The sequence below is a fragment of the Taudactylus pleione genome, unplaced genomic scaffold (assembly GCF_031769625.1).
Source record: "Taudactylus pleione unplaced genomic scaffold, aTauple2 ptg000624l, whole genome shotgun sequence".
In the NCBI taxonomy this organism is placed as follows: Eukaryota; Metazoa; Chordata; class Amphibia; order Anura; family Myobatrachidae; genus Taudactylus; species Taudactylus pleione.
In genome coordinates, this window is record NW_028285026.1 from 1976314 (window position 1) to 2048402 (window position 72089).

A 72089-nucleotide genomic window follows, 5' to 3' on the forward strand; every position below is an offset into this window, starting at 1 on the left:
TGGCAGTGTGGAGGCGTCTGTGGGCCCATACGGTACTGGCAGTGTGGAGGCGTCTGTGGGCCCATACGGTACTGGCAGTGTGGAGGCGTCTGTGGGCCATACGGTACTGGCAGTGTGGAGGCGTCTGTGGGCCCATACGGTACTGGCAGTGTGGAGGCGTCTGTGGGCCATACGGTACTGGCAGTGTGGAGGCGTCTGTGGGCCATACGGTACTGGCAGTGTGGAGGCGTCTGTGGGCCCATACGGTACTGGCAGTGTGGAGGCGTCTGTGGGCCATACGGTACTGGCAGTGTGGAGGCGTCTGTGGGCCCATACGGTACTGCCGTACGGTACTGGCAGTGTGGAGGCGTCTGTGGCCCATACGGTACTGGCAGTGTGGAGGCGTCTTTGGGCCATACGGTACTGGCAGTGTGGAGGCGTCTGTGGGCCATACGGTACTGGCAGTGTGGAGGCGTCTGTGGGCCGTACGGTACTGGCAGTGTGAAGGCGTCTGTGAGCCCATACGGTACTGGCAGTGTGGAGGCGTCTGTGGGCCCATACGGTACTGGCAGTGTGGAGGCATCTGTGGGCCCATACGGTACTGGCAGTGTGGAGGAGTCTGTGGGCCCATACGGTACTGGCAGTGTGGAGGCATCTGTGGGCCCATACGGTACTGGCAGTGTGGAGGCATCTGTGGGCCATACGGTACTGGCAGTGTGGAGGCGTCTGTGGGCCATACGGTACTGGCAGTGTGGAGGCGTCTGTGGGCCATACGGTACTGGCAGTGTGGAGGCGTCTGTGGGCCATACGGTACTGGCAGTGTGGAGGCGTCTGTGGGCCATACGGTACTGGCAGTGTGGAGGCGTCTGTGGGCCCATACGGTACTGGCAGTGTGGAGGCGTCTGTGGGCCATACGGTACTGGCAGTGTGGAGGCGTCTGTGGGCCCATACGGTACTGGCAGTGTGGAGGCGTCTGTGGGCCCATACGGTACTGGCAGTGTGGAGGCGTCTGTGGGCCCATACGGTACTGGCAGTGTGGAGGCGTCTGTGGGCCATACGGTACTGGCAGTGTGGAGGCGTCTGTGGGCCATACGGTACTGGCAGTGTGGAGGCGTCTGTGGGCCCATACGGTACTGGCAGTGTGGAGGCGTCTGTGGGCCATACGGTACTGGCAGTGTGGAGGCGTCTGTGGGCCCATACGGTACTGCCGTACGGTACTGGCAGTGTGGAGGCGTCTGTGGCCCATACGGTACTGGCAGTGTGGAGGCGTCTGTGGGCCCATATGGTACTGGCAGTGTGGAGGCGTCTGTGGGCCATATGGTACTGGCAGTGTGGAGGCGTCTGTGGGCCCATACGGTACTGGCAGTGTGGAGGCGTCTGTGGGCCCATATGGTACTGGCAGTGTGGAGGCGTCTGTGGGCCCATACGGTACTGGCAGTGTGGAGGCGTCCGTGGGCCAGTTGGTTTTGTACACTGTTGTATCTCTGTATGCAGTGTTGACCCTGGCATGTTTTCGGGCAGGGTGCTGATCCATGAGGAGGGCACATTTTAAACCTGCATTGCAAAGATCTGGTAGCCAGCAATACCAATACACACAATTATTGAGAAGGGAGTATACATTAGGCTGTGTTAGCCAATGGTCCATAGTCAGTGCTGTCTATGGTCCGTTGGGGTTGGCACACACTGAGAGGAGGAACGGGTCAGGGTTATCCACATTGTGCCAGTGTGCTTCTGCCATGGCTCTCTGGGAAAGGGCAGAGCACATTTTTAAAGGTATAAAATGGGCAGGGCGTGGAGCCCTGCTAAAACGGCCTCGTGGGAACACTAAGGGCCTTATTTAGAGATTTACGCTATTGCAATCGCAACTGCATATGCTAATGCCTTTCAAAGCGCAGCCGAGCATAGGGACGCCCACCGCTGCCTTCTCATATCCCACGACGTGCTACAACGGGCAGTCACGCAGCATGCAAGCCATGTCTGACCAGCCGCAAACACTGCAGCTCTCCTGACACACAGCGAGCTCTCATGCTGCGAAGGCGATTGCAATGGCTCATGTTATGCACACCCATAAAACGGCGTTTAAATGGCCAGACACGCCCGCGTTCTGCTAACCTCTCCGCCGTTACCACCCCCAAATGCTAAATATATGTCCCTCACTTTGAGTGGTTCCTATGTACGAGAGTGATTGCAATGCGATTGCTGTGTGTGCGATGTTCGCTCATGCGCAACATCATACAATATATAAATATCGGCGTTCCGTCCATCTCTGAATCAGGCCCTCAATGTAGCACTGGCAATAGGAGTATCTGCACACAGTAAATATCTGGTAATGAGCATGTGACTTTATTATGCATGAGTGGCAGTTGGAGGTAAATGTTATCTGTAGGATGGCGGTGTGGTCTTTGCATACAGTGATTATATGGCCTGATTCAGAGGCGCATGCTATTTGCGTGCACTCGCTTTTAATCGGCCTCTAGGCCGCTCGCACAGCTGTGGGTAACCACCCACAGCGTGAGCGTGCGGCCTGGCAATGGTCGCGATTATCGCGATCATCGGGCTTGCGAGGAGACCCTTGTGGTAGGGTCTCAGGTCTCGCAAACCCCAGTGAGCTTCCTGCTCTAAAAGAGCAGGAAGTCCACTACTGACAACACGAGTGATGTCAGTAAGGCCGCCCACAAACGGCAGGCGTTCTTTCAGGAATGCCTCCGTTTGTGCTGCCACCCCCCCTCCCCGCCTACAAAATGGGGCGAGCTGTCGATCAACATCGACAGCCGCCGCCCCGTCTTGTAGCGAGCCCCAGAGCGAGTGATTTCTCACTCGCTCTGGGGCTCGCGCACGTGCGCAACAGCCCACCATCGACCCGCTTGCGAGCGGGTCTGAATCAGGCCCATAATACGGATTTGTTCATACTTCTAGCCTAGGACTATATCTTACATTTAAGCTAAGGCGTATATTTATTTGCCTAGGCTAAGCGTACAATAATTCATCCTCTCAGTATTATGTGCATAGGGCAGGACTTAGTGGGTATGATAAATGTAGGATAATTGGGGCTGTAGAGGGCACATTGGGCATCGGATTGTAGGGTTCTGCAAGGTATACAGGTGACATGTATACCTCCCCCCCCCCCTTCCCTGCGAGGTGGCTCCCAGGGCTGTTAAGGCAACATTAGTAAAAATAGATAAAGGCTAGTTCTCTATAGAAGCAGTTAATGTCTCACTGGTGAGGCCAAGGCCCGCCGTGCAGTATCGTCTTCATTCTAGCACTCTGCACGTGTCACAACCTGTGCAGTTCTCCTGTGCTACCTGGGGTGCTGCCCTCTGCTCTGGTGCTTCTAGCACACACTGGCCTGTGTCTTAAGTTTGCTGCATCAGCTGAGTGTGCTAGAAGCACCAGAGCAGAGCGCGACAGCCCAGGCAGGAAAGTGGAACTGCACGGGTTGTGACAGGTGCAGGGTGCTAGTATGTCTGTGGGAGTGAATCAGGACGCGGCTGACTCGTTCTGATTCGCTGTCAGTGCCTCCAGCCCTCCAATGAGACACTTAGCCTGGGCACACAATGCCTATGGCCCCGAACAGAATGATAAGTGGGGACCCGGGATGGCACTGTGCTAATCGCAGACCGCTCACTGGGCGTTGCGCCCTGAATAGTATACTGATCACGTGGTAATGGTGTGAATATGTTGTATTTCAGTGTAGCTCATCAAATTGGCAATATTTAATTTGAATAAATACAATGACGCCCACTTCCACCTATACACTGTAAGATACACCTATAGGCCTTTTGGGATACTGGAGCCCTGTATGCGCGAGCTCATTTGCAGCTATTACGTCAGATGCAACACCATATATCAAAGTGCAAACATTTAGTGTATGTATCATTCAAGTAAATAGCTTAAAGCACCAAATGTACACTGGTAGCGCCCCTATTTATAAACCCCAGAGGGTCACCTGTATGGTGCACAGGGCACTTAGGCCCTGATGCAGACCCACTCGCGAGCGGCTGTCCGCTCGCAAGTGGGTCGATGGTCTGCACTGCGCATGCACAAGACGGAGGGAGCTCCGTCGTGCGCATGCGCGAGACGCGACGAGCGAAGGACTTTCCTTCGCTCGTAGTGTCTGATCAAAGGGGGCGTGCTGTCGATGTTGATTGACAGCACGCCCCCTTTGGTGGGCGTGCCGGGGGCGTGCCTCCAAGACAGGGGCGTTCCCAAGGGAACGCCTACTGTCAGAAGCCGGCCCCACTGACATCACTAGTGATGTCAGTGGGAGTGATTTTGGCTCTGATAGAGCCAAAATCACTCCGGGCCTTGCGGTTGAGAAACTCAACCGCAGGCTTCGGCTCGCAGGGGCGATGGTCGCGATGGTCAAGACCATCGCGACCATCATCCTGCACGCTCGTATATGCTGTGGGTGGTGACCCACAGCTATACGAGCGTCCAGGAGGACGCTCCATAATTATGGAGGTGGGCCCTGATTCAGAGCCGTACGCTCTGAGCAGAGCGCACGCTCTGAATGAGGGCCGGGCTCCATTTTCATGGAGCGTCCTCCTGGACGCTCGTATATCTGTGGGTCACCACCCACAGGCTATACGAGCGTGCATTGTGATGGTCGAGACCATCGCGACCATCGAAATTGCGAGTCGGAGCCTGCGGTTGAGGTTTTCAACCGCAAGCTCCGGAGTGATTTTAGCTCTATCAGAGCCAAAATCACTCCCACTGACATCACTAGTGATGTCAGTGGGCCGGCTTCTGACGGGAGGCGTTCCCGTGGGAACGCCCCCGTCAGGGAGGCACGCCCACCAAAGGGGGCGTGCTGTCAATCAACATTGACAGCACGCCCCCTTTGATCGGACACAACGAGCGAAGGACTTTCCTTCGCTCGTCGCGTCTGGCGCATGCGCACGACGGAGCTCCCTCCGTCGTGCGCATGCTCAGTCCATAACATCGACCCACTTGCGAGCGGACAGCCGCTCGCGAGTGGGTCTGAATCAGGCCCTTAGTCACAAATGAAGTGTTCATGTTAAACATGGTCATGTCAGGTTCTCTTTAAAGACTTTAACGGTTCCCGAAGTGCCAGGCACATTGGAAATAGCAGAGATTACAAGCGAGAGATCCTGGAGGGAAGTAACAAGCTTAGAGCAGTCTGACGACCTATCTATAGAACGAGCATATGGGCGGAGGAGCGGTTTCCCAGGACGCAGAACTATGTCCATCATTCCTTTCTCTGAGTTTAATGAATTTGCATCACATAATATCCTTGGTACTTCATTTACGAGCCCATAATTTTTATTTTTGTTTTATCGCAGGCCTTTTCCGTTGCTGTTTTTGCTGACGCCCCGCGGTTTGCAGAGACCGGTGACATACTGTGATTCCGAGAGCACCCGCAGAAGAGGAGCATAATATTTGGATATGGATTGGTTTGCCGGATCTAAGCCTGGAATGAGGTTTACGGAGGTGGAACCCTTCTCCAACAGGTCCCTATCTGTTGCCCCAGGGGACGTGGATAATTTGAGGAAGCAAGTTAAAGTGCTGGAAGATGTGGGAATCATAAAGAGACCGGAGAGCCTGAAGGTCCCCGAAAAGTTAGTGAAGCACAACATGAGCGTAGTGTTTTCACCAGACTACTATAACTTTAAAAACCGCGTAGTCCCAGACCTTTACAGCGAAGTTAACATTGAAAATGCCCTTAACTCCTTGGTGGGCAACAAGGTTTTCAGCATATTAGGCTTAGAAAGCGAACTGTGCCAAATACCCATGTACCCCGGTGAACGAGAGAGGCTCTACTCTGTGCGCCCTCTGGGATACTATGAGTCTGAAAGGTGGCAGCCGGGGTATTGTGAAACCCTCGCCACATTCCAAAGTCTCATGTCCTACAATTTAAGGGACCTAAATATGCATAATATACTGGTGTATTTGGACTACGTCATCGTTTTTGGGAAAACCTACGAAAAGCACAAACAATGCCTGGAGAGAGTCCTCGACCACCTTACGAAAAAGAATTGGAAGATATCGCTGGACAGAAGCTTCTTCTGCGGTCCCTCTTTCTCCTACGCGGGGCACGAGGTCTCGGCTGCAGGAATCGCAATCGACCCCAGCAAGCTAAAAGTGGTGTCCACCTGGCCCAAGCCTAGGACCGTCACAGAGCTGCGATGCTTCCTTGATTTCTGTCGATACTACCAACAATTTTTAGCCGGTTTCCCAAAAACGGCCAAGCCACTAAGCCAGTTACTCAGGAAGGCTCTGAAAGAAAATAAGGCAGAAGAAGCTGCGCTTGCAAAACAGTCGGGAAGACCATGGTGGACAAAGGAGTCTGTGGAGGAGCGATGGACCAAAGAATGCGATGAGGCGTTTAAACAGCTGAAGGATGGTTTCAGCAGTGCTCCGGTGCTGGCACGCGCTAATATGGCCCAAAACCGTGCGTAGCAGAGAGCGGTTTAGACGGCAACACGTAAGCCCACGACCTATTGTCCAACACTGTAGCATTCATCAGCCAAATCCTTTGCTCATTTGAGAAGATCTACTTTGCCTTTCGTGACCAGTGCAGATGAAAAACAATTCAGACATAGTCACTGATATGTCACAGATGGTGGATGGTTTTTGAACTGATATAGCCCAGACAGTGTCGTCGCTGATGCAGGTGGCTTGTCGGGAAAACTGAAAGCCTGCAGCAGGATTAAAGACTTTGTCAAAAGGATAACCTGTCATTTACAGAACAGGTTTTACTGGTCTCTCTGCAAGGGGTACGTCCTGTTTCTACTGCAGTGTAACCTCCATCGAAAACCTCCACTCGTACTAGAGGTCTGCAAGAGTTTACGTTAAAGACTCTTATTATAAATGACCATATTGACTAACTACAATTCACTGTACAGCCACAGAGATGACCGTTAGTCTGTGTACCGAGAAGATCACTGTCTACCCTGGGTTCCTTCTCCTGAATGTTATGATCAGGGGCGGATTGGGATGGAAAACCAGCCCGGGAAATTTCTAGAAGCAGCCCTTATGGGGGCGAGGTCTGTGGAGGAGAGCAGGATACTCCCACCTCTTAGGGCTGGAGATCACTCTGTCTGGAAGACGCCTGTTTACGTAGAAATATAACCAATGTCGGTGTCATAACCAGATAATGTATAGTAACAGAAGTTCTTGTGCAGGACAAAATGTGAATTTCCCTGACCAAACAATTTCTGTGTCTCTCCAGGCCCCCGTGTTACTCCAGACCTTCTTACGTCTCTCCATCCCCAGGCTCCCCTGTGGTTCTCCAGACTACCTGTGTCTCTTTATCTCCAGGGGTCCATGGCTCTCCATCTCTAGGACCCCCTGCGTATCTCCATCCCCAGGCCCACCTGTAGCTCTCAGCCTCATTCCCCTATCCCCAGTGTACCTCAGCCTCATTCCTCAGACCCAGTGTGTGTCTCTCGGACCCATTCCCCCAGACCCAGGACCTCATTCAGAGGCGGACGGAGGATGCAAGCGGTCGCTCAGAAACTGGGCGGCCACTTGCATCCTGACCGCCCGCCTCTGTTGCGGTCGTTAGAGCTGTGGGTTTACACCCACAGCTCTAACGACCGCTCGGGTGATGGTCGCGATGGTCAGAGACCATCGCGACCATCGGGGCTTACGACGAGACCCTAGGGTAGGGTCTCGCTTGTCGTAAGCCCCGGAGAGCTTCTGGCTCTGTCAGAGCCGGAAGCTCTCCACTGACATCACTTGTGATGTCAGTGGGGCCTCCCCCAAACGGCAGGCGTTCCCATGGGAACGCCTCCGTTTGGGCTGCCACCCCCCCGGTCCGCCTTCCAAACGGGACGAGCTGTCAATCAACCTCGACAGCTCGCCCCCTTTGGAAAGAGACCCGCTACGACCAGCGCTGTCGGTCGTAGCGGGTCTCACGCATGCGCACGAGGGAGCCGGCTCCCTCGTGCGCATGCGCACTGGCCAAACATACGACCGCACGGCCGCCTCTGAATAAGGTCCCCAGTGTGTGTCTCCCAGCCCCCTTTCCCTAGCCCCAGTGTGTGTCAGCCTCATTCCCCCCCAGCCCCAGTGTCCCCAGTGGTGACTGACGGGCTCCGCAAAGGCTTGTGGGAGGAGCTGCTGCTGCAAGGCATGCGTTAGCGGCTGCCTCGTCAGCCTTTTTTTTTTTTTTTACCAGTAGCGTTAGGGCAGCTCTACAGCTCCTGCGCAATCGGAGCTGAGCTCTGAATGCGGCAGCGGCCGTGGGTGAGTGCTGGGCGGCTAGCGACCACTGTAAGGACCGGCCCGGTGTCCCGGCAGCCCACTCCGCCCCTGGTTATGATCATCTGCATTGACATCATACAATACGTAAAGGACTGCTCTGACGTCATCCATCTTTCAGCTCTTTTCTTATGCCCTTTATACAGACGTGTCCACATACATCTATCCTCCGTGCGCCACAAGTCACACTACACATGTGACACTCTAACGCTGAGCGTCTTTCCGTGCGACTTTTTACCTTCAAATGCATCTTATTCGAACAGTGATGCTAATTGGTCGCACAAGCAGCTTCTGTTGATTATAATGATATGTGGCATGCCTCTGTTCTGTCTGTGTATCTGCATGCAAGATGCTACGTTACAGTATCAGTGTTTGTGATGCTGTAACGTAGCGTTTCGCATACAGATGCACCCGCAATCACACACACAGAACCTACGCATGCCGCATATCATTTTAATCTGCAGAAGCTGCTTGTACGACGTATTTGCGTCGCTGTGCGAATAAGATGCATTTGGAGGTAAAAAGTCACTACCGAGTCACTCCACAGCATGGCGTGAAGGGCTGTTTAAGGCGCAAGGAGGCTAGATGTATGAGGACAGGGAGTCTGCCATTAAACTCAATCACAGAGTTATAACTGCTATGGCTTTCTGCGATGATCAGGCATATCACCGCTGGCGCGCTTTTCAGTTCTCCGGAACCTTGTGCAGACAATCTCCTTAAATACAACAAGAGCTCCAGGGAAAAGGTGTGTTCTGAGCTCACTGTTCATGTGTCAGATGTTTACTACACCTATTATTTTGTTACGTACTGAAGTTTATTTCGTCCCTGTTGCTGTACGGTTGCTGAAATTCTAGCAAAATAAAAGGGATGTTTATTTTATAACTCTTTTTGTGTGTTTTTGGGCGGGTGATGGGCAGAACGCAGCGCCATCTAGGGAACACAGGGTTAAGACGCAATTAGCAGACACTCACTGATTGGCTACAAAGTTAACAGAGGCCTCTTGCGTGTTTTTCCCCATAGTCCAAACCATTCCGCAGTCATCTTTGTATTGTGTACCCTTCTACAGTTAGCAAACTGGTTGTACACCACATAAGTTACTTTCATACAATCACTGGCCCCCTGCAACTAGGACTCGTAGGCCTTAACACACCAGTAGAAATTAACCCAGTCACTGCTTAAAACCGATACGTGCAATTGGATAAATAAAACATTCACAAACCCACAGCAATCAGCGAGAATTTGAAGGTAGAAACTTTACACGATTTTATAGCACTGGACGGTTAGGAGGTAAAGAGTGATACAAAACTTTTCTTCAGGGTTGATAGGGGGTCCACAGGGTTGACCTTGGGGTATAGCTGGATCTGGATCCACGGGCACCACACAGTTAAAGCTTTAGCTCCCAGGATGTACCGGGTCCCGCCCCTGAGCCACAGGCACCTCAGTTTAAGTTGGTGCCCGCCCGCAGTCGGGTCACCTTTATGCGCAGGGGAACTTATTAACAGCCCCTAAGCTTTTATTTATTTGCGTTTATTACATTTTATTGTCTTTTAAGAACTCTTCAGAGCAGCAGCGTCGGACTGTCCATCGGACGTCCAAGCTGCCACTCCTACATCCCGCCGGCACCGCGGCGCCAGTACAGATCTGGGGATCACGGCGTGACCCCAGAGTCTGTGCTAGCCTGGGCTATGGGGGATCCCTAGACTGCTGCCGGATTGACGGGATCCACCAACGCTCCGTTCCTTCTGCCTCAACGTCTGGACCTGTCGTCTCAGGGTCCCCGCCCTTTATTGGACTGCTTTGGGGCATCCCCAAGGTCAACCCTGTGGACCCTGAAGAAGAAAATGAGAGATATGGTAAGAACTTACCTTTGTTATCTCTCTTTCCTCGAAGTCCATAGGGCCGAACAGGCTGGAATGATTGTACCAAGCTCCAACTCTGACCTTTCTAAATACTGTATTCGCCAGTGACAAATTACACTGTGTTAACTTACAAAGGGCCGTATTCAATTAGCGGTGAAAAGTCCGAATCTGCGGAAAAGTATCGCGGATTACGTATTTTCGCCAGGCAGAAACTTTCCGCTGTATTCAACACTTTTCGCGTACGCTGAAAGTCAATGCAATGTAATAGGCAAAAAAGATTCGCCTATGAATAGGTGGAAATGCGTTTTTTTTTTTATTTGGGGGTGCAAATGTGGGGAAACCACCCAGAACCCTTAGGACAGCCCCCAATGGATAACTGTCAAAATAAAAACTAAAAAAAAGTGAGGAAAAAGTTCAAATTTGGGGTACAAGCATAAAAACTAGCGAAATAGACTTTACGGGGGTCTGCAAGTATGGGGGAGGTGTTTTTGTTTTATTGGAGGTGCTTGTACTGCAGTTGCCTGGTTTTTCACAATTTTTTTAAACTTCAGGTTAGCAACTTTAAAATATGCTAGCACCCATTTTCATGTACCCCAAATGTGAAATGACTAGTTATTTTCACCAGAAAATACAGCTTTATGCCATTCTTCGCCACCTGTGCAAAGACTCTAATAAGAAGCTATTGAAACAACTTAAGTACCCCAAATAGCTTTTATTGGGGCTTTTCGGACACATCTATACTGATCCCTAATGTTAGTGCATCTTTTTGGGGTGTTCTGGCAGGTTTCCCAATTTCTGACAGTACTTTCCGACTTCACGGCTTTCCGTTTTCGCGTGTTTTGGAATAGAATAGGGTGAATAGCGGAGGAGCTCCCGATAAGTTTCCGCCTCCAAAACATGCAATGTCGGCGGAAAGTCCAGCAGGCGAAAAGTCTAATTGAATATGGCCCAAAGTCTCCTGCCGTCTGTTCAATGCACCTTTTACACTTTCTCACATTGCTGTCTGCGTCTAAACCAGTGGTTCCCTCGGGTTTAGACGAAGACAGGTCTGATTACTGATTTCCAGGTCTGATTACAGATAATTAGCTCCACGTGTCCAGGTCACCCAGCAGGTGCACAGGTGTATTCATTACTCAATGACACATTTTAAAAGATCACAAGATAAAATAATAAAGTAATGCAAAACTACAGACCCTCCAACATGACCCGTTCCATTAGGTACAAAATGCTCTGCTCCTGGATTTCCCTCTTAATTGATGATTGCAGACACCTGTGCTGATACACCTGTCTCATCAATTACCTAGTTCAACACAGGTGGCTGCAATCATACATTAGGTGGGAAATCCAGGAGCAGAGTGTTTTGTACCTAATGGAATGGGTCATGTTGGAGGGTAGGTAACTAGCGCTAAGAAAATATAACTATGATGGACGGTTTTAAAGCTGAACTACATATCTACACATTTGCATTTTTGATCTTAATTATTTGTTCTTTTAGTTATGATGAACTTTTATGACTGGTTTGCACTGAGTGCATTATTTTTAGTGTAAATTCTTACATAATGGAATAAATATTTGTTATACTTTAAAACCGTCCATCATAGTTATATTATAGTCCATCATAGTTATATTATAGTCCATCATAGTTATATTATAGTCCATCATAGTTATATTATAGTCCATCATAGTTATATTATAGTCCATCATAGTTATATTTTCTTAGCGCTGCTTTTGTATTACATTGTTTTATCTTGTGATTATTGTAGGGACTGATTATCGCTTTTTCCAGCTGCTTGGCTGACTGCGCGTTAGTACTACCTAGTTTTTAACATTTAAAACAGGTCAGGGAACTTTTTTACCTTTTACCCCAAAATATATTTAGATACGCCGATGTTACCCCCTTGATTTGAAAGGAAGGAAATCATATAGTAGTGCCCCCATATAATGTCCCTTTAGTATTGCCCCCATATAGTGCCTCTGTAGTAGTGCCCCTGTAGTAGTGCCCCCATATAATGCCCCTGTAGTGCCGCTTGTACAAAAAAAAAAACACCTTAATTCCCCGCTCCTGCATCCGCCGCCGTCCAGTCTGCCCGGCTGCTCCTCGGAACTATGGGAGAGGCGTCATGACGTCTCTCCCATAGTGCACATGGAGAGAGGCGGAAGCTGGAGTTCAGAAGTGAATTCCAGCCTTCGGCTAACGCTGCGTTGCAGGGAAGGAGCCAGGCGCCCGCTGGTAATAACATCTCAGCGGGCGTCCGGCGTAGAGCCTCCCTGCGGCACAGCCGGGCAGGCATATGAATCATTCTATATTAGAATGATTCATATGCATGCCCGGCTGTCCATCCATTACCCCCAGGAATTTAATTTTTACCCCATGTGGGGTAATTTTCTCCTGTTCCCTGACCACTGATTTAAAAGATCCACAGGTGGTGCTAATTATTTCACTTGTGATTCTGTGAGGAGACCTAGAAAACCTGCACTGTTTGGGGTCCTCAGGCCCGCGTTTGAGAACCTGTGTTCTAAACCATGTATAGTATTTAGCAAGTTCTTTTGATTATGTGCTGGCAAAATTACATTTGTGTTCCTGTTCAGTAAAGCTGCATACACACGTAAAGTTTTTCTGTCCAACCATCCAACTAGTTGATTGGTTGGAATGAAAATCTGGTAACGTATGGGAGTTAAGGCCCCCATACATAAACAATCAATTGTGGCAATTATGCAATTTGCAATCGATTGTGTATAAAAATCTGCAATGTATGGGGCTACACAGATCGCAACCAAAAAGTGATTGGAATTGTTAAAACAGATTGTCCAACATGTTGGATGTCACAGATGGATTGGGGCTGTAGATTGCTAGTGTATGGACATGATCAGCAGATTTGCAAACTGTTACCAGTAAAATGATTGATCCTTTCAAGATTGCCAGATCTGTGTTTGCTGCAGTCGATCTGCAAATCACTGATACAGATCTGTAATGTATGGGCGCAGATTGCTAGATTGGAAAATCCTAACATCGGGCAATAAATCTTCAAATTGTTCAATTGTGGTTTTCAGATTCCTGATGTATGGGGACCTTAACTGATGATCAGCAATTTGCTCCCAAACACCGAAAAATGGACAAAAATTTGAACAAATTGTTTAGATCAAACATTTAACAAACTTGTCTGACGCCATTTTCATCTGTGTTCTGGCATTTAGGAGCAAATTGCTGATCATCAGTTAAGGCCCCCATACATCAGCAATCTGAAAACCACAATTGAACAATTTGAAGATTTATTGCCCGATGTTAGGATTTCCCAATCTAGCAATCTGCGCCCATACACTACAGATCTGTTTCAGTGAGTTGCAGATTGTTTGCAGCAAACACAGATCTGACAATCTTGAAAGGCTCCATCATTTTGCTAGAAATGGTCTGCAAATCTGCTGATCATATCCATACACTAGCAATCTACAGCCCCAATCGATCTGTGAAATCCAACATGTTGGACAATCTGATTAAACAATTCCAATCACTTTTTGGTTGCAATCTGCGAAGCCCATACATTGCAGATTTTTATACACAATCGATTGCAAATTGCACGATTGCTGCAATCCATCTCTGATGTATGGGGGCCTTTACTCCCGTACGTTACCAGATTTTCATTCCAACCAATCAACTAGTTGGATGGTTGGACAGAAAATCTTTACGTGTGTATGCAGTTTTAGTTGTTAGAGGACATTTTCATCTTTGCCAAAAATGTTTCAACCAATCAACAGCTGTTTTGTTTTGTTTTGTTTTTTTGTCGGCTAGTCCCCCCTTCCTCAAGGAATCTCCTCCACATTAGTTGGAACTTTGTGTTCTGAATGTCCTGTGTGCTAAGTTATTAGCAGTACTGTGTGTTCCTTATTAACTTTCAAACATAATATTTGTCCCATGTACCTTTAGAACGGTCTGTTCTTCTCGCTAATATTGGCCTCGGAGTTTGTCTCCGTTTAGAACCAAAACCAGTCTCCTTCAGTCTGTCGCCTGCAGCATTCTGGCATGGCAGACCATCTGCTTACTGTCCACGGAAACCTGGTTCTGACAGTTTCTATCCACGTTCTTTATATTGATTCAAACATATCACTGATTTTCAAGCTCCTTATTCCTGCAGCAATTGCGGGAAATCTCATTCTCGCTTTAGATGAGGACATTAGACTGTTACATAGCATTTTGCTTTAACACAATCAGGGCAGCTCCCCGCCCACCCAAGGTCATTCTATGGAGTAGCACGATGGTTAGCATGTAATGAGTGGTTCCCGATCTGGACCCCTTCTGTGTGGAGTTGGTATGTTCTCTCTGTGTTTGTTCAAGTTTTCTCCGGGTGCTGCAATTTCCTTTTCATACTCCAATAACATCTGGTAGGTTAATTGGCTGCTCACTAAATTGGACCCTAGGGTGTTACACCGTATTACCCCGCAGTATTACCCCGCAGCCCTGTTACCCTAGCGGTCTCCGCTTCAGCATTCTGTTGCCCCTGTTTCCCTGATAATTCCTTTTTCCGTCCAGCCCCTTCCCTTTATAAATCCTCTGACATATGAGGGGATTTCATCATCCCAAAAGATTCTACTGTACGTCAATACTCGGTAACATAAAACATTGTGACCATTAAGTGGAAAAGAAATGTCCTTTATCTTAAAACTATTATCTCCAGGAGACTATTTATTTTAATAGGATGTTGAAATCCCGATTTAGGACTAAAAGATAGGCGTCTAAATCCCGACGACGGAATCCCGACACCAATCTTTAGCCCAACGACGGAATCCCGACAGACGGCTTCCTGACTGAAGGTAAGCGAGGCGGGGGGGGGGGTGTTAGGTTTATGCACACCTGAGGGGATTTAGGGTTAGGCAACCCCCGGGGAGGGTTAGGCTGGGGGAATAGGGTTAGGCACACCCCCGGGAGGGTTAGGTTTAGCCCCCCGACCCTGGGCGGGTACTTAGGGTTAGGCACCCCTAAGGGAGGGCTAGGGTACTTACCTTGGTCGTCTGCATTTCACCCGGTGGCTACACAACCACCGGGATTTCATACCCAACCCATTTTTAATGCCTGGTTGCTGATTTCCATTCTCAGCCCTGTTACCAGTAACTCCCCCTTGTTCTTGGTGGTCTCAAGCCTCGTTAGTTATGTTTACTAACCCCCCCCCCCCCCCCCCAGTTTTCTCTTACTGTCCCTCCATGCAGGTTTCTCTCTCATCCCCGGGTCAGGTTTCCGTCGGGGAAAGCAGCCCTCTAGTAGCTTGTCCTAAGTCTGCATTAGCTAGGGCAAGTGATGATGATTGGCTCCCCCTGCCATGTGACCTGCGTTCTGATGGCGACAATGGTCGCTGAGCAGTCCTCATCGTGGTCCTTTAACTGTGCAGCAACTCAAAGTCACAGTCCACATCTTCACTTCTAAAAACTCTCAATTTAGTAAATATAGGCCCTCATTCAGAGCCGTACGCTCTGAGCAGAGCGCACGCTCTGAATGAGGGCCGGGCTCCATTTTCATGGAGCGTCCTCCTGGACGCTCGTATAGCTGTGGGTCACCACCCACAGGCTATACGAGCGTGCATTGTGATGGTCGCGATGGTCGAGACCATCGCGACCATCGAATTTGCGAGCCGGAGCCTGCGGTTGAGGTTTTCAACCGCAAGCTCCGGAGTGATTTTGGCTCTATAAGAGCCAAAATCACTCCCACTGACATCGACCCACTTGCGAGCGGACAGCCGCTCGCGAGTGGGTCTGAATCAGGCCCATATTCCCTTATGCCTAGAGAAACGGAATAGGGAATGTGCGTACAGTAGGGGTGGGTGCATGCAAAAGCTGCTCATGGAAGACCCTGGACGCATATGCGCCTGGCGGGAGGAGGGGTAGGGATAGAATACTTACCACCCCTGTCAGGATCGTCAGATGTCGGGATTTTGAGCCGCCAGTATTTTATACCGGTTCCCAGTATCAGCGTTAAGTCAATATACCAATAACTGGAAGGTGCACAAGTGTCATGGTGGCACAGTACATCGGGTATTTACATGTAAGACGATGTTCTATAAACCACTGAGTTAAGCTGGGGACAGTGGTTTTTGCTTAACTATGAATAAGGCCAGATAACTCGCATAGGGTAGCTCAGGGAGTAGGCTATGTGTGGAATGCCAGCTACTGTGGAACTACACATCCCAGCATTCTCTGTCACATTTTTAGCATGACCTAGCAGCAGAACTTGTAGCAGGGCACGCTGGGATGTGTAGTTCCACAGTAACCGGAGTGCCACACATTGCCTACCCCTGGTCTAGCTGAATCGGTTATCCCATGCACAGACACTAACAGATCAATGCTATTGATGTTTTACCAGTCACGGATATTGCAGGAAAAAGACCTTCAATTTAAAATGCACATACAGTATCTGGTAGTCATGGGATTAATTATATAAAATGTATTTACTGGTATTGCAGAATTAGTGGCGCCTTACACATCACGGTGGTGATTGTCTTGTGATACGTAAATGTTCAGAAAAATATATACAGGGAGATGGGACTGTACACTTCAGTTAGAGAGGTTAAACAATTACTGTAAGTGGTCATAGTCCGCAGGGGGGTAGAGAACTGTGTCCCACAGCTATAGAGCTATAGGCGTTATTATCCAGGCTGTCACATAATAATGGAACGTCCTCTGTACCTGGCTCATTGTACATGTACTGCAAATCCCAGGAGCACCAGCTGCAGAGTGCAGGAAGAGCAGCCCTTTAATTCATCCCCAATATTGACAGAGGCCGTTCAGCTGTGGGCGGCTCGATAGGGCAGAGGCAGCTGGAGGCCTAGCACTGATCTATAAATAATCAATGCTGCTTAATGCTTAACTTCGTGCCGTTACTGCGCATTGTAAATCCATGTAGCGATTTGCTGTAACCGAAACCTACAGGAAAAGAAGTCAAATTAGTTCAATTGTCATATTACTTCCACTTGCAATACGCTCACTAACAACGCAGCGTGGGGAACGTTAGGTGAGAAAAATACTATGACTTCAACAGCTTCAAATACTGAATTTCAGCTCCCAGAGGGGCGGATAATGGGGAACTCAGAACTACCCCAAATTCGTGCGCGTCTGACATTCCAGGAGAGCGGGCGAGTGTAATGTTAGGTTTAGTTTTCTTATAAGATATGTACACTGTGTACATCCTCCTTTTAATTGTTTTGTTTTATGTACTTAGGGCCTGATTCAGCAGAGGACATAATGGCGATTACGGACGCAGATCAAGTGATCGGTTGCCATCACGCATGCGTATAAGCCGTACCGCGTGTGCGCAGTGATTGCATGGCGAGTAAGGATACAGGGGAATTCAAAGTGAGTGACAGGCTGTCAGCGTTTTGGGGTGGTGACGGGGGAGTGGTTGGAAGAACGTCCATTTGAACGCCGTTTCCTGGGCGTGCATGAGAGCTCTGCGTGCGGGGAGACTTGCAGTGTCTGCAACTGGTCTGACTTGTAAACGCTGCGTGACCGATGTGCGTCGATGGTACCGATGTTTCTACTTCAGGGTCCATAGGGTATCCACAGGATACCTTGGGGTATAGGTGTGACGTCAGTCGCAGGGCACCAAAGAGTTAAGCTTTCAGCCTCCCAGGATGCACTAGGTCCCCCTCCTATACCCCGCCCCCGGGCCAAGGCACCTCAGTTTAGTTTGGTGCCCGGCCGGCGTCGGGTGCACCTGTCGGAGTGGGGGCTAGAAGAGCCCCTGAAGCTTTCTTCAGTGCAGCTGTGGCTGCACATCTGGATGTACAGCATGGACAGTCAGTCCTGACGTCCATGCTGTCTTCCCTACACCCCCGCCGGTACCAGAACGCCGGTACCGATCCGGGGATGCTGGTGAGCATCTGGGGTCACAGCTAGCGGTGACCCCAGATGTTCCGGACCATGGCCGGATCCAAGGGGGACAAAGGTAAGCAGCGGGGTCCCGCGGTGGGTCCCCGCTGGTCACATGGTCCTAAGTCCCCAGGCAGGGGGCTCCCTGGGGACTGGCTGCAGCGTGGAGCCAGGTACTGAACCTGCGCTTTCCACTACCCCCTGGGACAGCGGACCGCAGCAGAGCGGTAGCGCTGCGGCGTCCCAGGGGTTAAATGCATGCCAGGGGAGCGCGCCTTCCCTGTCTCACAGCCGGCGCCTCCCCCGCTGCACACAGCCCTCTCTGCACTGTGCTGACTGGTCCTGTGTCAGCGCTCCTCCCCCAGGCCAGCTTCTCTCTGCTCCTCGGCGGCCATCTTCTCTGCAACGCATGGTGAACGCTGCTGGAAGTCTGGAAGGAAGCATCGTGGTCTGGGTCCCCCCGCATACCTCTCCTCCGCTGTGGCTCAGGTCTGTGTATGCAGCGCTGTGTCCTACCAGGCCCTGTGTCTGTGTAGTTGAGTGATCAGCGCTGTTAGTGCAGGAATTGTTATTTCTCTGCATTGTATGTGACTGTGCTAGCGCTGCCTGTAACTTTTCTTCTCTAAACTATCAGCTTTATTACTGTCCCTGTTCTTTCTGCTAAAGCCCTTGCGGTGCGGTGCTGCAGGGTGGTCTCTCGCCTATTTAATACTTAATTGGTGAGAGAGGTCACATACGTGGTGCCATCATGTCTGAAAGTGATTTTCCCCTCCGGCTACAGTGTACCACGTGCAAAGTACCGCTAGCGGAGGGGGAGGGTAGCGCGGAGGGCCTTTGCCGGCAGTGTTTGTCCATGGCGCGGCCTATTACGGTTACAGCACCGGTACAGGAGCCGCCCTGGGCTTGTTTCGCTCAGGCGTTAACAGCTTTAGTGGGCCAGTTAGCTCCGCAGCCCGCGTTTACTCCGATGGGTTTGTCCCAGCAGTCTGTGGTGTCGTCACCCATGCAGGGGTTCCCACGACAATTGGTGGTACCCCACAGTCTCCCTATTTCCCCGCTCCCGGGTTCTCAGGAGCCAGCGTGGGTTATCTCCCTGACGAGTTCTGTACAGCACTTGTCGGATGTGTTGCAAGGGGAGTCTGTGATGCGGCCTCATAAAAGGCCGGTGGCGTCTCTGTCCGCTCCTTATGAGGATGACGAAGGGACGTCTTATGATGGGGAGATTCTGGATCCTTACGATCAGGAACCTCTCCATACTAAGGACGCTGATGCTAAGTCCAAAGTATATATTCCTGGACTTATTCGGGCGGTCCGCACAGCCTTGGTGATTGAGGACGAAGTTCCCCCAGCGGCTAAATCTAAGTATGCCTTTTTCAAAGATGTGAAGGGCGATGCCACAGTCTTTCCTCTTTCGGGTCAGTTGGTGGACCATTTAGAGGAGGCGTGGAAACAACCTGGCAAAAGATACCAGCCGCAGAGACGCCTGGCGGTGGCTTATCCGTTCGCGGATAATTATTTTGCTAAGTGGGAATCCCCTCCACAGGTGGATTCTCACGTGACCCGTCTTGTCCGTAGTGCCACATTGCCGATGCCATCCATGTCCTCCCTTAAGGATGCTACGGACGCAAGGTAGAAATCTGCCTGAAGTCCGCTTATTCCCTTGCAGGGGGGGCAGCACGGCCGGCTATGGCCATTTGCTGGGTTGCCAGAGCGATGGAGCACTGGGCGGATTCATTAGAGGCTTCTTTTGAATCCGACTGTCCGGCCGAACAGGCGGAGTTGATTGGCAATCTCCGTGATTCGGCCACCTACATCAACGAGGCGGCTCTAGACATTAGTACTCTGGTGTCTAGAATTTCTTCAGCAGCGGTAGCTGCTCGTCGCACCTTTTGGCTGCGATCCTGGAAGGCGGACGCAGATTCCAAGAAAGGTCTGGAAGCGTTGCCGTTTACCGGAGAAGTTCTCTTCGGTCCGGATCTGGATAAGATTGTGGCCACGCTGGCGGCAGCCAAATCTGCTTGTCTCCCGTCGGCCGCTGCTCCTTCTGGTTCTGGACCATCGTCCTTTCGGTCATCTAGGGCCCAGGGCAGGCCCAAACCACAGTCGTTTCCTCGACAGGCTGGCCCTAAGAAATCGGTCAAGCCCCGGAAACAGGCATGGAGTACCAGACGTCCGGCCCCCAAGCCAGATGACAAGCCTGCGGCCTGACGGTCCGGGTCTCCCCTTGGGGGATCCCAGGGTGGGAGGCCGCCTGCTGCAGTTCTCCCGGTGTTGGTCGTTCACTACGACAGACACTTGGGTTCTGGAGGTGGTCTCCCACGGGTACGCCCTCTCCTTCCGGCACAGACCCCCGGCTCGATTCTTCACCACGGGTCTACCATCAGACCGGAACAAGGCTACGGAGCTGCGGAAGGTATTGCACACTATGCTCCAGGCTGGAGTTATAGTGCCTGTTCCATTCTCCCAGAGGGGCCAGGGTTTCTATTCAAATCTATTTTTGGTACAGAAACCCAATGGGTCATATCGTCCGATTCTCAACCTCAAAGCACTCAACAAGTCTTTGCGGGTCCCGAAGTTTCGGATGGAGACCCTACGGTCCATCATTCTTGCGCTGGAACCTGGGGACTACATGGTGTCATTGGACATACAGGACGCTTACCTGCATGTCCCTATTCTTTTGCGCCATCAAGAGTTCCTTCGGTTTGCAATCCGCAGCGACCACTTCCAGTTTCGGGCGTTACCTTTTGGCCTGGCGACAGCACCACGTGTTTTCACCAAGGTGATGGCGGTCATGGCGGCTTCTCTGCGGCTGCAAGGAGTCCGCATGTTGCCGTACTTGGACGACCTGTTATTGGTGGCAGGATCTCCAGAGCTCCTGTTACACCACTTGGACCTGACCATTGCACTGCTGCAACGGCACGGCTGGCTAATCAACTGGCAGAAGTCCACTCTAATCCCGTCTCGGAGGATTCTGCATCTTGGAGCCTTATTGGAGATCTCTGCTTTACAGTCAAGGGTGCGCAGTTGTCTGCACAGCCGCCGGGTGTCCTTACACTCGGCGATGAGGTTACTGGGCTCCATGGTGTCGGTGTTCGACATGGTGGAATACGCCCAGTTTCACTCCAGACCTCTGCAGCACCTGATCCTGTCCAAGTGGAACGGGCTGCCTCAGTCTCTGAAGTTCCAGACGATTGTGCTCACCCCGGAGTGTGCTCACCCCGGAGGTTCGCCTGTCCCTTGCGTGGTGGTTAAAGACGACCCACCTCAACAAGGGACGACCGTTCTGGGTTCCAAATTGGGTCCTGTTGACAACGGACGCCAGTCTTCAGGGCTGGGGAGCAGTTTCGGGTCCACACTTGTTCCAGGGCAGGTGGATGCCGACAGAAGCGGAGCTTCCAATAAATATCTTGGAACTCCGTGCGGTCTTCAATGCTCTCCTGCAGGCACAGCGGTTTCTCCAGGGTCACCCGGTGCAGGTCCAGTCGGACAATGCTACCACCGTGGCCTACATAAACAGGCAAGGAGGAACTCGCAGTCGGGCGGCTCTCGTAGAGGTCTCTCGGATCCTGGTTTGGGCGGAGCGCAATCTTCCGGCCATATCAGCGGTCTTCATCCCGGGAGTGCTAAATTGGGAGGCGGACTTTCTAAGTCGCCAGGACGTTCATCCAGGGGAATGGTCCCTGCACCCGGACGTTTTTCAACTACTGATGGACAGGTGGGGTCTTCCAGAAATCGACCTCATGGCGTCCCGGCACAACAACAAGTTGCCGGTGTACGGGTCTCGCACAAGAGACGAAGGGGCGTCTCTGGTGGATGCTCTGTCCGTCCGGTGGACCTTCAGGTTCGCATACCTGTTCCCTCCGGTCTCCCTTCTTCCACGGGTAATCCGGAAATTCAAACAGGAAGGAGGGACGCTCCTGTTGATAGCTCCCGCGTGGCCCAGACAGCACTGGTTCTCAGACCTTCAGGGTCTGTCCGTGGACAGTCCTCTGCGGTTGCCGCTACGACCGGACCTTCTGTCTCAGGGTCCTTGTCTTCACCCGGACCTGACTCGGCTGTCTTTGGCGGCGTGGCTGTTGAGACGGCCATGCTGAGGTCCCGGGGGTTTTCCAGCTCTGTGGTGCGTACCATGTTACGAGCTCGGAAACCGTCTTCCGCGAGGATATACCATCGCGTGTGGCATACGTTCTTCCAGTGGTGTCGACCGAGAGGTTATGCACCGCGGGAGTTTCGTCTGTCTCGGATTCTCGCCTTCCTGCAAGCGGGACTAGATCATGGGCTTCGCCTTGCTTCTTTGAAGGTACAGGTTTCGGCCCTATCTGTCTGGTTTCAAAGTAGGATTGCTACAATCCCGGATGTGCGCACCTTTATGCAAGGTGTTCTCCGTATTCAGCCGCCCTTTGTTCCACCTGTGGCGCCTTGGGATTTGGCTGTGGTCCTGAGGGCTCTCCAAGGACCGCCGTTTGAACCACTGGGCTCAGTGGATATTAAATGGCTAACAGCTAAGACTGTTTTCCTTCTGGCCGTTGCTTCGGCCAGACGTGTTTCTGAGTTAGGGGCTCTTTCTTGTAGACCCCCTTTCTTGGTTTTTCATGGGAACAGGGCAGTGCTCCGCACTCGGCCCGAGTTTCTTCTCAAAGTTGTTTCTCAGTTTCATGTTAACGAGGAAATAGTTGTTCCGGCCTTTAACTCACCGGGTCTTTCCGTGGGTGAGGCCTCTTTGGATGTTGTGCGGGCCTTAAGGACTTATGTTGACCGCACTTCTTCGTTTAGGAAGTCGGACGCTTTGTTGTCCTCTATGGCTTCTGTAAAAAGGGTTGGCCTGCTTCAAAGCAAACTTTGGCAGCCTGGATCCGTATGGCTATTTCTGAAGCTTATCTTCATGAAGGCCTACCGGTCCCTCCTTCTCTGAAGGCTCATTCCACTAGGTCTGTGGGTCCTTCGTGGGCAGCTCGACGTGGTGCCTCGGCAGTTCAGATCTGCAAGGCTGCTACGTGGTCTTCTGTCCATACCTTCGTGAGGTATTACAGGTTTGACACCTTCGCCTCTCAGGATGCTTCCTTCGGGCGGCGGATTCTCCTTTCTGCACAGGAGCGTCCCCACCCTTAAAGGATACTGCTTTGGGACATCCCCAAGGTATCCTGTGGATACCCTATGGACCCTGAAGTAGAAAATATGAGATATGGTAAGAACTTACCCTTGTTATCTCTATTTCTACGAAGTCCATAGGGTTCCACAGGACTCCCGCCCTGTCGCACCTGTGCTGCAAATGGGCTTTGCTCTGGTCACCGGTTTTCCGTCTCCCTCTGGTGAGAATGTGATTCTTGTATGTGTCCAGATCTTTGTTCTCTCTCTTCCTTCTCCTCCTCCGGCCTAGGGCTTGGTAACTAACTGAGGTGCCTTGGCCCGGGGGCGGGGTATAGGAGGGGGACCTAGTGCATCCTGGGAGGCTGAAAGCTTAACTCTTTGGTGCCCTGCGACTGACGTCACACCTATACCCCAAGGTATCCTGTGGAACCCTATGGACTTCGTAGAAATAGAGATAACAAGGGTAAGTTCTTACCATATCTCATATTTTATGCAGACGAGTGATATTGGACGGATACGATAATGCAGCAGTGGGCGTCCTTATGCCGATGGAGCTTTGTCAGGCTTTTCAATATTTGCGCAGCTGCGATCGCATTATCGTCCGCGGCTGAATCAGGCCTTTAGTTGCAATTCCATAGTCAAACTACTTGATTGCGATATTTTGCGTTAATTGGATCTCCTAGTGCGGCAGGTCATTTCGCGGAGCTGCGAAGTCTTCCAGCGCTGCATTTTATTCACCTTTCCTGGGAATCTAACCAACATTGTCATTTACGGGGGCAATTCTGAGCCATGACGCGAAAAGTCCTTGAAGCGGTTGGAACGCCAGCACCTCACTCGCCAGCATCGCACCTTTTCTCTGGTTCCTCATAGAGGCGCGCAGGGAAGTTGCGATGTTAGTGCGCCATAGTTCTCTGCCATGTGTGCAGCCGGATATTGCAGCTGCCCATCACTGAGAATTGAATTGCCCCCTATGAATACTGTAGAGCTGAGATAATGACGGACAGCTCATTCTGTTATGTGGTGTTTTTGGTTGTCATTCCCAGGCTAAAGTGTTTTTGGAAAGGGGGGATAAATCTGCATTTGCAGAACAGTTTTGGCTCCTCTCTACCTGCCAGTGAAGAGGGGTGGGGAACATCTGCTGAAATGTCTCTGAATTCCAGATTGGTAACGCTGGCAGGTATGCTATGGTGGCAGATCTACTCCAGCTAGACCCTTACCTACAGGGCTTGCTCCAGGAGTCTGAGCACCCTGTGCCGGCTCGGTACACTGCGCCCTGCTATTGCGCGTGACCAAAATTGAGGGCGTGGCCTCATTACCATAGGAAATGCCCCCTATGTGATGTTATTTGGAGGTGTGCCCGTATGGCACGCCTCCAAATAACGTCAGGCTGGAGGTAAAGCCCAGCCGTCCGTCGCAGGCTGGGCTTCCCCCAGCCCTCTCCCGTCTGTGAATGGATGCGTCCCCAACCTCCCGATTTCACCCCCCGCGGGCCACTTCGGCCCACGGGTGGGACAGTACTGTCCGGCTGAAATCGGGATGTTGGGGAGGGGTGCGCCCTTTATGGGTGGTGCCCCTATTCGACCGCAGTGGTCGAACTCCCCTAGAGCCGACCCTGCTTACCAAAATACACGATGTCCATTAGCCTTGGCAAACTTGTAAGCAGCTATTTTTCAGCAAGCACCTGTAGAGTATATAAAGTGTGTCTCCTAGGAGCTTTATTGAACCCACTTATTTCTAATAGCAGATCCTATAGCTACTCACCCAAGAGCTGATGCAGTGTAATTTGCTGTTACTCCAGTGATCAGGTCACATTGCGTTCCAGGAAACGTGCATCACACTTACTCCCAGTGTACAGTAATTGCAGCACTCACCTACTCCTGTCATCCAGACACTGTGCAGTCCATTAGCTGGGCATTGATATTGCTCCAAGTGTAATTGCAGCACTTGGCTACTGCTGTGATCAAGGGACATTCCCGGAGCTAAGTATTACCCCAAGGATTCAACCCATGATTACAGGTATAGCCGCATTATCACATATACAGTATACGTCAGACACAACTGGCAAATTTCAGGAGCACAAACATTAGCAAAGGAAGAGCGATATTTATGTACTGTCGGCTATAATGCATGGAACTAAATACAGGTATTGGCGCAAATGTAGTTATACAGAACGCCCCTATCTGTACTATTGGGCTCATATCCATCATCAGTAGAAGTGCGAACTTGCTCCAACCCAATCTCGGATGCAAAAGATGCGTCTGAAGACCGCCGTAATTATGCCTCCACGGAACTTCCTCCCTGAACTTAATTTACATGTAAACACCCCATTATGCCCCATCAGTCGCGCACAAATCCAAATCGCCTGTTACGTACGCTCGGCTTCAGAACTTGCGCAGTGCTAAAATATGCAAAATCCGTCCACAAAACCCACTTGCGTTCATCTCTGCATCGGCTCCATAGGGTTTACGTAATTATCTGGAGTCGCGACTTCATTCTGCGCAGCGTTTGTGCCTCCGGGCCTGATTTGCATATGTATGTACGCTAATGCAGTCGCAGCTGCCTTGTGACAATATGCTAATGCATGCCGGGAAATGGATTCAGACGGCGCCTTCACAGATCCTAGCAAGTGCGTACGCAAACGCAACGGTGGTCACAGATCCTCCCATAATCGACGATGTAAGTAATCCTGCGGTCTCGGAAACTGAGATGCCAAGTTTTCTGTGTATGGAATCGCACTAGTATGCTAAAACGCGCGCCCAAAATGACAGCGACACGGCTGCGTTTTTGCCGCCACTCCCCGTAACTGCCCACAATCGGTCCCTGAATGTCAATCGCTTTGCATAGAAATCCTCACTGCAGTCGGCATCGCTAAGGTACCTTGGCACGTGTGCAGTGCGACCGTGATGCAATCGCAGTCAGCCATAATCGCTCAACTGCGTAAATATGAGCATTGCGTACATATGTGAATTAGGCCCTAAGACTGTAAGAAGACACAAAACAGGAAATCATCTTCAGTTACACTTTACACCCTGCGGTGACATTTTGGGCGGAATTCAATTGATTACGCAGTCCGGATCTCCCGTCTAAAGTGACAGGAGATCGCGGGCCGCTATTCAATTGATGCCGTTTTTCGCGCTGATCGCGCCCATAGAGGTCAGGTTTAGCCGCGTAAAGCAGCTAAACCCGACCAAAGTGCTGGGCGTGACCGCGAAAAGTGATGTTTGAGTGCCAGATCACTTTTCGCACATTTTAGCTCTCACCCCCCTGGGGCTGCGAGCTGAAATGTAGCGCTGGCAGCTGATCGCGCCCGACAGGAGCAAAAATTGAATAGCTCCGTCGGGCGCGATAGGGGCTGGAATCAATTGAATTCCGCCCTTTAGCCAATGTTGATAAAATACATGTGAAAGGCTTTTGTGCACCGTGGTACATAGAATACTATAGTGCTACAAAATGAGTCAACCCTGCAATTACCCAAAGGTTCCCCTGACCGCATAGATCCTCAGTTATTACGCCCCCTCACGAAAGCCGGCGGCAGTCTTCGTTGCAGTCGCTATTTAAAACTATACTGCGTATACGCAGGACAGAGAGCCCAGGCATGCGCACTAATTTCCTGCATATCCATACTGGGCATGCGCCAGTCATTACGACTGTGCCTAGCCATTGAAAATTTCCCTGAACCTGCCGTGCAGAACTACACAAGTGGGCACTGCACGGGCACCACTAAGGAATAATGGCATCCACTGATCTAATAACAGGGATTTTCACAAAGCCATTGCGGCTGGGGAGGGTTCCCCTCAGGCTGGGTACAGAAAGGAGCGATGTCGTTCCGATTTGGCCAACTCATGCAGTGCTTACGCATGATATGCATGCCTCAGGGTCTCGTGACACCGTCCGGTTTTAATGTGCTGCGCAACAAACCTGACGATATTGCATGCGGCGCCATGCATGTTCATGAAGGTCGGAATGAGCGATCGTTCCGTCTTACATTAATCGCTGCAGTATGTACCGGCAATCTTGCCATGTACTGGGTGTCCCAATGGAATTGGTATGAAATACCGCCGGCCGCATGGCTGTCGGTTCCATTCCCAGCAGCGGAGCCCGACAGCGCTGGAAATCCCGATCGTCGCTAAGGTAAGTATAAACTAACCTAACCTCCTAACCCTCCTTAAGGGTGCCTAACCCTAACCTCCCCAAGTGCCTAACCCTAACCCCCCCCTTCCCCGCTGCCTAAACCTAAGTCCCATGGGGGGGTGCCTAACCCTAACCCTCCCTCCCCCTAGCCTAAGCCTAACCCTCCCGGGGGGGTGCCTTACCCTAAGTCCCCCCCCCCCGGGTGCCCTAAACGTAACCTTCCCCCTGCGGCTGTCCGCTCGCGGCGCCCGGCATCCTTTCGATCGTGATGCCGGGCGCCGGTCTCCCGGCGTCTGGGAAATGTCAGGCGTCTACATCTAGACGCCCGGCATTTCACCCTCGCCGGGATATGACAGTCGGGAAGCCGGCTGTCGGTATTAAGGCAGCCGGTTTCCTGATTGTATACGGTCCCAATATGTGGAAAATCTATTTGGAATAAGAGAAGTTGCGGAATATTTCTTGTGATCATTTTTTCCTGTTGTATTTCCCCAAGAACTGGAAGTTCAGTATTGAGATGAGAAGTGGCCGTTTATAAGCTATAGTAATCAGGAAGGATTTGTTCCAAAGTAATTACTGAATTGGATAAAGGACCTCCTATACGCAATTATAATCTAGTACATGCTTTATCTAACATGGAGTATCTGCGGCTGAATAAATTGTTTATCATTTATAATCTTTAATGTATTTGTTTCAAGGGAATGTTCTAAAAGGTTAATCTAATGTTGAATATTTGTCATTTATAAATTGTTATTACTGTAATTGGTTGTATTCAAATTATATGGAGGCTAATTAGTGCAGCTCCTGGTTTTTTTTTTTCTTCCTTCTGTAAATCATACACCACAGTATCAAGTAGAGAGACACTGGGCCTAATTCAGAGGCGCACGCTAATGGTGCGCAATTCCGATAGGTGCACAGTTGGGCGATGTTGGAAGTACTGCGCATGCGTCCCAATGCCTTACCGCATGGAGGTGCAGAACGGATTTGTATGCGAGAACTGTGGATTTCAATTGGTGTTCTTGGGAGGTAACGGGGGTAGCTAGCCAGAGGCGGTGGGTATGTCGCTGCCCGCAAGCTGTGGTGGTGCGTCTAAAGAAGCACCCAGGTGGTTTAGCGCCGCCTGCAAGTGAGCAATTCAATATGCTCAGAATCAGTCGCGCATTAACGATACAACCGAGATCGCATCTGCGTTCAGTTCCCATGTATCAAGTTGCCCAATTTCGAGTGAAGAAAAACCCACTGGATCAATACAAAGAAAGTGATGGGACAAGGGGTTGGCGCTGTCATCAAGTGAGTGGGTTGATGGTTCTAATTCTCAGGGGCCGACGCAGAGAGGTGGCTGATGGGGGCGTAACTGGGCATTTGCCCCTACGCCAAGTATAACCAGGGCTTGCCAATGAAATTGAGGTCTATGATGAGTTGTGTGTGGGCAGAGATCTGTCTGTTTCAATCACTTATCAATTTATTTAGTTGCTGATGAGAAATCAGGATTCTTCCATGGCTCACCCTCGGCTCAAAAGGGCAGGGATGAACCGCGTCAATGCCCGAGCGCTGCCTGCTTACCGCTGCGGCACAGGACATGTGTTCCTCACAAACAGCCCTCTCAGTGCCTCTGCTGATGCACCTCCATACCTGGCACCCAGAGGCAAACCCTTCCATTGGCTCCAGTAGTTATGCCACTGGTTAATAGGTTTGACTTTTTTCCCCCAGCTCATACAATAAACCTCTACAAGTAACCTCAAGTTGATTCAGAATGCCCGAACCGTTCTATCCGTATATGCTTATTTATAGATCATCAGCACGGTATAATTATAGTAGTTTTCATGCAAAGCCTTCACTGTTCCATAGCTGTTTTTAATTGGCTCAGTGATGGAAGCCAGATTGTTGGCTAAAGCAATATGTGTGAGAATGTTGGTGCACTTGGAACGAGTAATATCATTGGGGCACAAGGAAACAGTGCCTTGTGCCTCAATGATGTAAAGTTCACGCATTGCCTACACTTCTACATGGACGTAAATAGAAATAATAATAGCGCACCTTTAATGTTTTAGCTGCTTCCTTCTTATAAATAATATGAAGTGAACAATATAGGAATAGGGAAGCGCTGTGCATTTAACATGAATTAGAGGGTGTGACGTGTAACAATATGTCGCAAAATGGTTGAAAGAATGTATATATGTGGTATATTTCAGGCGTGTAAACAGATGTGTGAGAGGAATTGGGTAATGAGTGAAATGGCAATCATCAAAAATACAATATGAAAAAAAAAAGTTAGAAAAGTAGTAAAAAAAGAACTGCAATTTGATTCCTAGGAAATGTACCAAGAACCTTCCTTAAAAAAGTCCATACAGGGGCGAAACTAGTAGGAGCCAGCATCTATTTACAAGCACCAAGCCACCGGCAGGTCTGGAAAAGCGCAGTGCCAAGTGCTAAACAGATCGCCCGAGCAGTGCGAGCACCCTTTGCATGCCGCCTCACCCATTGCACCGAAGGCGGAGCGCACACTGCACGGCAGCTTGTAAGACACAAGCGTCGGGGAGAGAACTGAAGCAGCGGCAGAAGTACCAGCTATACTCAGGGGCGTCAAGAGGGGGGGAGTGGGTACAAATTACCCGGGGCTTGCTGGAGGGGCCCGACACTGCCCCCCCCCCCTCCCATCTACATCACAGCAGCCCAGTGGTAGACTGCTCGCAGCAGCTGGAGCAGTCTCCTATGCCTATGGGGGGGAGCGATCACGCTAATCGCGCCCCCATTGTCTGTGCACCGGGCTGAGGGGCTCACAGCACCCCCCTCCCAGCACGCTGTGCCGCTAAAATGTTTGTTTTTTTCTCCTAAGGGGGCATGGCCACGCCTCCTGTAATTAGGCCACGCCCCCTGTAATTAGGCCACGCCCCCTGTCACCCCGGCCCGGCATGGCTCTTGACGGCCCTGGCTATACTACCAACGGAGGCAAAAAGGCATCTATTAGGGTAAGGTAGGGATAGTCTCCTGAGGCGTTGCACTACAGCAGCAGGAATCTCACCTTCCCGCAAACAGAGCTGTAACATTATATACCTATAGTACATTTACTAGGAATCAAATTGCCGTTTTTTTAATTTGTTTTATAACTTTTTTGTTTTTTTTTTCACATTGTATTTTTTGATGGCTGCCATTTCTCATTACCCAATTTCTCACACACATCCTTTTACACGCGTGAAATATACCACATATACTGTATACATTCTTTCAAACATTTTTTCAACCATTTTGCATCATACTGTTATACGTCACACCCTCTAATTCACACAGCGCTGCCCTATTACCTCTATAGTTCACTTCTACAGGGCCACCACATTGATATGTTCATGAAAGCACAGCCTATCATTTCAAGATAAAATGGAGGTGTTGCTGAGGTATTAAAGCAGCCATTTTGTCTGTAAAAATCTTCTTTGTGGTTCGGTTCAACAAAAATGGCTGCCTCATCCATGCGCCAATCGCAACTGGGACAAAACACTTGATGATCTGGCACCTTTGCATTCTGAGACCATGATTGTGCCAGTTTTGTATCTTATACCTCAGCTTTACTTCCCCGCCAGCCAGGAAGCTCCTCTCTCCATAATAACAGCATATTCAGAACTGATGAGAAACAGAATGAAGGAATGAATATAAATCTGCAGCAATAACCGACTGTAGGAAAATTCATCACTTTCTAAAGACCTGTTTGTCACTGTCGGCGGCGGAACGAGCTGTTTTGCTCCAGTGGAAATCGCTGGGGACATTATTTGCTTGTGAAGCTACTTTGGGCTAATGATGCCATCAGCCGCTACCAAGAACCAGCGCTGCATGTGTATAGCTGAAGCACGCAATCAGTCCCGAGCAACCCAAAGCCAATGACTGCCCCCATGGAACTAAACCAATAAACTAATGCAAAGGCACGGGCAGCAGGTTTGTGCCTGAAATACAAATTGTCCTAAATTCGCTTACACATGAAAATGAAATAAACAAATTCATATTTTTCCATTATTTAATGATGCCCATTTACATACAATATACATCCGCACACACATATGTCTCTATGGGGTCTATTTACTAAGCAGTGATAAGAGCCAGAGGGCCTGATTCAGACCCGCTCGCAAGCGGGTCGATGTTGGCCCAGTGCGCATGCACGAATGTTTGACTAGCCGCTCATGTGCTTGTAGAGTGAGCAGATAGTGCCTATGCCCACCCTGGCTCCCTGAGCAGCTGCACCGGTACCTCTCTGTCCCCGGGGGTCACCAACATGTTACCCTGGGACAGACATAGGGGACTGTTATAAACTCCAGGTCATTGCTTCTGACAACATCAAACCCATATGGCATGCAAAGGAGTATGTACTAGGAGCGGACCATGTATCAGACAATCGATGTTTGCCAAACATTGATTGTCGATGGCCATTTTAAAAATCAGTCAAAGCCACCGATTGTCGGCAAGTTTGACAAACCGAGCTATAGTCTCGTCACAGCCTAATAGGATTCTTCATAGTGGTCCTGATTCACAGTGTTGATGCCGCACACAAGCGCCCAATGTTTCAGTCTGCATACGTCCGAGTCGCACAGCGCATGCACCCCGATGGTTACCACGGCAAGTATTTGGATGCAGAGACAGTCAATTTCAGTGGGTGGTTCTGGGTGGTGACCACCCACAGCTTTAGCAAGCGGCCTGGCGATGGTTGCGACCATCGGGCTTGCGATGAGACCCTTGTGGTAGGGTCTCGTCCACCGCAAGCACCAGTGAACTTCCTGCTCTTCCTGCCCACAAACGGCAGGCGTTCCTTCAGGAATGCCTCCGTTTGTCCAGCCACCCCCCCCTCCCCGCCTACAAAACGGGGCAAGCTGTCAATCACAATCGACAGCCGCCCCGTCTTGTAGTGAGTCCCGCAGCGAGTGAAAATTCACTCGCTACGGGGCTCGCGCATGTGGCCATCGACACGCTTGCGAGCGCTATGCACTCGTGAGCGGGTCTGAATCAGGCCCTGAGTCTACAGCCACTGCCCTTACTGTAAAAACCCCTTTCCCTCATTGCAGATCCATTTTCCTTCAGTATATAGGCCATGCTCACCATAATTGGATTAGTTATGTAGACTGTGGAGTGGGCAATTCCTCCACTGAGCAGGATAGACCGTACAAGAAGCTTTAATTAAAATAATAATTAATAAAGTAAAACGCGAAGTAGACGTCCTTCGCCCTGATTGGAACGAGTTGTTTTCTAAGCTGAAGAGCCTCCATGTACATTGTTACAGACCTAGAAATAAATAAACGTTCCCCTGGCAGATCCAAGTACTGACCTTGAATATATTTGAATAAAGAAATCATTTTGCCCCATGAGAATCTTGTTTTCTGTTGTAAACAAATGTAATCAGTCTGGTCTTTCCCGATTCCTCCCAGCTGCCAGTAATGTGTTTTATTTACTGAAGTAGCGCAAAGAGCTGTAAAGATCTACCTTGATGCGTCTGTAAGCGGAATTTATTCTGAAGGAGAGAAAAATAAAAACTATAGTTAATTTTCTGTTTTCTGCAGGCGTGGGTCATAAATGACCTTCTCCTGTCCTTGCAGTCACTGTGTATCTATCACTGAACAACACGTTCATTTCAAGCAATTATGTGTCATTTAGTTCATTTGTTGGGGACAAAAAATTTATTGAACCAGCGATCACATGAAGGTGCATTGCTATATGATTTTCCTAGCAGCAATGTTACAACACTCTTTTCTATGAATCTACCGGGCTACACAGGGACATTTTAAAATAAATGCACCCTGTTTAGTCCCTAATTGTATGGCATGATGTAGCGTGCAAACAGAGAAATAGTGATGCGTGAAATAAACTGTGATTTTGCCATCATCATTCCCTTTAACCACTTAACTGACGATTTTTCCAAAACCGGACAGAAATTCCCGGGTCCACAGGAAAGTCCGGGGAGTCAGAGGCGATCCATTCTCCATCCATCCAAATTTCTTCTTCAAAAACACAGCGGGGCAGAGCGGTCACACCTTGTCAGCTGAAGCACAGCTGGCTGTGTTCGTATCCCATACGACCACGTCAGTTAAGTGGTTAATAGACAGGGAATGTAGTTTTAATTGCCGAAATACCGACACCGGAATTCCGCCGCCCGGCAAAATGCCAACGCCGATATCCTGAAGGAAATCAGGATACCGGTGTCTGCATCACGAACTCCGGAATCCCGGACGTCTGGACCCCGGTAAGTATTGCAGTTTCCCCGGGGATGGGGGAGTTAGAATTAGGGACCCCGGGGGGGAGATTAGGGCTAGGCTACGGGGACGGGGGTTAGGGATAGTATACTTACCACCTCTGTCGGGATCTTCAGCATTCAGGCTTCCGGCGTTGGGATATCTATTCAGCCGCCGGTATTCCATACCCATTCCTATAGACAGAAACTCTGGTTCTGGTTAGATCTTCATGTGTCTTTGGGCTGTCCGGGTGTGGACAGACAGACAGACAGACAGACTCACTCTAGATAGGCATTCAATAGATAGACACCAGAAGGTAGACAGTAAATAGATCTACCTGGTTAAAGGTTGCCAGGTAAATGGTTAACATGGACTTAGTTTGACTGGGTCAAAAGGTTGACACATTTTTTTTTGTTATTTTAACCCTAATCCAGGGGTTCCCAAACTTGGTCCTCAAGGCACCCTAACGGTCCAGGTTTTAAGGATATCCATGGCTATGCACAGATGGTAAAATCAAAAGACTGAGATACTAATTAAGTCACCTGTTCCCATGCATGGTTATCCTTAAAACTTGGACCGTTAGGGTGCCTTGTGGTCAGAGTTTGAGAACTTATGCGCTAATCCTAACACTAACCCCCCCTAGTGCCCAACACTAACCCTCCCCTTAGTGACTAACCTTAATCCCCCCCCTAGTGCAGGGATGGGGAGCCTCAGGCCCGGGGGCGGTATAAGGCCTCAGGAATAGTTTGGTCTGGTCCTCGTAGCTTTTTTCTGCTAGCCTCATCTGGCTAGAAGGATGCTTAGGATGGCACCCTGCAGCCAAAATCTATGCAACAGTGCCTGGAGCGTCCTTAGGATGTTTCAGATGGTCACACTGCTGCCGTACAGCTCCCCGCATTGCTGTAAACACCGGCAGTTGTGGTCCCGCCCCATGTGATGTCACAAGGAGAGGGAGTGGCCTGTACCAGGCCCGCAAATAATGTTATATATTTCAAAATGGCCCCCGGCAGAAAAAAGGTTCCACACCCCTGCCCTAGTGCCTGAACCTAGCCCTCCCTCTGGTGCCTAATCCTAACCCTCCCCTTCCGCAGCCTAACTCTTTGCCAAGTGCTTAACCCTAAACCTAATCCTAACTTTAACCCTAAAAATCATGAAAAATCACGCATCAACCTTTTATGTGTCAACAATTTGCATGTCGACATTTTGTATTGTCGACTTAAGTCCACGTCGACCATTTGACCTTGTCGACCTATTGCCTGTTGACCATCTGGTGTCGACCTATTGACTGTCTATGTACTGCCTGTACCATCCGGATACCGGCTGTCTATATGTAGCTATACAATTTCAGTGATTGTGTATTGCAATGTGTAATTGTTAGTGTTATATGCGACATAATGTATCGGTCAGTGTATATAATGTCACAGGAAGAAGGAACAAGTACTGTATACCAATTTGAATGTGTGTTATGCGTTTGAATTGCATTTGTAACTAGTGTTGGGAATGATTGGATGTTACTGTAGAACAGAACGCAATGCCTTCGGAAATATGCAGCACAAACGCAAATGTATGAGAACGCTAGCGAGAATTCCAGTGTACAAATGTGCGGCTGTAATCCCTGCCAAGTAATCAGATTTAAACTGTTATTTTTGTTGTGCCGTGTAGAGGCTAAAAGCAAATGTCTGGTTCTGCCTATTGCAAAATTTGATTAAATAATAATGGAATGGAATCTCTACACTGTACTGTGACTTATTATATATTATGTTGTTACTTACTCTGTAACTATGTTTGTATGCAATGTAAAATATGCTCTATAAATGATGAATAATGCGTACTGAAATCAGGAAACAAGAATATTGCTGTATAAAATACTGATAATGGAAATACAGTAGAATTTTATCGGCAGTGTCATTACTAGTGGGTAAACAGGTGATGCCTTTGCCCAGTAGAGCAAAGACAAGTGGACAGCTTGCTATCCTGTTGGCACCTGTGGCTTGCAGGGTGCCTGAGGGGGGAGCATCCTGTTGTCTGGAGAGCCACCTGACAATATTTTTTGATACGCCAGTTTCTAGGCCCTGTCCCCTTCTTCCATGATGCCACAAGTGCGGGGGCCAGAAGGACACCACAGGATGCGTTAGTGTCCTGCTCCAGACCTGACATAAGGATTGCAATATTGAGATAAATTATATTAGACTAATATATAAAGAAGAATAAGATTGTAGATAAAACTTTCTTAAAGGTCATATGACTTGTCATTATATTACGTTGAGGTCATCCTGATTCAGAAGAAAGTGCACTCACCCACCAAGGACACGCTTACATGGCAAAGCACATGTATGACGACTAGAGAAGAGCGGGTTCGGATTTCAGAGATCCAAACCCACCCGAATTTAGCAGATACGAGTCGGATCCAAGCAGGCTCGGGGGTTTCCCGCCTGACTCAGATCTCAAAACCGAGGTAAAACCATAAAATGGGAAATCTCGCGGTTCGCGAGCTTACGTCTCTATAATCAATGTATTATATAGGGACCGCGCGGCAGATGCCATTTCACTCCGGCTGTGAAGACTGAACAGGGAGGGAGGGTAGTGTAGGGCTGGGAGAGTTGCTGGTGTTGTTTGGTGTTGTGCTGTCTGCTGTGTCCTGGGCTGGTGCTGTCTGCTGTGTCCTGGGCTGGTGCTGTCTGCTGTGTCCTGGGCTGGTGCTGCTGTGCTGTCTGCTGTGTCCTGGGCTGGTGCTGCTGATCCATTCTGGGCTGTGCTGTCTGCTGTGTCCTGGGCTGGTGCTGCTGATCCATTCTGGGCTGGTGCTGTCTGCTGTGTCCTGGGCTGGTGGTGCTGTGCTGTCTGCTGTGTCCTGGGCTGGTGCTGCTGTGCGGTCTGCTGTGTCATGGGCTGGTGCTGCTGATCCATTCTGGGCTGTGCTGTCTGCTGTGTCCATCTAGGCTGCTGCAGAATACATCTGGGCTCTGCTGCGTCTATCTGGGCCCAAGTCCTGGACTCAAAGAAAAAAAAATAGTAAAAAAACCCCAAAACAATAAAAGTGTATTTTTGTGTAATATTTTTCCGTGTGTGCGCGCTTGTTAGACTTAGCCACACAAGATCCAGCCAGCAACGCAAGCTGCAACCTAGTGCTGCCCGACTCCAGTCATGATCAATCTGTGCTCTGGGCCCAAGTACTGGAGCTGAAAAAAAATAAAAATATATTGTCTTTTTTTTATAAAAAATTTTTGTGTGCGTGTCAGCCACACCTGGCTGTCGCTGTCATCTGTGCTCCTGTCTGTCGAGGGGCTGCTGCCCAAATAATAAACAATTTTTATTGTGTGCATGTTAGCCACACCTGTCATTGGCGTAGCTGCTCAGGGTTGCTGTGCTGCTGTCTGTCATGGGGCTGCATGAATATTGCAATGAAAACTTTTTTTTTAAAGTTATTGGGTTACAAAAAGTTTTTTTTTTTTAAATCTTAAATATAACAGAAATGTTATCCTAACAGCTTATAAAGTTATATGCTCTAAAAAACTAAAGTCTATATTTATTTACAAACCTATATAGAGTAGACATCCTAAATTGTAAAACTGTTCTATTCAAAAACGTAAACAAAAGCAAAGATTATAAGTCTAGTGTGTTATAGTGTGTTATTAGAAGAAGCGGAACAGAGCATTAAATGCAACATTTCATTTTAAGGTTTAAGTTTTACGTTGTGTCTGGAGATCATTTAGAAAGCAGAAAAGAGCTCCACCACAAGTGGCAGATGACTAAACTCACACGCAAAGGTTGAATAGAAATAGATACAACACCATATCAGATGTTTACCCTGGAGGATCTGTCTGATTCATCATGGTGCCCCCAAGACCAAGATTGTGCAAATTCTGCCAAAAGAGAGACTGACACCACGGCTAAACATAAGAGTCACCTTCTGGATGTGAATTGTCTCATTTGAATGGGGAAAACCCAACCCTCAGATGAGATGGATCTCAGCCAGTGGACAACATCGAAATCACCATTAAAAAGTCACAATGGAAGACTACAGTGTGGAGAATCTTTCTTCACAGTCAGGAGAGGCCTCAGACAACATGAAAAAAGATGCTCTCTGTGCTGAACTTCAAGGAATTTCTTCATCATGTTCTGCAGTGTGGAAAGGTTTCATTCACATGTTTTCTATAAAGCAGTTCAAAGTTACAGCCTTCAAAGTGTCTGGCTATAACACCCACCTTTGCCATGAATTACCAAAGATTATTACAAGCAAATGATTCATCTGTCCGGAATCTGGGAATTCATGGATCGTATTTGACCTGAATGCACTAAGACATCCAGTGATTCTGTCACTGTGTTCTGTAGCCGACTTTGGCCCTGATTCAGACCCACTCGCAAGCGGCTGTCCGCTCGCAAGTGGGTCGATGGTCTGCACTGAGCATGCGCACGACGGAGGGAGCAAAGGGGGCGTGCTGTCGATGTTGATTGACAGCACGCCCCCTTTGGTGGGCGTACCGGGGGCGTGCCTCCCTGACGGGGGCGTTCCCAAGGGAACGCCTCCCGTCAGAAGCCGGCCCACTGACATCACTAGTGATGTCAGTGGGAGTGATTTTGGCTCTGATAGAGCCAAAATCACTCCTGGCCTTGCGGTTGAAAACCTCAACCGCAGGCTCCGGCTCGCAGTTTCGATGATCGCCATGGTCACGACCATCGCGGCCATCAAACTGCACGCTCATATAGGCTGTGGGTGGTGACCCACAGCTATACGAGCGTCCAGGAGGACGCTCCATAGTTATGGAGGACGGCCCTCATTCAGAGCGTGCGCTCTGCTCAGAGCGTACGGCTCTGAATGAGGGCCTTTATTCCTACCTGAATCGCAAACTGAAATACGGAATAGTAAGCACAGACAACATGGAGGCCTTTGTTATTCTGCTGCCTGCATGCCAACCAATACCTCCCAGACTACACCCATTGGGGGTCCAGGTCTTCATAATGACCATCCCCATCAGTTGCTAGGCCTTCTTCTTCCAAACCATCCATCCTGGACTTCATGTCCAAAAAGGGTGATCAGGGTACAGAAAGAGGAGCTAATGTCCCCGATGACATTTTTTTTCATCTATAATAGATGATGTGGAGAGATAAGAGCTTCAGATGTTGGAACAGGGGCTCCCACCTATTTGGCTTCCCTCCAGAGAGCAGAGCTCTGTTCCTCAGGAAGTGTCTATGCCTGAGCTGATAGGTAGTCTCTGTCTGTTGGTAAACACCCTTCAGGAGATGGCAACCCAAATAACAACAACTATAATAATAATGTGTCCACTGATAATGATAACCAGCCTGATCCCTTAACCGCAGCATACCCCATATGGCCAACTCATAACATGACACCCAGTTTGCAGCCTCCTCTCCCTTATGACACTAATCCAGTCGCCATGGTTGATCAATCAGCCGTGTGTGGTCCACCCAATTTTTGGCCTTCTACATTTTAACATATTCACATATCTAAGAAGTGGACAGTGGGAACAATGGCAATTTGAAGGCCACTAACTAACTCTGTTTTTTTTAATGTCCCTGTACAGGTTGGAAAATTCCTTTACAGAACAGAAGGTTTGCAAAGGATTATTTAAGTCAATTGTTTATTTATTTTTGTAAAGCACGCTTCCTTCTGGGATGAAAAAAATCCACTCCCAGCAAGCAGGCATGGCACTCAAGAAAGAATTCCCAAGAAAGACACAACGTAAGACTAAATCTGAAATATTGCATTTAATGCTCTGTTCCACTTGTTCACATATCTCATATGGTTAAGTGGACAGTGGGAACAATGGCCACTAACTAAATATTTTTTTTTAATGTCCCTGTACAGGTTGGAAATGCCTTTACAGAACAGAAGGTTTGCAAAGGAATATTTAAGTCAATTGTTTTTTTGAAGCACTCTTTATTGTCCCCTTCTGGGATGAAAATCCACTCCTAGCCACAAAAGCAGGCACAGGATTCTCAAGAAAGACACAACGTAAGGCCTTAAATCAGGGGTAGCCAACCTCGGTCCTCGAGAGCTCATGTTTTTCAAACGACCCAGCTAGTGCACAGGTGTATTCATTACTCACCAAAACATTTAAAAAGATCCACAGGTGGAGTTAATTATTATAGTTTTGATTCTGTGAGGAGACCTGGAAAACATGCACTGTTGGTAGCTCTCGTGGACCAGGGTTGGCTACCCCTGCCCTTAAATCATAGATCTTACACTTGTCCACATATCTGTGCTGGTTAAGTGGCACTTTGAGGCCACTAACTAACTATGTTTTTTTTATGTCCCTGTACAGGTTGGGAAATGCCTTTATAGAAGGTTTGCAAAGCATTATTTAAGTCAATTGTTTATATTTTTTTGGAAACCACTCTTCCTGGTCCCCTTCTGGGATGAGAAAATCAACTCCCAGCAGCAGCAGCAGCAGCAGCAGCCATGCTCTTGTAAATGCCTCCTCCCCTCCCCTTCTCCCTCATAAATTTTCTTTTGAATCAAAAAACGAAATTAAATTTACTACCAATCAACCCTTCCCTTCCATGCCCTACCTTCAACTACATATATACTCCAACTCCCTCAGGCCTCTCTTGAAGAATAAAAGTGTTTCCTGATGTGCCATGTTTGAAGTTGAACTGCCATGTGTTTGTCCCTCCCACTGCTGCAGCATAGCTTAGTCAGCCAGCTATCTTGGTGCAAATTTTGGGCCTAAACAAGATGAACAAATCAATATTGTGAGCTGTGAGGTGGTCAAAATTGATTGGAAATTACTGGAAATAAATGTTATTGAGGTTATTAATACTGTAGGAACAAAAAAGGCCCATTGTATGTGATTTTAGCAGTTTTTTTATTTTTTAAGAAAAAGTCCAGATCCAAAACCAAAACACGAAAACAAAACACGGAGGTGAGGTTTTGGCAAAACCAATCCAGATCCAAAAGCAGGGGAGATACAGATCCAAAACCAAAACAAGGGGGTCGGCGCACATCTCTAATGACGACAGATTGGCCATGTTCGGGGATGACGGAGGGTGCCTACACTGAATGACTAATCGTTCAGTGTAGGCACTGCAGGGGTTGGGGAATGACGGTACTCGGTGCTGTCTTTCCCTAGTCGGCATGTGGATATACGCCTTAAGATCCAAACTTGGTGGGAAGATCCGAGCCCAAACAAAACCGCACATCTCTCATTTACATATGCTAATGAGCATGGAAAATTCACTCGCTCCGGGGTACGCTACAAATGGGGCGGCTGTCGATGTTGATCGACAGCTCGCCCCGTTTTGTAGGCAGGGAGAGGGGGTGGCTGGACAAACGGAGGCGTTCCTGTTCTCGTGATGTCAGTAGTGAGCTCCCTGCTCAAGGGTCTCGTCGCAAGCCCGATCACCTGGCCGCTCGCAAAAGCTGTGGGTGGTCACCCACAGCTTAGCGAGTGGCCAGAGGGCCGGCTAAAAAAAAAAAAGCTGCCGCCCTCATTCAGAGCGGATGCTCGCTTTTTGCGAGCGGCTCTGAATGAGGTCCTTAGTCATTTATTATTGTGTTTATAGAGGGTTTGGTCAGCGCTGCCTAGTATTTTTCAGTTTCATGGTGAAGTGGGTGTAATTGATTTTTTTTTTTTTTGCAGTTTTAAACATTAAAAGCTTATTGGGATTGTTTTCATACAGTAAACTGCCTACATACTTACAGTCATGGGTTAGTACATACACTCTACTAGCGAGTGCATCTATCATTACTTGATATGAGCAATGGTCTCCTGTCCTGCCGATTTAGTGGGAGTTACTGCATATGGAGACTTCAGTGTCTGATCTTTTACAGTGGCAGACAAAACAGCAGTGGCAAACGCAGGATTTCTAGAGGGGGGTTTCTAAATGCTTGATTTTAGAGTGAGTGTGGACAGTCCATGAAGTGGGTATAATTAGCACTTAATTAGCTTTAATATGCGTCATAAAAAGTATATTGTGTCTCTTAATTCCAGCATATACAGGACCAGTGACCACAGTAACCCATTATATGTGTCATACATAGTGTATTGTGTGTCATAATTCCATCATATACAGGACCGGCGATCACAGTAACCCATTATATGTGTCATACATAGTGTAGTGTGTGTCATAATCCCAGCATATACAGGACCAGTGATCACAGTAACCCATTATATGTGTCATACATAGTGTATTGTGTGTCATACTTCCAGCATGTACAGGACCAGCGATCACAGTAACCCATTATATGCGGCATACATAGTGTATTGTGTGTCATAATTCCAGCATATACAGGACCAGTGATCACAGTAACCATTATATGTATCATACATAGTGTATTGTGTGTCATAATTCCAGCATATACAGGACCAGTGATCACAGTAACCCATTATATGCGTCATACATAGTGTATTGTGTATCATAATTCCAGCATATACAGGACCAGTGATCACAGTAACCCATTATATGTGTCATACATAGTGTATTGTGTGTCATAATTCCAGCATATACAGGACCAGTGATCACAGTAACCATTATATGTATCATACAAAGTGTATTGTGTGTCATAATTCCAGCATATACAGGACCAGTGATCACAGTAACCCATTATATGTGTCATACATAGTGTATTGTGTGTCATAATTCCAGCATATACAGGACCAGTGATCACAGTAACCCATTATATGTGTCATACATAGTGTATTGTGTGTCATAATTCCAGCATATACAGGACCAGTGATCACAGTAACCCATTATATGTGTCATACATAGTGTATTGTGTGTCATAATTCCAGCATATACAGGACCAGTGATCACAGTAACCCATTATATGCGTCATACATAGTGTATTGTGTATCATAATTCCAGCATATACAGGACCAGTGATCACAGTAACCCATTATATGCATCATACATAGTGTATTGTGTATCATAATTCCAGCATATACAGGACCAGCGATCACAGTAACCATTATATGTGTCATACATAGTGTATTGTGTGTCATAATTCCAGCATATACAGGACCAGCGATCACAGTAACCCATTATATGTGTCATACATAGTGTATTGTGTGTCATAATTCCAGCATATACAGGACCAGCGATCACAGTAACCCATTATATGTGTCATACATAGTGTACTGTGTATCATAATTCCAGCATATACAGGACCAGCGATCACAGTAACCCATTATATGTGTCATACATAGTGTATTGTGTGTCATAATTCCAGCATATACAGGACCAGTGATCACAGTAACCCATTATATGTGTCATACATAGTGTATTGTGTGTCATATTCCAGCATATACAGGATCAGTGATCACAGTAACCCCTTATATGTGTCATACATAGTGTATTGTGTGTCATAATTCCAGCATATACAGGACCAGTGATCACAGTAACCATTATATGTATCATACATAGTGTATTGTGTGTCATAATTCCAGCATATACAGGACCAGTGATCACAGTAACCCATTATATGCGTCATACATAGTGTATTGTGTATCATAATTCCAGCATATACAGGACCAGTGATCACAGTAACCCATTATATGTGTCATACATAGTGTATTGTGTGTCATAATTCCAGCATATACAGGACCAGTGATCACAGTAACCATTATATGTATCATACATAGTGTATTGTGTGTCATAATTCCAGCATATACAGGACCAGTGATCACAGTAACCCATTATATGCGTCATACATAGTGTATTGTGTATCATAATTCCAGCATATGCAGGACCAGTGATCACAGTAACCCATTATATGCGTCATACATAGTGTATTGTGTATCATAATTCCAGCATATACAGGACCAGCGATCACAGTAACCATTATATGTGTCATACATAGTGTATTGTGTGTCATAATTCCAGCATATACAGGACCAGCGATCACAGTAACCCATTATATGTGTCATACATAGTGTATTCTGTGTCATAATTCCAGCATATACAGGACCAGTGATCACAGTAACCCATTATATGTGTCATACATAGTGTATTGTGTGTCATATTCCAGCATATACAGGATCAGTGATCACAGTAACCCCTTATATGTGTCATACATAGTGTATTGTGTGTCATAATTCCAGCATATACAGGACCAGTGATCACAGTAACCATTATATGTATCATACATAGTGTATTGTGTGTCATAATTCCAGCATATACAGGACCAGTGATCACAGTAACCCATTATATGCGTCATACATAGTGTATTGTGTATCATAATTCCAGCATATACAGGACCAGTGATCACAGTAACCCATTATATGTGTCATACATAGTGTATTGTGTGTCATAATTCCAGCATATACAGGACCAGCGATCACAGTAACCCATTATATGTGTCATACATAGTGTATTGTGTGTCATAATTCCAGCATATACAGGACCAGTGATCACAGTAACCCATTATATGCGTCATACATAGTGTATTGTGTATCATAATTCCAGCATATACAGGACCAGTGATCACAGTAACCCATTATATGTGTCATACATAGTGTATTGTGTATCATAATTCCAGCATATACAGGACCAGCGATCACAGTAACCATTATATGTGTCATACATAGTGTATTGTGTATCATAATTCCAGCATATACAGGACCAGCGATCACAGTAACCATTATATGTGTCATACATAGTGTATTGTGTGTCATAATTCCAGCATATACAGGACCAGTGATCACAGTAACCCATTATATGCGTCATACATAGTGTATTGTGTATCATAATTCCAGCATATACAGGACCAGTGATCACAGTAACCCATTATATGTGTCATACATAGTGTATTGTGTGTCATAATTCCAGCATATACAGGACCAGCGATCACAGTAACCCATTATATGTGTCATACATAGTGTATTGTGTGTCATAATTCCAGCATATACAGGACCAGTGATCACAGTAACCCATTATATGCGTCATACATAGTGTATTGTGTATCATAATTCCAGCATATGCAGGACCAGTGATCACAGTAACCCATTATATGCGTCATACATAGTGTATTGTGTATCATAATTCCAGCATATACAGGACCAGCGATCACAGTAACCATTATATGTGTCATACATAGTGTATTGTGTGTCATAATTCCAGCATATACAGGACCAGCGATCACAGTAACCCATTATATGTGTCATACATAGTGTATTCTGTGTCATAATTCCAGCATATACAGGACCAGTGATCACAGTAACCCATTATATGTGTCATACATAGTGTATTGTGTGTCATATTCCAGCATATACAGGATCAGTGATCACAGTAACCCCTTATATGTGTCATACATAGTGTATTGTGTGTCATAATTCCAGCATATACAGGACCAGTGATCACAGTAACCATTATATGTATCATACATAGTGTATTGTGTGTCATAATTCCAGCATATACAGGACCAGTGATCACAGTAACCCATTATATGCGTCATACATAGTGTATTGTGTATCATAATTCCAGCATATACAGGACCAGTGATCACAGTAACCCATTATATGTGTCATACATAGTGTATTGTGTGTCATAATTCCAGCATATACAGGACCAGCGATCACAGTAACCCATTATATGTGTCATACATAGTGTATTGTGTGTCATAATTCCAGCATATACAGGACCAGTGATCACAGTAACCCATTATATGTGTCATACATAGTGTATTGTGTATCATAATTCCAGCATATACAGGACCAGTGATCACAGTAACCATTATATGTGTCATACATAGTGTATTGTGTGTCATAATTCCAGCATATACAGGACCAGCGATCACAGTAACCATTATATGTGTCATACATAGTGTATTGTGTGTCATAATTCCAGCATATACAGGACCAGTGACCACAGTAAGCCATTAAATGCGGCAGTAGGGCCATCCTGACTGAGCTGAATGTTTTTATTTCAGATGTGGGCACCATTCTAGATCACTGGAGCAAGTCTGGGTGAGCAGCAGAAGAACCTAGCAATGCCCTGAACATATATGTACATATTGGCCGCTAGCAGTGCACCCCTAACAGTGCATGTTTTCCAGATCTCCTAGTTGGTGCACAGGTGTATTGATTACTGGCTGACATATGTTAAAAGATTCACAGGTGGCGTAAATTATTTTATTTGCGATACTGAGAATTTTACTAGTGCTGCATGTTATTCTATTATATTTCTATTTTTATTGTGCTCATGGTGTAGAATGGGGAGGGAGGTTTCCAGGCAACCGAAACCCCCCCCCTGCATTTGCCTATGAAAACAGTACAGTTCATACTCTTCTACAACTAATCATTTTGTATTGTCCAGGTCCCATTCCGGGGTATCATGCGCTGTACTGTGGAGCATTGGTGCTTTTCATGACATTTCCTATGTACTGTAGATATGTGGCTGCATCCTCAAGTTACCGGACACTGGAGCCTACTGCTGTTCTGTGGCTGAGAGAATCAGCTGTTGAGTTAGGAGGAAACATGTAGTTTCTTAAGATCTGACACAGTGCAGCGGCTGAACCCTCCCTCCCAGACAGCTCCTGCTGTTCCCACTGGCCGATATCATTACATTCCGCTGAGGAACCATCTCTGCCCACTGGGAGGCCTAGCAGTTGTGTCTAGCAAGCACGAGTCTGCTGATAGAGTATTTCCAGAAGCTGTTCCATCTTGTCCAGGTGTCATGGGCGCGTGAGGCAGCTTCTGTGCACAACCGCTGTTCAGGCAACGAAAAGACCAGAAACTGGGGCAGCACAGATGGTGTAATGGTTAGCATTACTGCCTCACAGCACTGAGGTTGCGGGTTCAATTCCTGCGAAGGCCTCAACTGTGCGGCGTTTGTGTATTCTCCCTGTGCTTGCGTGGGTTTCCTCCGGGTGCTCCGGTTTCCTCCCACACTCCAAAAATATACTGGTAGGTTAATTGGCTCCCAACAAAAATTAACCCTAGTGTGTATGTGTGCGCGCATGTGGTAGGGAATATAGAGTGTAAGCTCCACTGGGGCAGGGGCTGATGTGAATGGCCAAATATTCTCTGTAAAGCGCTGAGGATTATGGCCCTGATTCAGAGCCGGTCGCTCTGGCAGAGAGCTCGCTCTGAATCAGGGCCGGTCTTTTTTTTTTTTTTTTAGAACGGCCTCCTGGCCGCTCGCATAGCTGTGGATGACCACCCACAGCTATAGCGAGCGGCCATGATTATGGTCGCGATGGTCAAGTCCATCGCGACCATCGGGCTTGCGACGAGACCCTTGTGGTAGGGTCTCGTGGCCGCAAGCCCCAGAGAGCTTTCCGCTCCGACAGAGCCGAAAGCTCTCCCACTGACATCACTTGTGATGTCAGTGGGGCCGCCCCCAGACGGTAGGCGTTCTCATGTGAACGCCTCCGTCTTGGCAGCCACCCCCCCGGCCCGCCCATCAAAGGGGGCGTGCTGTCACTCAACATTGACAGCACGCCTCCTTGGTGTGAGACCCGGAGCGACGGATTGCCTGTCGATATCCGGGTCTCACGCATGCGCACGACGGAGCCGGCTCCTTCGTGCGCATGCGCTCTGGGCCACCATCGACCCGGTTACGAGCGCTCAGCGCTTGCGACCGGGTCTGACTCAGGCCCTATGTGTGCGCTATATAAACAACTGGTGATAATAAATAAACTGGTGATATCACCGAGGCACGAGGCACTTGGAGACCTCACCAGCTTCTAGTTAAATGATTGGCTGTCTGCTGGTTCTGCCCGCAGTATGGTTGCTTTGGCTGAATGCACTGACCCATTGGGAAGGCACCCTTTATTTCCGACATTCTGGCTCTGTGCCTATGGCCTGGGGAAGGACAAGTCATTTGGTTTCACGGTGCTGATTGCAAACTGCAGTTCTGCTGGGCTCTTTCCAGACTGTAACAGAGTGCTTGGCAGCTCATCTAATTACTTACTATAACATAACCTCGGCTTCTTAATTAATAAGAACCAGACTGAAAAAGACACAATTTGTCTTCCATGCTCTTGCTAAGTCCTGTCTTTTTTTTTTTTTCCTTGTTGCATCTTTCTCATCAGAAGAACATTAAAAATAATTATTACAACCACTGGCGCCGCGATTAAGACGGTGCTCTCAACTCCATAAATCAGGCCGAAACCCCACCTGAGAGCGAACTAGCGAGGGGGGCCTTTTCCAGCTGTAATATCGGGTGACATGACAGCTACAGAGCTCAGCGTGGTGTCTACACTACAGGTTTGTAATCGTATTAATCATTTTGATGGACAAGGTGTTGGTCTCCGAGTTGGTAATTACGCCATCCTGAGCTTCAATTCAAAATATAGGCCTGTCATGACTCCATTAATTGATCACGTCTTAGGATGTGTCTCACACACACGTGGATGGATACTAATAAACAGAGCAAAAACTAGACTTTTTAGTGCCCTGTGCCAGAGAGAGCATTGGCGCCCCCCCCATTTTTTAAATAGGAACATAAGATAGTGCACCTGAAAAAGGGCCAAGGCCTCATGAGGAAGGGCCAGGGAAGAGATAGGGGAGGCCAGGAGATGCTGGGTATAAATAGGGACATAATATAGTGCACCTGAAAAAGGGCCATGGCTTCATGGGGAAGGGCCAGGGAAGAGATAGGGGAGGCCAGGAGATGCTGGGGATAAATAGGGACATAATATAGTGCACCTGAGAGAGGGCCATGGCCTCATGGGGAAGGGCCAGGGAAGAGATAGGAGAGGCCAGGAGATGCTGGGGATAAATAGGGACATAATATAGTGCACCTGAGAGAGGGCCATGGCCTCATGGGGAAGGGCCAGGGAAGAGATAGGGGAGGCCAGGAGATGCTGGGGATAAATAGGGACATAATATAGTGCACCTGAGAGAGGGCCATGGCCTCATGGGGAAGGGCCAGGGAAGAGATAGGAGAGGCCAGGAGATGCTGGGGATAAATAGGGACATAATATAGTGCACCTGAAAAAGGGCCATGGCTTCATGGGGAAGGGCCAGGGAAGAGATAGGGGAGGCCAGGAGATGCTGGGGATAAATAGGGACATAATATAGTGCACCTGAGAGAGGGCCATGGCCTCATGAGGAAGGGCCAGGGAAGAGATAGGGGAGGCCAGGAGATGCTGGGGATAAATAGGGACATAATATAGTGCACCTGAGAGAGGGCCATGGCCTCATGGGGAAGGGCCAGGGAAGAGATAGGGGAGGCCAGGAGATGCTGGGGATAAATAGGGACAAAATATAGTGCACCTGAGAGAGGGCCATGGCCTCATGGGGAAGGGCCAGGGAAGAGATAGGGGATGCCAGGAGATGCTGGGGAGAAATAGGGACATAATATAGTGCACCTGAGAGAGGGCCATGGCCTCATGGGGAAGGGCCAGGGAAGAGATAGGAGAGGCCAGGAGATGCTGGGGAGAAATAGGGACATAATATAGTGCACCTGAGAGAGGGCCATGGCCTCATGGGGAAGGGCCAGGGAAGAGATAGGGGAGGCCAGGAGATGCTGGAGATAAATAGGGACATAATATAGTGCACCTGAGAGAGGGCCATGGCCTCATGGGGAAGGGCCAGGGAAGAGATAGGAGAGGCCAGGAGATGCTGGGGATAAATAGGGACATAATATAGTGCACCTGAGAGAGGGCCATGGCCTCATGGGGAAGGACCAGGGAAGAGATAGGGGAGGCCAGGAGATGCTGGGGATAAATAGGGACATAATATAGTGCACATGAGAGAGGGCCATGGCCTCATGGGGAAGGGCCAGGGAAGAGATAGGGGAGGCCAGGAGATGCTGGGGATAAATAGGGACATAATATAGTGCACCTGAGAGAGGGCCATGGCCTCATGGGGAAGGGCCAGGGAAGAGATAGGGGAGGCCAGGAGATGCTGGGGATAAATAGGGACATAATATAGTGCACCTGAGAGAGGGCCATGGCCTCATGGGGAAGGGTCAGGGAAGAGATAGGGGAGGCCAGGAGATGCTGGGGATAAATAGGGACATAATATAGTGCACCTGAGAGAGGGCCATGGCCTCATGGGGAAGGGCCAGGGAAGAGATAGGAGAGGCCAGGAGATGCTGGGGATAAATAGGGACATAATATAGTGCACCTGAGAGAGGGCCATGGCCTCATGGGGAAGGGCCAGGGAAGAGATAGGGGAGGCCAGGAGATGCTGGGGATAAATAGGGACATAATATAGTGCACCTGAGAGAGGTCCATGGCCTCATGGGGAAGGGCCAGGGAAGAGATAGGAGAGGCCAGGAGATGCTGGGGATAAATAGGGACATAATATAGTGCACCTGAAAAAGGGCCATGGCTTCATGGGGAAGGGCCAGGGAAGAGATAGGGGAGGCCAGGAGATGCTGGGGATAAATAGGGACATAATATAGTGCACCTGAGAGAGGGCCATGGCCTCATGAGGAAGGGCCAGGGAAGAGATAGGGGAGGCCAGGAGATGCTGGGGATAAATAGGGACATAATATAGTGCACCTGAGAGAGGGCCATGGCCTCATGGGGAAGGGCCAGGGAAGAGATAGGGGAGGCCAGGAGATGCTGGGGATAAATAGGGACATAATATAGTGCACCTGAAAGAGGGCCATGGCCTCATGGGGAAGGGCCAGGGAAGAGATAGGGGATGCCAGGAGATGCTGGGGAGAAATAGGGACATAATATAGTGCACCTGAGAGAGGGCCATGGCCTCATGGGGAAGGGCCAGGGAAGAGATAGGAGAGGCCAGGAGATGCTGGGGAGAAATAGGGACATAATATAGTGCACCTGAGAGAGGGCCATGGCCTCATGGGGAAGGGCCAGGGAAGAGATAGGGGAGGCCAGGAGATGCTGGAGATAAATAGGGACATAATATAGTGCACCTGAGAGAGGGCCATGGCCTCATGGGGAAGGGCCAGGGAAGAGATAGGAGAGGCCAGGAGATGCTGGGGATAAATAGGGACATAATATAGTGCACCTGAGAGAGGGCCATGGCCTCATGGGGAAGGGCCAGGGAAGAGATAGGGGAGGCCAGGAGATGCTGGGGATAAATAGGGACATAATATAGTGCACATGAGAGAGGGCCATGGCCTCATGGGGAAGGGCCAGGGAAGAGATAGGGGAGGCCAGGAGATGCTGGGGATAAATAGGGACATAATATAGTGCACCTGAGAGAGGGCCATGGCCTCATGGGGAAGGGCCAGGGAAGAGATAGGGGAGGCCAGGAGATGCTGGGGATAAATAGGGACATAATATAGTGCACCTGAGAGAGGGCCATGGCCTCATGGGGAAGGGTCAGGGAAGAGATAGGGGAGGCCAGGAGATGCTGGGGATAAATAGGGACATAATATAGTGCACCTGAGAGAGGGCCATGGCCTCATGGGGAAGGGCCATTGAAGAGATAGGGGAGGCCAGGAGATGCTGGGGATAAATAGGGACATAATATAGTGCACCTGAGAGAGGGCCATGGCCTCATGGGGAAGGGCCAGGGAAGAGATAGGAGAGGCCAGGAGATGCTGGGGATAAATAGGGACATAATATAGTGCACCTGAGAGAGGGCCATGGCCTCATGGGGAAGGGCCAGGGAAGAGATAGGAGAGGCCAGGAGATGCTGGGGATAAATAGGGACATAAAATAGTGCACCTGAGAGAGGGCCATGGCCTCATGGGGGAGGCCAGGGAAGAGACAGGGGAGGCCAGGAGATGCTGGGGATAAATAGGGACATAATATAGTGCTCCCGTGGGATCGTACATCGCACCTCCAGATCTTTCCGCAAGTTCATTTGATCTGGGGATGCGATGTACAATCCCATGCAGCGCTATACGAGTGGGGGAGGGGGGTGCTGGCATATCGAGCGGTCGGCCACCCGATCGCACCGTGTGTGATGACCACCCGATATGTCATCCTTCTGATCCCCCATCGCAAGGTGCATATCGCACCGTGTATGGGGGCCTTTACTCAGAGGTCCGATGGCTGCTATGTTGATCCAATGCTGCATCTTCAGGCGCAGGCACTGGATCAGAGAAGCCGGCGGTGACCTCTGAGTCAGGCCCGGTGTCAGGAAATTCTCCCGCACTCGGTGGCTCCATTCTGTCAGTGACCGTGGTATCTCCTCCCCTCCTCTCACCATCTCACACCCCTGACTGCAGGACATCACCGGCACTGCTTCCCAGCTTTGGAACCCCCTGACATGGCTGACCAGGATCATTCCAAATTCCAACCTCTCAAACGCTCCCTCAAAACTCAGCTCTTTACGCTTGCGGGCCCCCCCCATACCAGACTGCTCCCTCCTCTCTCTCAGCTTCCCACTTCCCCTCTTTCCATTTCCTTCCCTGCCTCACCCCAAAGCTACTTCCTTCTCTCACTCCGTCGTTCACTTATTTTCTTCTGCCCCTATCACCTCCGTTTGCTCCTCTGTCTTTCCTGAATGTTCCAGTAGCTCTCACATACTGTGGATGTCCCCTCACCCACCTCCGTCTCCCCATGGATTGCTTTCCTCTGTTCTAGTTGTTTTTGTCACTTTGTTGCCCTTTCTGTTGTGTCTCAGGTCACATTGATCATTTCTGACACTATTGCTTCTCTTGTCTTTTTATTTGTAGTTTATTCCGTTTATATTTTTATTCAGATGAGACGAGAGCTGCATAGGCTTAAGGCTATATAAGAGCATTTAGTTTTTTTGTAATTGGATGGAACTTGGTCAACTGTTGCTAGGTAGAGTAGTTTGGGGGGTTTATTATGATTGGTTGTTTTTTGACCATGTGTGAGCTTTTGGGAGTGGCTATATGTGGGCTTTTTAAGGCTGGTGTACACCCAGCAGCTTTCTTTCTGGACGATGTTTGTCCCTCCCTCCCCCCTCCCCTTTCTTTTTGCTATGCTATTTATTGTGTTGTGTTCTTACTAACACTATTGTTTATATTATAATGTTGGGCGGGAAGGTGCTACAAACCAGCGGCCACGTAAGGTGTAAGAAAACGCTGTGGAGCACATTTCCTTTAAAGGGTTAAAGTATGGCCAACCTCTGCATCTGCGGGAGGACTTTGGGCGTCTGTCTCTGTGGACACGCTCATACTATGCACTATTATAGGGGATGTGAGTCTTCACAGCTTGATTACAATGACCACAGGGTATCAGTCGCTCCCTAATATTGGTTAAGTAACATACGGCTGGAGCTGAGTGTTTGTATCATCCTTCTTTGCCTCCCAAAAGTAAATTAAAAGCTCAGGGTCATACCTTCAATAAAAGTGAGTTATGACCATTTAACCAAAGCAGTCTGTGTCCATGTCTGTATTTTAGTATAAGTTAGTTGTAAGTTGTTATATTATCTTTAATTGCAATAAAGTTATGGACACCTTATTGCCCTGCGCTGCAGAATCAGTGGCGCCTTATAAGTCTGATGTATGTATGATTATGATGATGAGCTCCATTAAATAAAGTAAAATTCTGAGGTTTTTATTATGAATGGAAATGTTCTGGCTTTAGCAATGACCACAGAGAAGCAAAAAACTTAGGAGGTGATTTAAAGTCGCACACTATTGATATCGCAGCTGCTACCATGGTAAAAGGCGCGATAGCACTGTTATAGAGTAATGCAGCAGGGGGCATCATCATCCAAGCTGCTTCCCTGCGCAGAAGGACATGCGCTGTGGGGGGTGCTGGGAGGGATCTGATTGGATCCCTCCCACTGGGGCAACCACGAATAGAAGCCCATACGCTTCTATTGAGCAACGCTATCTGAAGATGGCGTTACCCACCACATCAAAGCCCCAGAATGTATAGTGTGATACCCCCAAAAGGGGATGTAGTTACTGTAGGAAGACGGCGGTCGAAATGCCGACCGCCGGCTTCCCGACTGTTTAATCCCGGCAAGAGACTAATGAGAAGCGTCGAATTCCCGATGCCTATCATCTGCCCCATGCCGAAATCCCGACGCCCGGCTTCACGATCATAGGTAAGCCGGGTGTCGGGAGCGGATGGTTGCGCGGGGGGAGACTTAGGGTCAGGCACCCCCCTGGGAGGGTTAGGCTAGGGGAATGGGAGGTTAGAATCAGGCACCCCCGGGGAGAGGTTAGGGTTAGGCACCCCCCCGAGACGGTTAGGTTTAGGGTGCGGAGAGGAGGGGTTAGGTTTAGGCACCCCTGGGGGGAGGTTAGGGATAAGCACTAGGGGGGAGGTAAGGGTTAAGCACCCCCCGAGACGGTTCGTTTTAGGGTGCGGAGAGGAGGGGTTAGGTTTCGGCACTCCTGGGGGGAGGTTAGGGTTCGGCACCCCCCCTAGACGGTTAGGTTTAGGGTGCGGAGAGGAGGCGTTAGGTTTCGGCACCCCTGGGGGGAGGTTAGAGTTAGGCACCCCTAAAGGAGGGTTAGGGGGGGAGAGGGGAGGGTTAGGTGGTTTACTTACCTTCATTGGGATCTCCTGCTGCCGGCCTTCCGACATCAATATTTCATCCGCCGGGCTTAGGTGCGGCGGTATGACATACCCTCGGCACGCACGACCGAAAAAGGGGGGTGGCCTACTGAAAGCAGGGCGGAGCCTCGCGGCTTCCCTCGTTTTCGTCATTTTGGGGGCGTACCCAGCACTCTCCGAGACGCTGGGCAGCCCCCAGGCTCTCCTTACACAAGAGAATAGATACGGTGCGCATCTGTTCTCTTCCTGCACACCCGCTGCTCTGCATAGCAGCGCAGCGGTTTGTGGTCTCCCAACTTCCCCCCCACCGCGGGACACTGCGGTCTGTGGGTGGGACAGCGGGACTGTCCCAGAAAAAGCGGGACAGTTGGGAGGTATGCCTGCAGGGGTGGAGTGAGGAGCCTCAAGACTGCTGTGAGGGATGAATGTTCTGGACACTGCTCCTGTTTGAGGGGGGAAGACAAGTGGCACGAGATACAGGATTTTAAAGCAGGAACTGCCCCCTCACAGTGAAACAGAATTGGGCAAGGCCTGTAGCCAGAGGACTGGGGAGTGTCTGAGAGTCTCCCACTGTGTTGCTGTGTATCTGGAAAGGGCTGTCTCAGGGCCTCATTTATCAACGAGTTTTATCACTCAAAACTCGTTGTGTATGATACACGGTGCTCCAGCCAATCAGCTCCCAACTGTCATTTTTCAAACAGATGACAGTTGGGAACTGATTGGCTGGAGCACCGTTATCATGGTGATAATGATTTCTCTCGTTGATAAATAATGCCATAGAGAGAGAGTGAGAGAGAGAGAGAGAGAGAGAGGAAGAGAGAGAGAGAGAGAGATTACCTACCTAGCACAGCCCTGAGAGGTGTCAGCCACAGAGCGCTGAGCTGACAGAGGAGCCAGAGCATGGAGACCCCCAATAGTGGGAGCAGGACCTGACAGATTTAGGAGGATCAGGTCTGTGATGATAATATAGCCCTGCACCCCGCACAGATAGTAACAGAGATAGGCTGCCACTTGGCATACATTAGCAGCACTGGCAATTACCACTAACACCATCTGAGGGAATGACAGGTCTATTCTCACTTGCAGAACAATTGGGAATTAAGAAGCACAGGTGTCATATATAAAACAAACGTTTCAGTACAGTAGTTAATAATAATGTGACTGCGTTACAGTAAAGTTTAGGTGCTGAAAGTGCGCAGACAATATAGAGGTCAGTGTACAAGCTCTAACATACACAATAACATAATATCGGTACAAGCTGTAACATACACAATAACATAATAACGGTACATGCTGTAACATACACAATAACGTAATATCGGTACAAGCTGTAACATACATAATAACGTAATAACGGTACAAGCTGTAACATACACAATAACGTAATATCGGTACAAGCTGTAACATACACAATAAAGTAATAATGGTACATGCTGTAACATACACAATAACGTAATATCGGTACAAGCTGTAACATACACAATAACGTAATATCGGTACAAGCTGTAACATACAGAATAACGTAATATCGGCACATGCTGTAACATACAGAATAACGTAATATCGGTACATGCTGTAACATATACAATAACGTAATATCGGTACATGCTATAACATACACAATAACGTAATAACGGTACATGCTGTAACATACACAATAACGTAATAACGGTACATGCTGTAACATACAGAATAACGTAATATCGGTACAGGCTGTAACATACACAATAACGTAATATCGGTACATGCTATAACATACACAATAACGTAATAACGGTACATGCTGTAACATACACAATAACGTAATAACGGTACAAGCTGTAACATACACAATATCGTAATATCTGTACATGCTGTAACATACACAATAACATAATAACGGTACAAGCTGTTGCATACACAACGTAATAACGGTACATGCCGTAACATACACAATAACGTAATAACGGTACATGCTGTAACATACATAATAACGTAATAACGGTACAAGCTGTACCATACACAATAACGTAATAACGGCACATGCTGTAACATACACTATAACGTAATAACGGTACAAGCTGTAACATACACAATAACGTAATATCGGTACAAGCTGTAACATACACAATAACGTAATATCGGTACAAGCTGTAACATACACAATAACGTAATAACGGTACAAGCTGTAACATACACTAATAACGTAATATCGGTACATGCTGTAACATACACAATAACGTAATAACGGTACAAGCTGTAACATACACAATAACGTAATATCGGTACATGCTGTAACATACACCATAACGTAATAACGGTACATACTGTAACATACACAATAACGTAATATCGGTACAAGCTGTAACATACACAATAACGTAATAACGGTACAAGCTGTAACATACACTAATAACGTAATATCGGTACATGCTGTAACATACACAATAACGTAATAACGATACAAGCTGTAACATACACAATAACGTAATATCGGTACATGCTGTAACATACACCATAACGTAATAACGGTACATACTGTAACATACACAGTAACGTAATATCGGTACATGCTGTAACATACACAATAACGTAATATCGGCACATGCTGTAACATACACAATAACGTAATATCGGCACATGCTGTAATATACACAATAAAGTAATATCGGTACATGCTGTAACATACACAATAACGTAATATCGGTACATGCTGTAACATACACAATAACATAATATCGGTACAAGCTGTAACATACACAATAACGTAATATCGGTACAAGCTGTAACATACACAATAACGTAATAACGGTACAAGCTGTAACATACACAATAACGTAATAACGGTTCATGCTGTAACATACACAATAACGTAATATCGGTACATGCTGTAACATACACAATAACGTAATAACTAGGGGTGTGCACCGGCCACTTTTCGTGTTTTGTGTTTTGGTTTTGGATCTGGATCTTTCTTCGTGTTTTGGATCTGGATTGGTTTTGCCAAAACCACCCTTCCGTGTTTTGGGTTCTGGGTTTTGTGTTTTGGATCTGTATTTTTTTGAAAAAAAGCATAAAAACAGCTAAAATCACAGAATTTGTAGGTTTTTCTGCTCCTATGCTATTATTAACCTCAATAACCTTAATTTCCACTCATTTCCAGTCTATTCTGAACACCTCACACCTCACAATAGTGTTTTTATGTCCAAAAGGTTGCACCGAGGTAGCTGGATGACTATGCTAAGCGACACGAGTGGGCGGCACAAACACGTGACCCATCTAGGCGTGATACTGCAGTGGCAGACAGGATGGCAGTTTGAAAAACTAGGCCCCAAACTGTACATAATGCAAAGAAAAAAAAGAGGTGCAAGATGGAATTGTCCTTGGGCCCTCGCACCCACCCTTATGTTGTATAAACAGGACATGCACACTTTAACAAACCAATCATTTCAGCGCCAGGGTCTGCCACACAACTGTGGCTGAAATGATTGGTTCGTTTGGGCCCCCACAAAACAAGCTGGCAATTAATCTGTCCCTGCACAAACTGGCTCTACGGAGGCAAGATGTCATCCTCATCCTCCTCATCCACCGATTCCTCATCCTCTTCAGTGTGTACATCCTCATCCTCACAAAGTATTAACTCGTCCCCACTTGAATCCACCACCACAGGTCCCTCTGTACGTTCTGGAGGCTGGTCCCCCTGGATGAGCTGATAATTCATTTTGATGAACATCATCTTCTCCACATTCTGTGGAAGCAACCTCCTACGCCTTTCGCTGACAAGGTTCCCGGCTGCACTAAACACTCTTTCGGAGTACACACTGGAGGGGGGGCAACTCAGGTCAAATAGAGCCAGTTTGTACAGGGGCCTCCAAATTGCCTCTTTTTCCTGCCAGTACAGGTATGGACTGTCTGACATGCCTACTTGGATGCTGTCACCGATGTAATCCTCCACCATTCTGTCAATGGTGACAGTATCATATGCAGTGACAGTAAACATGTCAGAAATTGTTGCAAGGTCCTTCAGTCCAGACCAGATGTCCAAACTTGGTCCTGCCTGCCCTGCAGGCTTGTGTCGGCCGGAAAGAGAGACACCACATAGGCTTTAAACCTAGGATCGAGCACGGTGGCCAAAATGTAGTGGTCTGATTTCAACAGATTGACCACCCTGGAATCCTGGCAAAGCGAATGAAGGGCTTCATCCACAAGTCCCACATGCCGAGCGGAATCGCTCCGTCTTAGCTCCTCCTTCACTTTCTCCAGCTGCTTCTGCAAAAGCCTGATGAGGGGAATGACCTGACTCAAGCTGGCAGTGTCTGAACTGACTTCACGTGTGGCAAGTTCGAAGGGCTGGAGAACCTTGCACAACACGGAAATCATTCTCCACTGCGCTTGAGTCAGGTGCATACCCCCTCCTTTGCCTATGTCATAGGTGGATGTATAGGCTTGAATGGCCTTTTGCTGCTCCTCCATCCTCTGAAGCATATAGAGGGTTGAGTTCCACCGCGTCACAACCTCTTGCTTCAGGTGATGGCGGGGCAGGTTCAAGAGTGTTTGCTGGTGCTCCAGTCTTCGGCACGCAGTCGCTGAATGGCGAAAGTGGCCTGAAATTTTTCGGGCCACCCAAAGCGTCTCCTGCACGCCCCTGTCGCTTTTCAGAAAATTCTGCACCACCAAGTTTATTGTGTGAGCAAAACATGGGACGTGCTGGAATTTGCCCAGATGTAATGCCCACACAATATTGGTGGCGTTGTCAGATATCACAAATCCCCAGGAGAGTCTAAGTGGGGTAAGCCACTGGGCGATGATTTCCCTCAGTTTCTCTAAGAGGTTGTCGGCGGTGTGCCTCTTACTGAAACCGGTGATACACAGCGTAGCCTGCCTTGGAACGAGCTGGCGTTTCTGAGATGCTGCGACTGGTGACGCTGCTGCTGTTGCTGCGTAAGGTGATACATCTACCCAGTGGGCTGTCACAGTCATATAGTCCTTAGTCTGCCCTGTTCCACTTGTCCACATGTCCGTGGTTAAGTGGACATTGGGTACAACGGCATTTTTCAGGACACTGAGGACACTTTTTCTGACGTTTCTGTACAGTCTCGGTATCGCCTGCCTAGTGAAGTGGAATCTAGACGGGATTTGGAACCGGGGACACACTACCTCCAGCAATTGTCTAAATCCCACTGCACTAATGGCGGATACCGGACGCACGTCTAACACCAACATAGCAGTCAAGGCCTCAGTTATACGTTTTGCTTCAGGATGACTGCTGTCGTACTTCATCCTCCTCGCTAAGGACTGATGGAGGGTCAATTGTTTAGTAAAAGTAGTGGTGTTCCTACTTCCTCTCTGGGATGATGAACGACTCACAGCAGCAGCAACAGCAGCAGCGGCAGCAGGAGGCGTAGCAATGCAGGATCCTCCGGAGGAATCCGGGATAGGAGAGTCAGTCATGCCAGTGACATGGCCTGCAGGACTACTTCCAATCCTGACTAAGGAGGAAATTGACGAGGAGGGAGTTGATGGTGTGGTTTGCAGGCGCTTGGATACAACAGGACAACGAGATTTAGGTGTCCCTGGACTGCTTACGGTCTTAGCCAAAGTTTCTGAACTTGACAGTAACTTATTATGAACGCGCTGCAGGTGCCGTATAAGGGAGGATGTTCCTAGGTGGTTAACGTTCCTACCCCTACTTATTCCACCTTTACATATGGTACATATGGCAAGACAGTTGTTGTCCGGATTTGGATAGAAATATTGCCAGACCAAAGAGGTGGAATGTTTGGTCTTCTGCCCAGGCATGACCGTGATGGGCTTTTTTATCCCACGGACAACAACTGTCTCCCCCGGAGCCTGATTTAAACAAACCACATCACCATCAGAATCCTCCTCGCCAACTTCCTCCTCAGCGCCAGCTACACCAGTATCCTCATCCTGTTGTACTTCAACAGTGACATCTTCAATTTGCATATCAGCAAGTGGACTGTGGGTGCTCCTTTCAGCACTTGCAGGGGGCGTGCAAATGGTGGAAAGAGCCACCTCTTCCCGTCCAGTGCTGGGAAGGTCAGGCATCGCAACCACCACCACACTTGGACTCTCCTTGGGGATTTGTGATATCTTCTTAGAAAGCACAGTTCTTCGCTGTGCTTTTGCCAGCTTAACTCTTTTGATTTTTTTAGTGGGAGGAGGGCTTCCATCGTCATGTGAAGCTGAACCACTAGTCATGAACATACTAGGGATCGACCTTAGCCGTTCCTTGCCACTCCGTGGCGTAAATGGCATATTGGCAAGTTTACGTTTCTCTTCAGCTGATTTAAATGTTTTTTTCAAGGTCATTTTCCTGAACTTTGTCATTTGGGATTGTATGTGCCCTCTATTATGACATTGGGCATCGGCCTTGGCAGACGACGTTGATGGCATGTTATCGTCTATGTCATGACTAGTGGTAGCAGCTTCAGCACTAGGAGGAAGTGGTTCTTGATCTTTCTCTATTTTATTTTTATCGGAGAAAGTTTGGTCCTCCATTTATGTTATATCGATTTGATATATACGTGCGGCTAAACACAGAAAATATTTCTTTATTTTTGCTGGAGAGTAGTGCACTTTGTGGGTTACACCAGCCTTTAAGAAATGAGCCAGCCGGCTCTTTACTTATGGGACACAGGCGCACGCTTGGCGCTGCTCCTTTGTTGATGCACGTGCGGCTACTGCGCACACAATTCACAAACACAGAAAATAATTTTTTTTTTGGTTTGGACTGGAGTGTACTTTGGGGGTTACAGCACCCTTTAACGGTCAAGCCAGCCGGCCCTTTACTTATGACACAGGCGCATGCTTGGCACTACTTTGTTGATGCACGTACGGCTACTGCGCACACAATTCACAAACACAGAAAATATATATATTTTTGGTTTGGACTGGAGTGTACTTTGGGGGTTACAGCACCCTTTAACGGTCAAGCCAGCCGGCCCTTTACTTCTGACACAGGCGCACGCTTGGCACTACTTTGTTGATGCACGTGCGGCTACTGCGCACACAATTCACAAACACAGAAAATATATATTTTTTTGGTTTGGACTGGAGTGTACTTTGGGGGTTACAGCACCCTTTAATGGTCAAGCCAGCCGGCCCTTTACTTATGACACAGGCGCACGCTTGGCACTACTTTGTTGATGCACGTGCGGCTACTGCGCACACAATTCACAAACACAGAAAATTAATTTTTTTCTGGTTTGGACTGGAGTGTACTTTGGGGGTTACAGCACCCTTTAACGGTCAAGCCAGCCGGCCCTTTACTTATGACACAGGTGCACGCTTGGCACTTCTTTGTTGATGCACGTGCGGCTACTGCGCACACAATTCACAAACACAGAAAATATATTATTTTTTTAGCACTTGGGGGGAGCACCCCTGATGGACAGAGCACCCCCTGGACAACACTACAGCACCCCTTTAGGACTGGGACACTGCACAGGACTTTGGAGTGGACACAGCCCCTATGGAGAACTGACTGCACAACACAGTCCAGCCAGCCCCTATGGACTTTGAAGTAGTGGACACAGCCCCTATTAACAACAGCAGCACAGCACAACACAGCCAGCCCCTATGGACTTTGAAGTAGTGGACAACAGCAGCACAGCACAGCACAGCACAGCACAGCACAACACTACTCTGCACTACACTACACAGCCCAGCCAGCCCTAACTCCCACCCTCCCTCTTCACTGTCCACAGCCGAGTGAGAAAATGGCACCGACGCGGGTACCTTATATAGGATCCAAAACCCGTGAGACTCGGAAGGCGGGATGATGACGTTTTGCCTCGATTTCAGATCCGAGTCAGGCGGGAAAAGTCGAGCCTGACTCGGATCTGCCTCGGATCGGGGGGGCTCGGGGGGGTTCGGATTTCAGAAATCCGAACCCGCTCACCCCTAGTAATAACGGTACATGCTGTAACATACACAATATCGTAATAACGGTACATGCTGTAACATACACAATAACGTAATATCGGTACATGCTGTAACATACACAATATCGTAGTAACGGTACATGCTGTAACATACACAATATCGTAATATCGGCACATGCTGTAACATACACAATAACGTAATATCGGTACATGCTGTAACATACACAATAACGTAATATCGGTACATGCTGTAGTGAAACCGAAAGATTGCATAAGAAAAGAGGTGTGTTAAACCTCTAGGATGGGGGCCGGCATGTATGCAAATTACTGTTTAGAGTTAGCCTATCGTTAGCAGGGGCGGGTTTTCAATAGAGACATTATATAAGGGGCTAGAAGTGAGGGCCAAAGCCTCTTGGTTCCAGATCCCTCCAGGACAGGGAAGTGCATTTTGTCAGTTGTCATTTTCCTTAATAAAACTCTCTTAGTGCTTCTCCTTCTTCTCTTCTTCTCTCCTCCTTTTCCTTATTGTATTTAGTCTCTTTTCATTTACTTCATATCATTACTTTTCCTTTCTGTCCTCAATCACTGTCTTTTCTGATCTCTTGTTCTGCTGGGGGTGGGTGTAGCTATGTCCTGCCTAGTAATGAGCCTCCCCAGACCCTGGTCCCTGGCTCCACAGTGCCCCCATGTTATTAGGAGCTGCAGGTGTGGTTCCCCTATTGATAGTTCTATCCCCCCTCAGGCTGCAGCAGCTTTGTGGAAGGTGTGCCAGTGTGGGGGAGGGGTGCTTCCCTTCAGTCCTTAATGCCCCTGGTCAATATTATCTTTGTGGCTGCAATGGCCAGCACCATAGGCAAATGCAGGAGGGGTTTATGAGTGCCTTGCCTTGAACCCCCCCTCAGCCCACACCATGATGACTACAATAGAAATAGCATATAATACTAAAGTTGCATGTTTTTTAGGATCCCCTCAGTGTCACAAATGAAATAACTAGGACTACAGTCCCTGTTGATCTTTTAAATGTGTCAGCCAGTAGAAAAAGTTAAAAAGCCAGTAATGAATATTGTTGTGCACCAACTAGATCTGGAAAACATGCACTGTACGGGGTGCACTGATATGGATCACCTATTGGATCAATTATTAATACTGGATAATACACCATCCAGTACATAAGGGGACCAATCTGTGCATCTATGTCCAGGACAGTGCATGGTTTCTTTTTCTGCCCTCTCCCAGATTCCCCAACTTGCTCATATGATCTGTAAAGGAGCCGGCACATGAAATAAAAAGATTCAGCTCAGACAGGATGGCTCTACTTCTACATATAATTACTTACTGTGTTTGCTGGTCCTGTATATGCCAGAATTATATCATTCAGTACATTCGTATGATGTATTTTATAGCTGGTCTAAGTGCTGATTATGGCTCTTAATGGTAGAAAACAGTTGCAGCAAACAGTGTCAGTATTATGCTGGGCATTGAGGTATCATTGGGGGAATAGAATGCTTTAGTGATGCGTTATATGACAGTAAGGGGTAATGGCTTTGACACTGCTTTATTTATCTATAGCACCTAAGATCTAGCTTTTATCTCCTTTGAATCATTATTATCAGCCAATAGAGGAGATTGTATTATATACTGTATTCTGAGCATTTAACTTACAAAATAGACAGAATACATGTGCTACAGTGAATTTCTACAGGGTGCACAGCTTATTATTGCAATCACTGCCCCAAGCAGCTATCACCGGGAAGCTCCATTCTCAGCTATGCTCCTACTTCGACAAATATACATTGCTGGAGGTCACGCAGCCTTCGCGTCCTGCCTATGAGGGGTACAACGCGTGCAAAGCAGCTAGTTCAGTTCGTCAGGGCTAACAGCAGGCGTCTGGGGAAAATGCTTCGCCTTTAATAATTCCACATTAAAATGTCGTTTTCCTCACCTCTGCTTGCGATGTGGTGGCAATCACCCAGTTGCCAAGTGTTTCAAGGGGGGTGCCCAGCAGCAGCCTGCACAGCCAGCAAAAGGCACAAGTGCTAAGTAAAGTTCCATCCCCTGTCCGTGTCACAGCGATAGCAAAATGGTTGAGTTGGTACCCGGTTCTGCAGGACGCAGAATTTTCGTTAAAAGGCTTCAGTTTTGGTTTTCGTTTACCTATTTGCAGGGATGTCGACACATATTCGCCTAGAAATTTGAAGTCTGCCTTTGAATTGCCTCACATTCTTAGGGAAAAAGTGGCTGGCGAGGTTAGCGCAGGCGCATTGCTGGGCCTTTTGCAGAACCCCCATTAGGGATCTTGTGAATTCCCCGGTGGGAGTGGTTCCCAAGAAAATTCCAGGAAAATAAGGGCTCATGCAACATCTGTCTTATCCGCCAGGCTCGTCAGTAAATTATGCCATACCAGTTGAGGTTTCCTCGGTGGTGTACCAGTCTTTTGACGATGCTTTGGACGTCATTAGGTGTTATGGTCCGGGCGCACTGATGGCTAAGATAGATGTTGAGTCAGCTTTTCGTCTACTTCCTTTGCACCCAGAGTCATTCCAGTTTATGGGTTTTTAGCTTGGACAACGGATATTGCATAGACAAATGCTTGCCTGTGGGGTGTTCTGTGTCCTGTGCGTTTTTCGAGCATTTTAGCACCTTCCTACACTGGTGCGCGGAATTTATTTATTTAATTTTTGCGGTAGTCATGGAATAGCCCACTATCTCGATGACTTTCTGTGTGTCGGCCCTTCCGGTTCAGGCAGATGCAGTTATCTTTTGTTTTCTTTACGAGCGCTGTTTTTTCATTTGGAGTTCCCGTTGCTGTGGACAAAACGGAGGGCCCTTCCCCTTGTCATTCCTGGGTATCGAGATCTGTACCTCGGTGGGTTCTTGTCGCATTCCTCTCGATAAGCCTGTCAAGTAATGCCATAGCGGAATGCACGGCTTCCAGTAGAATTACCCTGCGGCAGGCGCAATCCCTCCTGGGCCTGTAAAGTAATTCCAATGGGCAGAGCTTTTTCACGTAAATTGGAAAGGGCCACGGCTGGTGTCACTAACCGAGACATTTGCTACGTTTATCCTCAGAGATTAAGCAGGACCTCTCTGTCTGGGTCTCGTTTCTTCGGGATTTTAATGGCGTTCGGTTGTGGATGTCTCCAGCCGCTGACAATTTGCAGCTGCAGCTGTTCACCGACGCAGCAGGCACCACGGGGTTCGGATGTTACCTTGATGGCTCCTGGTGCGTTGGCCGTTGGCTGGAAGAATGGGTGGGAAAGGGTTTGACTAAGGACTTACTCCTTCTCAAACTCTTTCCCATAATGGTTTCCTTGGAAATCTGGGGGGAATGGTTACGCAATCGCAGCATCATTATCAGGTGTGACAACCTGGGCATGGTCCATGCGATACAATCAGCAACATGCGGCTTCCCTGCTGGTTTTGCGCTTGCTAGCGCAGCTGTGCTCACATGTTTGCGCTGTAACATCATGTTTAAGGCAAGACACGTTCCTGGGGTGGAGAATGAGATAGACGATGCGTTATCACGTTTCCAGTGGGCTAGGTCCCGATCTGTGGCCCTGGTGCTGACGTTGTGCTTTGCCCCTCTTATGTTTGGCAGGTGATCGAGCCGGCATGGAGGGCTAAGCAGAACAGTCTTTAGCCCCCTCCACGTTGCGAGCATATCGGCAGGCATGGAATGAATGGGAAGATTATTCCCGTAGCAGCAAACAGGCAGGTAAGAGTCAGCATCGTTTGATGCTTTCTTTTATTTGGAGTCTCCGTTTGGCTGGCAGATCCAGGGCTTCTGTTGCGCGCTCTTTGGGGGGCATTGCATTTTATTGTAAATTGAAGGGCCAACCTGACTTTACTAAAAGTTTTCTGATAGTGAAGGCTTTAAAGGGTTGGGCACGGGTCTCCCGGCCAGTAGCTGACCGTAGGAGACCTGTGGACGCTCATCTGCTTCCGGCAGTATTAGGGGCGGTTCTCGGAGTGGCTCTTACTGCGTATGAGGCGGTCCTGATTCAAGTGGTGTTTTCGGAGGCTTTTCACGGCACCTTGAGGGTATCGGAGCTGGTGGCATCATCCAAATGGGTTGATGCCGCCATGCTCCTCTCGGATATCCTGGTCAGTGAGAGGTCTGTTCTCTGTAGGATTCGGCAGTCGAAGACCGACCAGACTGGTAGGGGTAGGTGGATCTCGTTGGGTCCATCTAGGGACGAACAGATCTGCCCCGTGGCACTAGCTATGCGGTATGAGTTATTGCGGCCGGATGTTCCTGGTTCATGACTCATGCATATGGACAGGACTCCGCTTACCAAATACCAGTTTGGTTGGTTTTTGAAGAGGTGTGTATCAGTTTTAGGCCTCCCGCCTCAAGATTTTGGTACACACTCGTTTCTGATCGGAGCCGCAACTTCGGCGGCAGCTGCGGGTTTCTCGGCATCAGAAATTAAGGCCCTAGGACATTGGAAATCGGATAGTTATAAAGGTTACATTCGACCTAGGCGTGAAGGCCCTTTGTTTAAAGTCATTTCACAGTCTGTTCCGGTTACGTTTATATTTTATGCTTGCCTGGTTTTTGTCTTGTCTCATGTTCTGTCCTGTCTTGTCTGTTACCCCTGTCCGTCCTACTCGGGATTAGCTACTCGCCATTGCTGGCAATGGGAGTCTTGAGGGATTTTACAATTTTTACCTGAACTGACCGATTCAATTCGGCTATTCTCAATCATTTAATTAGGCCATAGTCCATCCCTCAGCAGGTTTTTATTTTACCTCTTGCCGAGTTCACCTGTTTTTCCCAATTCCCCCCCACCCATTCTTCCCCTTTGTGTCTTCTGTTTGTCTCAGCCACTTCAAATAGTAAAGTCGGCGACCAATAGAAAATTTTTCTTTTTGGCAGATACTCACTTATGTTCTATCAGATCCCACTAATGCACCATAAAATTTTATTGTTTTATGACAATTACTAATTTTTTATTTACTGCTTTCCTCCACCTTTAGGATTGCTCTTTGACACGCAGGACATTTGGGTTATAGGCCACTCATATATTTTCTGGGCTGCTAGGTTTGAGTTCAGATCAAGCTCCAATTTTTGAATATTCAGCTAGGGTCCGTTGGATAGGTTCCAGAGGTATGAGATGGCATTCCTTTTGTCCTAAACTGTTAGAGTATGCAAGGCTTTTTGGTAGGCCACGTATTTTGGTGGCTTATTTAGGAGGCAACGACTTAGGGCAGAGGTCCACTGTAGAATTACGAGTTGATATTGTCAACGATTTGGCGAGGGTGCTATCGGCCTGGCCCTTGTGTAAATTAATTTGGTCTTGCATTGTACCTCGACAGGTCTGGCGTGGGGTTAGGAGTTTTCCTGCTAATGACGAAGCTAGGAAGAAACTTAATTTCGCAGTTGCCAAATTTGTGATGGCCAATTATGGCCGTTTCATTTACCATAATAACATTCAATTTCGATTTAGTTATATGTATAGACCTGATGGAGTTCATTTAACAGAGGAGGGTGTGTCATTGTTTATTGGGGATCTTTTTGAGGAGTTGGCGTTATTGGGGTAGTACTTGGTATGGTGGCGGTGCGGCGGTTCTATAAGCTGAACCTTGCTGTGGCGGGAAAGAACGGCAGTTCACCAGTCCAGGTGCAATTATGAGTTAAGGGCGCTCCCTTCGTTGACTGGTAGTTGGCTGTACCAACCTAACGGGGGGCAGTATCATCACCTAAACGGGTGGGTAGTCAAGTTAGAGGGTGAGCGTTACCTTTTGTGTTTGACATGGTTTACATGGTTATGTGTATGCACTCTGGGCGATCTACGCCTGCTATGTCTTTTGTTGTTTGTGTGTGGGCATAGCAGATCTGGCTGATTTCTGGCCGTCCTTTCTTTGCCACCATACATCCTTAATTAATTTAAGAATTAATAAATAATATTAATTTCTCCAATAAATCGCCATCAAGTTATCTGCCAAATCCACGTCTCAGTGTCTTTATTTTATGTTAGTATGATAAGTGGTTTGCACACATGACAACACCTCATCCGATAGAAGGTTTAGTGAAACCGAAAGATTGCATAAGAAAAGAGGTGTGTTAAACCTCTAGGATGGGGGCCGGCATGTATGCAAATTACTGTTTAGAGTTAGCCTATCGTTAGCAGGGGCGGGTTTTCAATAGAGACATTATATAAGGGGCTAGAAGTGAGGGCCAAAGCCTCTTGGTTCCAGATTGCCCACCCTCCCTTCCCTTTGCAATTATTGGCAGGTTGTTGTAGTTAATTATGTAGTGGCGGGAAAGAACGGCAGTTCACCAGTCCAGGTGAAATTATGATTTAAGGGCGCTCCCTTCGTTGACTGGTAGTTGGCTGTACCAACCTAACGGGGGGCAGTATCATCACCTAAACGGGTGGGTAGTCAAGTTAGAGGGTGAGCGTTACCTTTTGTGTTTGACATGGTTTACATGGTTATGAGTATGCACTCTGGGCGATCTACGCCTGCTATGTCTTTTGTTGTTTGTGTGTGGGCATAGCAGATCTGGCTGATTTCTGGCCGTCCTTTCTTTGCCACCATACATCCTTAATTAATTTAAGAATTAATAAATAATATTAATTTCTCCAATAAATCGCCATCAAGTTATCTGCCAAATCCACGTCTCAGTGTCTTTATTTTATGTTAGTATGATAAGTGGTTTGCACACATGACAACACCTCATCCGATAGAAGGTTTAACATACACAATAACGTAATATCGGTACAAGCTGTAACATACACAATAACGTAATATCGGTACAAGCTGTAACATACACAATAACGTAATAACGGTACATGCTATAACATACACAATAACGTAATATCGGTTCATGCTGTAACATACACAATAACGTAATATCTGTACATGCTGTAACATACACAATAATGTAATAACGGCACATGCTGTAACATACACAATAACGTAATAACGGTACAAGCTGTAACATACATAATAATGTAATAACGGTACATGCTATAACATACATAATAACATAATAACGGTACAAGCTGTAACATACACAATAACGTAATATCGGTACATGCTGTACCATACACAATAACGTAATATCGGTACAAGCTGTAACATACACAATAACGTAATATCGGTACAAGCTGTAACATACACAATAACGTAATATCGGTACAAGCTGTAACATACACAATAACGTAATATCTGTACATGCTGTAACATACACAATAACGTAATAATGGCACATGCTGTAACATACACAATAACGTAATAACGGCACATGCTGTAACATACACAATAACGTAATAACGGTACAAGCTGTAACATACATAATAATGTAATAACGGTACATGCTATAACATACATAATACCGTAATAACGGTACAAGCTGTAACATACACAATAACGTAATATCGGTACATGCTGTAACATACACAATAACGTAATATCGGTACATGCTGTAACATACACAATAACGTAATATCGGTACATGCTGTAATATACACAATAACGTAATATCGGTACATGCTGTAATATACATATACATGCTGTAGCATATGTATAGATTTTTCTGTAGGTTTGTGTCAGGACGCAGCATGTGAAAACACATACAAAGAGAAAGTCATTGCTGGCACATGGTCTTGTCAGGGAAAGGTGATTATTGGCTTAAAGTAATATCTGGGGAAAGTTTAATAAAATATGTGTCCGCACCTGTCCTGAAATTGCGCCCCACTTGGCATGCTGAGCCTCTACACGCGTCCCGTCACATACTCTTCTACAAGACATGGGGCGGGATGTATGAGGCATCGCAGTTTGCATTAGATATATCCCAGCACTCTTCACGCATGCTGGTGTTAATTACACCGTTACGCATGAAGAAAAACACAAAGGACAGCTCTCTCTGTAAGATCTGTCCTTTGCGAGTGAGGGACATCCAGGTCTATGACCCAGGAGTCCCTCTGGTGTCCTTCTGCTTATGCGCAGAAGGATGCGCGCCGCAGGGGTTGCGGGGAGGGATCCTATTGGATCCCTCCCACTATGGGGGGGCAGCGAATATTTGGCAACGCCACCGCATCCACGACCCAAAATGTATCGCATTCCTGGGCTTGGTGCATATGTGAAATGCAGCCAAACACCCAAAAACTGCATTTTTGGGAATGACATTGATGCATCCCGCCCATGATCACTAATGTGACAAAATTACGGTACTCCGCTGCCCATGGTGGAGTGTTCCTTGGGGGTAGTGGGAAGTGTGATAGCCTGTGACTTACAGTCATCATCCATTTCCCAATGAGTCTTCCCGTTGTTTTAAAGGGGCAATCATTTAAAAGTCAAAACCAACTTGGTTTTGCCTATTAAAATATTGCCCCTTTAAAACACTTGGCGGACTCGCCAGGAATCCGCCGATGCCTGCAAGTCACAAGATATTACATTTACTCCTTGGTGTCATTTTGTTACTAGCCAGTTTGGTTAGTAATAGAAAACTCCATATAAAGAGCTTTTCACATTTACTCCAACATTTCCATTCATTTTTCAATGGAGTTAATATCACACCTGTGATAACACAATTTACCCTTATTCCTGTCATTGCTTGTACATACATAGAAGTTTGATGTATCTTCAGTATTTAAAACTAGTGAAAAAAGTTTTGGGTAATTTCCAAGATTGATTTACAGAATTTGTCTTTCTCAGACCCCCTCCCCCTATTCTATACTTATTACTGACATTTCTGTGATTCCAGAAATGATGCGATTTATGGTGGTTTATGGTGATTTGCCTGTAACAGATCTGGTGATTGGGAAATTAACCTGTAAATCAGTAAAATAAATTACGAGTTTTATCGCTATTTCTGCAAACCGACCTTTAGTCGATGACTCTCAATGGGCTTATTTAATGCAAAGGGAAATGATATGTATTAAACCAATGCAATTAGCAGAGAGCAGCATTTTAGTGGTCGCATTAATGAAACTTGCTATCTGATTGGTTGCTATGGGTTACAGTAGATCATAGTTCTATGTATCATTGTATTCTATAAAGCCCTTTATGTTCCTGTTTTGATAAATCACTGTTATTTGAAATGTCTTTTATTGCAAATTTGTTACAAAACAATTACACGATTCACTTTAATTATATCTAAGGCTGCAAAATACTAGTTATATCACCTTTATTAATTGCAGTTTTTGTACACAGTTTGCTCCACTTCTCATTATCTCTTGAATCAGTTATTAAAGTAAAAACTCTGCACTGTGTTTCCAAATTTGCAGGAGAGACTTATAAATAAAATGAATCTATTTGCGTGTTTGCAGCATGATTCTGAGAAACAGATTGAGAGGGGACGATAAATGGGAATATCCAGGATTTCTAGTGTAGTCATTTATCACACATTGCACAAAAACAAGCCATGCACAAACACTGACAACAGCATCAATTATGGCAATATTACCATGTTCTCTTATACCCCTTTTATACCAGAGCAAAAACCTGGGTTTTTGCTGGGTCTACCTGGGTCGCAGCTCAGTGTAAAAGGGTCCCTGAAAAATAACCTGAGTCAAGTGACCCTGCAATCCAACCCAGGTAGCTACCAGGGTTGGACCCAGGATGGACCCAGGTAATGGTGCAGTGTAAATGGTGTAACCCGAGTTATCTGACCTGGATCATGTCTAAAATGAGCGGATTGGTGGTTGTCGAGCATTCACCTCCCACTTTTTATGACCTCACAGGTTTAGCAGGGCAGACCTGAGTTCAGTGTGAACAGGGCTGACCTGGGAGTAACCCAGATCAAAGGTGCAGTGTAAATGGGTCTGACCAGGGTTGGAACCATGTCCAAAAACCCAGGTCGGACCTGGGTTTTTGGTGGAAAAGAGGTATTAGTGATTACTGTGCTTCTCTTACTTGTGGTTCCTGTTGTAAATAACCTCTGTACTAAACCTTCTCCCTTCCCAATAATAACTCCTTAGTTTGTGGGGGACCCTCACCCTCCGCTGTATTAGGCAGGGGCCCGTCCGACCCGGGTCCCATATACTGGACGGTGATTTCCAAATTTTCTGGTGGTTGGAGATGATGTCATCTCTTAGCTCCAGCAGACCAGTTCCACTGCACCCAGGTCAGCGACGCGGTCTGAAGGGGAGCTGTCCCGGGTCTGACCCAGTTTGGAACTGTGATCCAAGCGCCGGCATTAGAGAACAATTGCTCCTGTGTGCCGTGTAAACGGCACTGGGTCGGCGCCGCAGTGTGAAAGGGGTCTGTCCCGGGTCTAACCTGCTTTGGAGGATCAATTTTCCAAATCCCGGGTCAGACCCGGAACTTTAGTGTAAAAAGGGTATTAGTCTGGTAAAATATTCTCCCTAACAGATGTAAAATGTCATACTTCATCTTCATGATGAAACCCCGGCTTAGATAAATAATCAACTGTGGAGCTTCTCACTAAAATATATTAAGTGTTAAATGCTTTAAAAGGCTTTAATTGCAAACAAGTGAACTCCGCTTAATTAATGAGGTGATTTTCAAATATTCATTGAACCAGGGGTTTATTTGGATGTATCTTAGCCAAAGAGGTGAATATGGATGTAATCAATTATTGTAA